General features: G+C 42.8%; 1 long non-coding RNA gene and 1 pseudogene across 4 annotated transcripts; both read right to left on the bottom strand.

Moving 5' to 3' along the window:
- Positions 1 to 13,900: 13,900 nt before the first annotated feature.
- Positions 13,901 to 14,963, bottom strand: LOC144322973 (PRELI domain-containing protein 1, mitochondrial pseudogene; annotated as a pseudogene).
- A 13,293-nt stretch (positions 14,964 to 28,256) lies between these two features.
- On the bottom strand, positions 28,257 to 52,539 carry LOC144323452 (uncharacterized). Of its 4 annotated transcripts, none has more exons than XR_013388879.1 (6): positions 51,704 to 52,539; positions 51,467 to 51,601; positions 34,390 to 34,533; positions 33,461 to 33,545; positions 32,495 to 32,526; positions 28,257 to 30,464 (listed from the first exon to the last, which is right to left on the bottom strand). It is a non-coding gene; the product is annotated as an uncharacterized LOC144323452 (long non-coding RNA). The 4 variants fall into 4 exon arrangements; XR_013388881.1 differs by having other exon boundaries at positions 34,390 to 34,456; XR_013388880.1 differs by lacking the exon at positions 32,495 to 32,526.
- Between the last annotated feature and the right edge of the window lie 19,550 nt (positions 52,540 to 72,089).

Below are 72,089 nucleotides of genomic sequence, written 5' to 3'. Positions count from 1 at the left end.
CGTGTATATTGCCCTGGGTAACATTGGCATTTTCACAATATTAATTCTGCCAATCCATGAGCATGGAATATTTTTCCATCTCTTTGTGTCTTCCTCAATTTCTTTCAGAAGTGTTCTATAGTTTTGAGGGTATAGATCCTTTACATCTTTGGTTAGGTTTATTCCTAGGTATCTTATGCTTTTGGGTTCAATTGTAAATGGGATTGACTCCTTAATTTCTCTTTCTTCAGTCTCATTGTTAGTGTATAGAAATGCCACTGACTTCTGGGCATTGATTTTGTATCCTGCCACGCTACCGAATTGCTGTATGAGTTCTAGCAATCTTGGGGTGGAGACTTTTGGGTTTTCTATGTAGAGTATCATGTCATCGGCGAAGAGGGAGAGTTTGACTTCTTCTTTGCCAATTTGAATGCCTTTAATGTCTTTTTGTTGTCTGATTGCTGAGGCTAGGACTTCCAGTACTATGTTGAACAGCAGTGGTGAGAGTGGACATCCCTGTCTTGTTCCTGATCTTAGGGGAAAGGCTCCCAGTGCTTCCCCATTGAGAATGATATTTGCTGTGGGCTTTTCATAGATGGCTTTTAAGGTGTCGAGGAATGTTCCCTCTATCCCTACACTCTGAAGAGTTTTGATCAGGAATGGATGCTGTATTTTGTCAAATGCTTTCTCTGCATCCAATGAGAGGATCATATGGTTCTTTGTTTTTCTCTTGCTGATATGATGAATCACATTGATTGTTTTACGGGTGTTGAACCAGCCTTGTGTCCCAGGGATAAATCCTACTTGGTCATGGTGAATAATTTTCTTAATGTACTGTTGGATCCTATTGGCCAGTATCTTGTTGAGAATTTTTGCATCCATGTTCATCAGGGATATTGGTCTGTAATTCTCCTTTTTGGTGGGGTCTTTGTCTGGCTTTGGAATTAAGGGGATGCTGGCTTCATAGAACGAATTTGGAAGTACTCCATCTCTTTCTATCTTTCCAAACAGCTTTAGGAGAATAGGTATGGTTTCTTCTTTAAACGTTTGATAAAATTCCCCAGGGAAGCCATCTGGCCCTGGACTCTTGTGTCTTGGGAGGTTTTTGATGACTGCTTCAATTTCCTCCCTGGTTATTGGCCTGTTCAGGTTTTCTATTTCTTCCTGTTCCAGTTTTGGTAGTTTGTGGCTTTCCAGGAATGCGTCCATTTCTTCTAGATTGCCTAATTTATTGGCGTATAGCTGTTCATAATATGTTTTTAAAATCGTTTGTATTTCCTTGGTGTTGGTAGTGATAGGAGAGGGATTTTTGCAAACCTATCAGAAAGGTGTCATTTTCCAATGAGAACAACACAATCACTTATAATTCTGTGAACGTGAACAATTACTTCAACACTTACCAACATTCTTAGGTGCAACTATGCAATGTTTTACAACAAAAGTCACATGTTTTCCGCTGTTGCTTGCTTCACTAGCACATTCATTTTCCCTCTGATTTTCTTCATTATTTGGTATTTCTTCACACTTTTCTGACAGCCAATCAGTTGCTAGGTGGGGATCCTAACTTATCAATCACTATCAGATTTTGGAGTGGATACCAATGGGGCTGTTACATGGTTACCAATATCTGGTAATTTGCTGTCAATAGGATAGGGCTTCATGTCAACTACCATAGGTTCACTCTCTTTTGTATTTGTAAGAACTGAACGTGGAAAGTTTGTTCTAAATGATTCCTGATTCTCACTCTTTCCATTTTCACCATAAAAAGTAAATACTATATTTTTCTTCCGGTTCCCTTAGGAACCGGGTTTTATTAGTAGCACCCAAGTCCGCTGTATGGATGTCTTGTATAGTCTGTTCTTTTGGCAAAGATAAATCCCAAATATCAGATGTACTACTGGCTCTTGAAAAGTTTTCCAGTCCGCATTCATATCTACTAACTTCTGTTCTTGTAAGGTATTTCTCCATATCAAACATGCTGGAGCCACTACTTTTTTCTATATCACTAGGGAAGAAATGAGACTCCGTGGAATAGTCCTTCTGTTCATTATCCTCCTGAAAAGTCTCCCTGGTTTTATTTGAAAGCGCCTTGATCATGGCAGCAAGTTGGGAAGGATCAGTACTCACTGATGTATCTGCAATGGCTGAAGCAATGGTGCTTATCAAATGTACAGAATCAACACCAGTTGGTAGCTTGTGTTTTGTGTCTTTTGGGTTTACTACCCATGAGGAAATTGTCCTAGAAAGAAGAAAATTCACATCAGATAAATATACTCAGTTCCATGGACATGTACATATTAGTGTAATCTTTAGACATTACATAAAATTTCACAGCAGCTAAAAGTTAATGGCATACCGATTAAATACCCTCATTAAAGGACACTTTGTATCAACTTAAACAATAGAGTACTGGGTTATTCAGAATTGGATTATCAAGTAAACAAAAATCTTCAGGAGTTAAAGAGATGATAAAGAGGAGTTAAAACTGAACCAGACAGTAATTGAAAGCAAAAAATTTGGGCACCTAGGTAGCTTGGTTGGTTAAGTGCCCAATGGTGGCTCAGTTCATCGTCCCAGGTTCCTAGGACCTAGCCTTGCATTGAATTCCCTGCTCAGGGAGGAATCTGCTTCTCCCTCTCCCTCTGCCACTCACCTTGGTTGGGACCTTTCTCTTTCTCTCTCTCTCTCTCTCTGACAATAATTAAAAAATGAAACAGAAACTTAAGATACTGAGATTGAGAAGCCATTGAGACATTGTGATTCCAAGTATAATTCTTGGTAATTTCATTCAATTGTTAGAATGATTTATATACCAGACATAAATGGGAAGCATGGGTAAACAACTGAAATGCAACCAAAAGCAAAGAAACATAAACCTATCTAATACTTAAAAATCCAAGGTAAGACTTCTATCTCCAGTACTAGCAGACTAAGCAATGCAAACTAACTCTGGCTGAGAGCAATTAGAGCTGGATAGCATATCCAGAAGCATCTCTTAGAAGGCATTGGAGAGCTAAAAATGAACAAAAAAACCACTGGCTCAAAATCAAAGACAAGAAATGATACCAGTACTGAGGAGGCTCTTACCTGGGTGGGGGGATCTGTTGATTCAAGATGATGCTGTGGATAAGACTTGAAGAAGAAATTCAGCAAAGCTATTCCTATGGGAGTGAGGGTATAGAAACAGAGTTCCATGCCCCAAAATGATTAGCGGTAAGGAATAGCCGGGGCAAACAGCCATGCTTTCGGATGAGACCACAAAGGGCTACATACCCTCAGAGAAAAGGAAAACCAAAACTAGGCTGCCCCTCAGAAGGACAGAGGGCCACTTCCAATCAGCTTCAATCTCAGAACTGGACTGAAGAGATCTGAGACTGCTAGTATTCCTCATTCATGTTAGAAGCAAACAGAAGTCCTGTCTGGAAGATTGTACCTCCCATGCCCTCAAATTATTTCCGTGACTTTTCATGTAAAAGTCCACCCCTCCATTCATGAATGACACATGACGTTCCAAGATAATGTGGCCCAAATTCCAGAGAAACAGACTCATGAGGGATATACAGCAATGAAGTCATCAGAATTCAAAACACATCTAAATCTAAAATAAGTATCAAAAACATAAAATCTAAAACATACTTAAGGAAATAAAAGAAAATAATGAGAATCAGAGGACTAGAAATTATTAAAAAGAATTAAATGTAAGTCGTATAATCCAAACTTACAGTAACAAATTAAGAATCCAGTGGATGGGTTGCATAACAAACTGGATCCAACTGAAAAAAAGAATGAGACTTAGAAGTCTGGAAAAAAATCCAGAATAAACTATGAAAGAGAAAGTAACAGAAAATACACAACAGAACAGAAGAACCAGAAAAAGGACTACTCTGAGAAAACCTAACATACTTCTACATGAACTTTCAAAAGAAAAAGGACAGATAATGGAACAAATGGTTTCTAGGAAGATATACAGGCTAAGAATTTTCTAAAACTTGTGAAAGTCAACAATTCAAGATATTAGGAGGCCTACACACACTAAGCAGGATAAAACAAGAGATATCTAAGCACATCACAGTAAAATAGATAAAAATCCAAGTAAAAATTTTTGAGAGCAGCCGGAGATAGTGAAATACATTATCTTTAGTAAAGTTACCAAGAAGATTGGTAACAGACCTTTAAAATGAAATGTGAAATGGTCTATTCAAATTGCTGAGTTATTTCTAACATGGAAGTCTACACTAAGTAAACACATGCTTCAAAAATAAAGGTGTGAGCAGCCCTGGTGGCTCAGCAGTTTACCGCCGCCTTCAGCCCAGTGTGGGATCTGGGAAACCAGGGATTGAGTCTCACGTCAGGCCCCCTGCATGGAGCCTGCTTCTCCCTCTGCCTCTGAAATCCATCTGGACCAGTGGATCATTTCAAGCTCTTGTCTCTTTGGAGATGTAGTGTTTAGAATATCGTTCATTAGCAGAAATTGCCGTGTGGAATTCTTCAACTATTAGTGTATTATTTTCTAAGTAGGTCTTTACTTTGGTTATGAATTGATTGATATTCTTGGCAGCTCCCACATTTGGGGCATAACTATTCATGATGTTTAGGTCCTCTTGTTGGGTAGACCCGGTAAGTATGATATAGTGTCCCTCTTCATAGAGATAGCATTCTAATTTGTATGTACCTAAAAAGAGAGCTTCAAAATTTTTAAAGTAAACACTATCAGACTCACAGTGAATATCGGACAAATTCATCATCATAGTGTGAGACATTAATATCTAAGTAACCAAAAGGGCAAGTACAATAATTTTAAGCGAAGTTTCCACACTATGATTTAATGTTTTACCTGAATAAAAATATAGAGAAGAGAGGAACCAAGGATCACACCAAGGCATTCCTGTCACATGCATAGAAAATATTTTGAAAAACGGAAAAGGGTATCCCTGTGTGGCTCGGCAGTTTAGTGCCTGCGTTCAGCCCAGGGGATGATCCTGGAGTCCTGGTATCGAGTCCCACATCACCCTCCCTGCATGCAGCCTGCTTCTTCTCTGCCTGTGTCTGTGTGTGTCTCCCATGAATAAATATTAAAACCACTCTGAAAAACTGTTTGGAGGTTCCTCAAAGAATAAAAATAGATGTGCCCTACGACCCAGCAGTTGCACGGCTGGGGGTTTACCCCATAGATAAAGATGCAATGAAATGCCGGGACACCTGCACCCCGATGTTTCTAGCAGCAATGTCCACAATAGCCAAACTATGAAAAGAGCCTCAGTGTCCATTGAACGATGAATGGATAAAGAAGATGTGGTCTATATATACAATGGAATATTACTCAGCCATTAGAAATGACAAGTACCCACCGTTTGCTTTGACGTGGATGGAACTGGAGGGTATTATGCTGAGTGAAATAAGTCAATCGGAGAAGGACAACGATTATATAGCTTGATTCATTTGGGAAGATAAAAATTAGTGAAAGGGAATAAAGGGGAAAGGAGAGAAAAAGAGTGAAAATATCAGTGAGGATGACAGAACTTGAGAGACACCTAACTGTGGGAAATGAACAAGGGGTAGTGGAAGGGGAGGTGGGCAGAGGGTTGGGGTGACTGGATGATGGGCACCGAGGGCAGCACTTGGTGGTCTGAGCACTGGGTGTTATGCTATATGTTGGCAAATTGAACTCCAATAAAAAATATTAAAAAAAAACAATCTTTCTTCTTTTCAAGGACATTACTGTCTGGTAATTCCTGAGACTGTTTGAATAATTCTAGGACTGAAAATGAAGCAAGTTTCTAAAAATGCATAACCCGTGACTTCAGTGCATCCCCGCCCTCCTGCCCTGGCCCTGAGCTTTCCCGTGTCCTCACCAGCCTTAAGCAGATCTCTTTGTAGCTTACCTGCAGGAAGGAAGTGCACACTCAGGGCTTTGTGTTCCCTCACTGGCTGCAAATCCGTAAGCATCCCTAAGGCCTTCCTGCATGTCACATGATCTGGGAAGGTGGGGGAACACCTAGGGATGAGGCTCTGTGCTACCGCCTGTTCCCCAAGGTGGTCTCCTGTCTCCAAGCACAGGGCGGGAGGAGTAAGTGAGTGAGCATTACTCAGGGTGTGAGAGTGTGAATAAACACCCATTGGGGGGGGGGTTAGTGAATGGGCAATGGCATGAGTGGAATATGTTCAGCATGAGACCAGAGTTTCAGTCTTTCCCATTTATACTCATACCCTTGGCATCTGGATTACGGGAGGTGCCAATAAATATGCCGATAGCTGAATGCATGAGTGAGCAGTGCCATAGACATTGTCAGGATGCCCACTTCTCAGATGAGCACACTGAGACCAGAGAGGTTGGTAAGGGGCAGAGATGTCACTCAGACGAGGAATTCCTACTCCCGATCCACTGTGTCTTGTGTCTCCATATTAAAGTGGTCGTGTGTAGGAGGCACCAGACCCCATCTTTTCAGTCCATGTGGCCTGCGGACAGTTGCCCCACACTTTCAGAGGCTGGGCAGGTGCAGGAGGGGAGGGGAGCAGAGGCATCAGGTAGGGACATGACGGGCTCCCAGGGCTTCCCCACCCGCTAGACTCAAGCTGGGCACAGAGCAGGGGGAAGTGCTTGTCCTAGAGGGCAGCAGGCCATGGCACAGGAGCTGCCCTTCCTTTGAGGGACAAAGTTTAGGGGACAATCAGCAGCCTGGGCTCCAGGCTCTGTCTGTGACCAGAGCAAACCCAGCACCTCTGGACGTTCATTTTCCAATCTCTGAAAGGTGGGCCTGCCCCTATTTCCTGCTGTAAGCTCCTGACCTCTCCCTCTGCCTTCTCCCCATCTACTGGCAAGGACAGCCGAAAGGATGCCCTGGGCCAGACAAACCCCCGGGTCAGGACTCCCCCATGCTCTCCTCCCACCGACAGAGGCTCTTCTGGCCACTGACCCAGGTGGGCACCCAAGCCTGCTGGGGAAGAGACATGGCCCATGGCTGCTGCTTTTCTTCTTCTCCGTTGAAACCTGCCCTAGGAGGCTCCACAGCACTTCTGCTGCCTGACACCCATTGCTCTACAGATGCCCTTGGTCCAGGACTGAGTCACCTCATCACTATCCCCTTCTCAAACAACATTCTCCTCCTTGAGGCAGCCTAGGAATCCTCCGTGTCTCAGCCCTTTTACCTGCGAGGGTCACCACTGAGTAAGCCTGTATTTGTGTGTCGTTCAGTGCACAGCCCTAAGGAACGTAATCTCCTCATGGTACAGGGAAGAGCATCCCATGGGCCTGGGGAACAGACACCCAAAAAGCTCTACACAATAACACTGCAGCTCAGAGATCCCCTCAAGGGCTGGGGTTGGCAAAGTGGACCTGGGGCCCTAGATCCCCTCACAGGTGAATAGGGAGCAAATTTCTGGATCTGGTCTCTAATGCCAGCATTCAGGGTGTGAAAAATAGAGCATCACGGTGTGAAGTGGACCCTTTCTACAATGAATATTAATAAAATGGTATAGCATCTTCCCTAGACAAAGCTTTTAAGAAAAATGAGGTATCATAACATGAAAAGAAATGCAAAAATTGTACGTTCTGTAAGATAATTACTCATCTTATGAATTCTTAAAATCAGAATTTAGTTTTTCTTTTAGAGAAAGTTGAAAAATCGCATGCAGAGCCTCCTTGGAGTTAGAAGGCCCTGAGACCATATCTAGAACACGTATTTGAATAATTTGACACCCAGACAATCTTCCCAATGTTTTTCTGTTATCCCAAAGTGGCCTTTAACTACAGGCTACCAACTTGCCAGGATTTATGTGTCAGGCTGTTTTCCTGGCTTTTCCAATTAAGTGTTGCAGTTCTCTCCACTTGTGTACAGCAGCGAAGTCAGATTTCTGCTCCATGGGGTTTTCAGGCCAAAATAAAACATTTGCCTCTGCCCACTCCCCAAACTCCATTTTATATCTGAGCCTTCTCAAAAGAGAGGCCATCCCTTGTCTATTTGTTTAAAACATAACATGGAATCAGGTGAAATTTGCACATTCGAATTCAATTCAAACGTGTTTGAAACGGTATATGCATTATTTTTCAGATTTGAGTTAAATAAAGCAATGAGATCCAAAGCAGTGGTAAAACCCATGGGTTTCCTGTCTGTCATCCACCCTGCTATTGGCCAGGAGCTTTGTCTCTGGCACACAGAGCCACAGTCAGGCTTACTGAGCGCCAATCCTTTGACTAAATCCCTTTGGGGAACAGGACCTGGACAGAGCTTTGTTTCAAGTCATTCACAGCTCTGGGCTGCAGGGAACAGACATGGGACTGTCTGCAGATCTTGTGGCAGGGGCTAGGGAGGGAGCTCTGTGTGGCCTGCAGCAGGAGGGATTTGGGGGACACAGGGGGCCGCCAGTCTTGGTGCTTTAGGGTCTTCTATCGAGATGTATAAACCAGATCCCCGGCCCCCAAATGAGAGATTCTGATTCTTCAGCTTCTGTGCTGAGAAACACATATCTGCAGGGAACAAAACGTTCCCACATGACGTTCCTGCATGGAAGAGAATGAAAACCGCTGAATGAGATCATCGGGACAATGAATGGCCTTGAAAAATGTGAGGTAGTGAGTTGTATTTCTGCCAAAAGAGGGACTGGGTGGCACAGAGGTTATGAGCACAGATTTTTCCTGGTTCACACTCGGTGTTGTTGGGCACAGAGCTGAAGACCCAAAGTGTGAATCACCTACTTTAGCTTATGTCATTTCACATAAATATCACACAGTTATAGAAACCCAGCATTTGGATTTCTTAGAAATCATCTGGGTAACTTCTCTCCATTCAATTCATGAATGTCATCTGTAATATCTCCTTCACTTCATCTTCTACTGTTTACTGGAATTGCTCAAATGAACTATTTGATCATCAGTAAATTGTGCCTCTCTGTGAAAAAAAAAAAATAGGCTCCACAGAATCAATAGCATTTTCCTCACATGTGAACCAGAATCTCTGAGTCTGAAACATTCCACCAGCCTCTGTCCTCAGTATCAGGGCTGACTGCTGTTCCCGTAGACTTCATGTTGACCCCATTTTCCCCTCCATACTGTAAGGGGTGTGACTTGCATCTCCTCTCCAGCATGACGGCTGCAAGATTGATCCCACTTCAATGAGGACATCACCTCAGGAAGTCAGATGTTGGGACCCGCCTGCGTCTTGGGATAGGCTTCCAAAGTACAGAGATGGAGCAGTAAGCAGGGGCTCCCTGGTTTATAGACCCTTAATGAATCTGCCAGACAGCTAATGGTATCCATAACAAAACTTTGGAAAAGTCAGTCACAAACTACCATCCTGAGATTCAGCTTCCAAGAAAGGATTATTCAGTGGGAGGGAGAGGAGTAGCACGGGTGAAGGACTTGCTGCCCATCATCCTGGGACCCATGGGTGATCAGACCTGCTTTCTCCAACCCCCAAAACAACCATAGGTTAGAGGCCTTTTTGTGCAGAATCCAATTGCAACCTGCATTTCTCACGCATTTGAGCCCAAATCCTTTCTCTTTTGAGCAGCCAGTGTGCAAGTCCTTCCTTAGCTAAGGTAAACTGAATTTGTAAGCTGCTGAATCATTCTGTTGTCCTGTTTGCTGGCTTCCATTGCTTCTTGAATTCATGGCCCAGGTGTGGGCAGCTTCCTTCTCTAGAGAAATAACTTTTTATCTCATATGGATCTTCTGCAGTGGACGGAAGTCACAACCTACCTTGATAGTCTCCCCCCAGGGCCTTGGTCACCCTCTTTTGAAGATCCATTTTTTAAAAATTATCTACCTTAAATATATATTGTTAAGATTAAAACTTGTTTTCCCCTCTTATGTTTCATTCTCCACAACATCCAAAAACAGGAACTGAACATCTGCTTCTACACGGGCTCCTTGCAATCGTCTTTGCCATGCTTAACGACATCAGTCACCCTCTATGCCAAACCCACCCTGGCCACCGTCCAAGAACAGGTTCTAAATGCAATATTCTGTCCTGGGTTGTGTCTTGGAACCAGAAAGACACACTAGTGAAGTTATGACTTTGTGAAGTCCAACAAAGTCTAGAGTTTAGTTCATAGTAATGTGCCAGAGATAAACTCTTTGTTTTAACAAATGTACTATAATTATGTAAAATGTTAACATGAGGGGAGATTGGGTAAGGGCAATGTGAAATTCTCTGTATTATCTTTGCAATTTCTTGTGAATCTAAAATGATTCCAAGGAAAATATTTTAATCACACTAAGGGAAAAAAGTTTTCATTTGAAATTTCCCAAGGATAAAGTTTCCAATCATCTAAAATCTGGAAGTTCGAAAGACGAAAATCAAAATGGGAATTTTATTTACTTTTTTAAAAACCTTAAATTCAATGAAGCCACCTATAGTACATCCTCAGTCTCAGGTGTAGTGTTCAGTAATTTTTCGGTTGCCCATCACAGCCAGTGCCCATCACGTGAAGTACCTTCCTTCATGCCCATTACTGTGTTACCCCCTCCCTCCACACCCTCCCCTTTATAAACCCTCAGTGTGTTTCCTATGGTTAAGTGTCTCTCCCTCTGATTTCTTCTCAGTTTTCCCTCCCTTCCCCTACAATCCTCTGTGCTGTTTCCTATATTCCACATATGAGTGTCTAGATTTGTGCTGTTCTTAAAATGTCTGAAGCACTTTCACACTCCTCTCTTGTACCCAACACACCTGTTCGATGAGTCAGGCACTAGATCCACATGGTACCTTGAGAAATCCAGGGCCCAGGGGGACAACAGCCTTTGTGTTCTGGCTCTAAAGTCAGCAGGCTTCCTGCACGCTACCTGGGCCATCGCAGACCACAGATTCACAGCTCTGACCTTCTCACCAACAAGCACAAATTGGGATTCCATGGTCCTTGGCTGTTTATCCACATCATCTAGTCTCACCACGCAAAACACAGAGGAGATTCCAGCCCTCCTCTAGGCTGGAAGCCCAGGACAGGGGGCATGAAGTACCTGGGAGAAGAGAAAGAACACCTTTTGTGTCTTTTCCCTCTAAAATGCCCCTGCCAACCTCTAATAGTCTCAGTCTCAGTGGTTTTGTTGCCTCCCTACACATAGTAGCCAGAGGACCTGTGAAAACACAAATCAGATCATGTCACCATCTAGCTCTGCACCTGCAGGGGCTCCATGTCTCACCCAGGGTAGTAGCCAGCACCTTCACAGTGCACCCCCTGAGCTGGTTCCTCTATCATCCCATCCTTCTCCTCTTCCCTCACTCGGCCCTAGTCCCACTGCCTCAAGGCCTTTGCATTTGCTCTTACTTCAGCCTGGAAGGCTCTTTCCCTGAAGCACCCACACAACTTCCTCCATACTGATTCCAAACTTTCCTCACATGGAATCTTTCCAGTGAAGCCCAACCCAGTGACCCAGCATAAATCTGCCACCCTCACCCACCATTCCCACTCAGTGCCTCTTCCAATTCCTTCCATAGTACTCATCACTACTTGTTCATACACTTTAGCATTTATTATTTCTGTATTTTGGCCCTTGTCTGTCGCTTCTCATGGGAATGTGACCTCATGGAGGACCTGGCGTTCATGGTTTTGCTTTGTTCACAGTGTGTGGCTCAACACCAAGAGTAGTAGTCACTTGGTAGATATATACCAAATGTTGAAATTCTGATTAAATAAATGAGTGAAATGCAAGCTCAGAGAGGCCATTTCACCGTCACCTGCTTGTCACACATAAGTTACATCAGCTCATGATTTTCTCAGGGCAATTTGCTATTTCCTTTGAGGAGGTGCTATGACTTGTAATTAATCATATGATTGTTTTTACCTCTTCCATGTTTTTCTCCCTGACTAGAATCAAATCTCCTCAAGGGTAACTACTGAGTGTCTGTCAGATGTTTGCCCCAAACAACAAGTAGAATTGGTTAGATTAGAGTATTCATGAATTAGTATGCAGCAGACTAGACAGACTTATCATGTTTCAGAGAGTTAAAAATTATATATTTTTTTCTGGAATGTTGGCCATGGATGTGACTGGTGCACACGCACGTCCCCCCCCCCATACACACACGAATGAACTTACATGTACCAGCACTAACTGTCCAAGAGCCTGAGGATGTTCTCAGCTCATAAAGCCAGGTCATGAGATGTGAGTTATTCATGGGAAAGTAAGAGAAAGCATGTTAAAGGTACTGTGTATGTGATTATTTCCTTCACTGAGTTTAACGTGAAAACTTCATTGCCCTCGACTTGTCTAGCCTCTCACACAGACCTCTAGGTGTCTGGGGTTCTATGGCACAGTTTTTCCCAGGAATCTTCAGCTGACTCATTCAGGAAAGAGAGAAATCTAGTTCCTTTACTGAGTCTGACTTTTAAAGATCATATTTTTTTAAAGGCTTATCCCTAAAACAACAGTTTTGAGATCAGAGAGTGGGTGTGAGAAGACTGAGGAGGGGAGAAAGGATCATCTCATACTACATTTTGTGGACTGATTTCCCTGGCGAACAAGCTACCATCTGGGGATGGAATCCTGTGATCACAGTCACACATGCACCCATGCACACATGCACTATGCAAGAGGAAAGGGATGTGACTAGCATAGAGGACTGTGACCACACCTGTCACACCCATGGTGCAGCTTCTGTGGCTCCTCTCTGAGGTGAGCGCCGCCCCGAGGGATCCTGCCACCCTTCACAAAACATCAGTCTTCTCTGTTGGAAGGCTTTTGGTTGGAAGAGTCTTCTTCACTTGGTTTTGGGGTTGTTGCTCTCAGGGACCAAGACAGGAGTAGCTTACTGCCTCCTTACTGGCCACCTGAGAACACCCAGGACTTCTCTTGGCCCAGGTTAACTCAGTCATGAAAAAGAATTCAAGAAAATGGCAATGAAAATGAAGGTAATGTCAGAGTCAGGAGGAAATGTCATTGCCACCGTAGAAGATGCACTGCTCTTGGTTTCTCATTCAACACTCATGACACAGTTGAGTGACCCTTGTTTTAATTCTTTCATTCATGACTTCTCTTTTTCCTTGACCACATTCACCACCATGAGCAAGGATTTTCCCTTAAAACTGGGCTTATTTCAACAAGGATATTGTAACATTACAAACAGAATCCCATCCCCTAAAACAAATCCTACAACTTGCCACTGCTTTAGCATGCCTTCTACTCCCCCAAAAGGCCTCACTCAAACATTCCTTGGCTCCTAAATGTCTCCGCTCACCAACTACCTGTTCCTCTCAAGTCTCACCTCCTCTAAGAGGTGTCTCCAACTCTCCCTCACTCAGATTCAAAAATTTGCCCTCTAGAGAACAAGTTCCTCAACAGTGCCATGACTGTGGGGTATGAGACCCTGAGGGGCTCTGTGGGCCCAGCTTAGAGCCTTCCACATAGTAGAAATTCGGTCAATGTGGACCAACTTTGATGCCAAACCTGATAGGCTGAGGGGCCTGTAAGGCTGCATCTGTCCTCCTCTACAGGATGACACGATGGAGCAGCTGTGCTTACTGCAGGATGCCAGTCCTTCCTGCTAGCCACTGCCTGATTCCCCTACCCCAGCACATAGGAGATTCTTCCAGGCAATCTCCTCTCCCCTAGGGCTGCCCTGCAATGCTCACCCTGCTTCACCTGAAGAGAGGAAGTGCTTCGTGAAAAGTCTCAGCATGCAGTTGGCTTGTCACCAAGTGATCTGGGCTACAACCTGGGCACACAGCATGTGCTTCCTCTCCTCCTAGCCAGGGAAGCATTATTACCTAACAGAAATGCCCAGAAGAGGTTCCTAGGCCCCTGTGAATGAGATTCTTATGGAAGCTGGAGGTCACCTGTATGCCACTGGCTCTCCTTCACTTCTCTTCTTCCTTCCTCCTTCCTCCCCTCCTCTGCTCATTCCTTCCTTTCCCTCTCCCTCACTCTCTCCCTCTTCTTTCCCTCTGCATCTCTTTCCCCCTCCCTCTCCTTCCTTCTCCTACTTTTTCTTTTTTTTTTTTTTGAATCCAAAAAATATTTATTGAGTGCCTGGTATGTGCTAGATAATGTTCCAGGTACTTGGAACACAGCAGAGAACATGACCAAGGGCCCTGCCTTCACGGAGCTTACAGTCTAGCATTTTTCATCCCCACACCTGCATGTAGTCTGTGACCCTGAGCAGGCCACCGCTCTGTGCCTGCTCTTGGCTCCTTGACATGGGAACAGGCAGGCCCGGCTCAGAGGGGGACAATGTGCCTGCTACACCATGAAGGCCAAACAGGACACCCACCCCCAACCCACCACCCAGACAGTAGAAAGGGCTGGAAGTTGACTTTTCATAATAAAGTACAAGGGGGGAAAGGCAGAGAGAATCGAGCCAGGTGGTTGTGTGTCTTACCGCACCAGGGCCTGGGCTAGCTACACAAAGTGCTGCTGCTGCTTCATGGCGGCCTTGCTGGCAAGGTCGTTGGCCTTCTCTGTAGTTGCCAGCGCTGTCGTCTCCTTTGCCTTCTCCTTGGCTTCCTTGGCTGTCTTCACAAGGGTTTTGGAAGGGGCCTCACCTTGCAGCTTGGCCAAGATATATTCGAAGGCCTTCATTGTCTTGGTCACATTTATTTTGAATCAGGCAAGATCAAATTCCTGGACAGCTCTGGAGACACGAAATAAGCTAGAGGAGACCCAGGCTTCCTGGCGGATTTTGGTCCAGCCAGTGTTATCAGAGTTCACACAGTAAACACATCGTTCCTCCACCACCATCGGCTGGGCGTGGTTGATGTTCCAGGTGAAGGTGGTCATGGTCTGGTTCTTTGGGTCCACAATAGAATCCTCCAGGATATACATCGAGTGAGCAACATTGGCAGGAAACAGTCTGTCTCCCCCAGCAGGGCATACTGTTGGTCTTGGTCAGGAGATGCTGGGACAGGAGTTTCTGGTCAGGGGTCACCTCCCAGTGCACTATGTCTTCCATCAAGACATGTTTGCTATAGAGATTCGGGTACTGCTGCCAGAAGGCAGTGAACACTTGGTCCCAGAAACTCCAGAGCACGCACTGGCTCAGGCAACACTTCATCATCGTCCCGGCTGGGGTGGGCTAAGAACCCGCACAGCATCAGGGGTGTGAGGCTGGTGGGGGGTGGGGGGATGCGGAGGCCGGGTCGGGACTCAGCGCACACTCACCAGACTCATAGCTCAATAACCACCACGCCTGCCCAAGGAGCCGCCGCCATGAGGACCTCCTCATCCTTTTTCTTCCTCATTGTCCCCTTTCTCCCTTCTCCTTTCTATCTCCCCTTCCCCTCCTCCCTCATCCTTCCTCTTGCTTCCTCTCTTCCATTCCCCTCCCTCCCTTCTCTCTCTTTCCCTTCTCTCCTTCCCTGCCCTTTCCTTCACTTTTGCCTTCCCTCCTTCTTCCTCCTCCTCTCTCTACCTTCCTCCCCATCTCCCTCTTCTCTCCCTCACTTCCCTCTGTCTTTCCCTCCCCTGTCTACTGTCCCTTCTACTCCATCTCTTTCCTCTCTTTCCCCCTTCCTCTCTCTCTTTCTTCACCCCTTTCCCAACCTACCTCCATATGTCTTAGAGGAAGTTCTTTGTGAAGCTTGAGATGTGTTATTCTCAGTGCTTTCTAGTTCCTGGACAAGAAGATACTGAGGTTGACACTTGGGGTTTGCTCGGAAACCATCTCTCAACCATGACATTTCTTTCATCTCAGAGGAGATGGGACAGTCTCCTCCTCCTCAGCTAGGGACGAGGTACCTGCTGTAAGGGCAATGCCTTCAGCACCCACCTGCCCCTCTGACTTCTAGCCAAGGCAGGGTTTCTGATTGAGAAACACAAAGTTAGGGGAATCCCTGGGTGGCTCAGCGGTTTTGCACCTGCCTTTGGCCCAGGGTGCAATCCTGGAGTCTCGGGATCGAGTCCCACGTCGGGCTCCCAGCGTGGAGCCTGCTTCTCCCTCTGCCTGTGTCTCTGCCTCTCTCTCTCTCTCTGTCTATCATAGATAAATAAGTCTTTTTAAAAAGAGAGAGAAACACAAAGTTAGACTGAAAAGGAAGTTCAGCAGCATCCAAAGTCATGACTGTGAGAATATGTACTTAGATTTTGAGGTCTGACACATCACTCCTTTGGAGAGGACAAGGGGGCAATAAAAGTGATGGGTCATGGATGGGTTAAATGATCAAGGCCTTTTATAACTGCCATGAGACTCAGCACATTTACCAAACTACATGCTCACATAGCTACAAGAATTACAGAAAATCAATTGATCCTTTTATTGTACACTGGGTGAATACAGTGGCCTGAATTTTTTTGAGAAGCATTTATAACAGAAAAGTAGAGATCCCCGAGGCCAGGAAACAGAAGGTTTTGGATTCCCATAAATAGATCCATGGGGTCAAAGGGCTTGAGAATTCTGGGGGCAGCACTGGGGAGAAGTCATACTGGGCTCTTGCTAAATATCAGGGACAGGTGACCAGACACCCTAAAAACTCCAGCTCTGGCTAGAATTCTAATCATGGGTATTTGTTAGCATCCAAAAATAAACCAAATCATTCTGTCAAAATTAAAGTTTATTTGTTTGTCATCAAGGATGGCAAGGTGCAATAAAACATACAGTAACTTTGTAACTTGTAGCAGTAGACTGAGGGAATCAAATTATCCCCAAAGATCAGAGTGAGAAATATGTTCTCCTTGTTAGGTTCTGGAATTTGCCAAGAGACATTTGATTTAAAATGAAGGAAAAGAGGGAGGAATAGGCAAGAAAAAAGAAAAAGAGGAAGGCAGGAAGGAAGGAAGGAGAGGAAGAAAGGAAGGAAAGAAGAGATAGAAGAAGAAAGAAAACCACCACAGCAGTGTCTTCTTTAGAACCTCTAAGACCCTGCTTTTGCAGTGCCAGTAAGTAAGCCCAGAGCCCCAGGCCTGCAGGCCCAACTTGTACGGGGAGCCAAGGAGGAATGCAGCCCATGTCTACCACCTGCAGGAATCCTTATTTTACTGGTGGCATGTGGTTTGTGTAAAACATTCATCAAAGGGAGATCACACTGCAAAGGGCGCCCCATTGTTCACATGTCTCCCCATGTAGGAAGTCCCAGATTGGAATCATCATCATATAAACCAGCCAGTACTCTATGTCCCTATCTCTATATTTTGCCCCTAGATATAGGATAGTCTGTTACTTATTGCCATGAATCCTTATGAGTCAAACATACTGATTAACACTTCACTTTTCTGTGCATCATGGTAATTATAATCACATTTCTTCTAACACTTAAGGCCTGGTTTCTCCTATCCCATTCCAGAAACCAAGAATCTCCATTCTAGAAAACAGTATCGCTGCATAGTTCTTCACCATAAATACTAGTCTTCAGAGGTCCTCCTTCGCTGGACTTGTCAAAATATTCCAATGCTCCTCTAACTACAGAATCCCTTCTTGCTTTAGTAAAGATTTCCTCCTGTCCATTCAAGGAACACAGTCAGAAGATGTATTCCCAGGAGTTACATGGTAGAAGTATTCTAGTTTATTTGAATTCATGAGTCTTCTGAGTCCATCCTCAATGCTATACCAAGGGAGCTCCAATATCTCCACCTCATTGACTATTCTCCATTGAAGTAGATAAGCTTCAGAGAATCTTCTGAAGCACCCTTTCAGAATACTTCCATTATTGTTCTCAACTTCCTACTGGTACATACTAGCCAAATCCTGCAATGTATTCAGCAACTAGGTGATTGCTTCTCATGGAAAGAACTACACCTTTCATTCAGCTTAGAAGATAAATAAATGAGAAGAAATAGTTTCATCTTTACATGCATTTAAAGGCTGCATACCTATTATTTCCTTTTGCAAGGTTTCAAATGCCACAATAAATGTCAACAGATACCACATTTTTATATTTATCCTTGCACACATATAAACCAAGCATCATCATTATTCGTGTCCCAGGCTCTCAATGTATAATTTTACTTCATCCCAGTACAAAAGCCTTCGAATTCTGAGACCAAAGTATAGCAGGGATTATCACTAGTAGCAGTGTGGAACCCTAACACTCATACTGAGGATTTGATTATAAATATTGTCAAATTTGGGCACACTAGAATATGTGGCAACAGATTATGTGGTACTGAGAGCTTTGGCTCCTGGGAAGATGAAGTAGAAGTACTTTTCCTTATTATTCCTGTTAAGTATGAATAAAACTTTTAAAACTTTTAAAAAGTATAATATACTGAACTGTTGAGAGAAAAAACCAGACCAGTAAGATAACTTGAGGAATAACACCAGGTCGAGTTCTCTGAATTTTCTTTCTATCTCATATTCCATATTTGGAGACAAGGACAGCAACTCAGAAACAGCAATGGGAATAAGCAGCAGCAACAACAAAATGGCCCCAACAAAAGTCTATTCTTTCTAGCTAAATGATCAGGGAAGGGATAATGTAGATGACAGAAAATGTAGAAAACAACCACCTTAATCCAGCCAAACATCTAGAAAATACCTGTGGTCCCATGTTACCCAATGTCAGGAAAGGCTGAGTAGGGAGTCTTGATTTCCACCCTTACAATGCTATATTGCGGTACCTCATCCTTCCTACATACCCTTCCAGGGATGTGGTAGAAAAGACTGGGTAGGAGGCAGACATTTTTAACTCTGTTTGGCATCAGCTTCAATGGAGACCATATAGGGGACATGGGCTTTCATTTCTACCTGGCAGTAATGAGGTGCCTTCCTCCTCCCCGTTGAGTGATATTAGGAGAGACCTCATAGAATTCAAGACTGTCACCACTGCCTCTGCTAAAGAAACCCTCCTCCTGCCTCTGGTGTCATTTAAGGACATCTGAGGAGCAGTAATGAGGAGGAGCCTCTCTTAACCAGACTGATATCAGTGGAAGACCATGGGACCCAGAATCCCAATTCTTAGTCACCAGTAACAAGCACACCTCCCTACTTTGTCAGTTGAGATTAAGGGGTAACCTGAATTTCTACCACCACATGGCAGCAATAAGCCAGTAGAAACAGATGGTTTAAATAAGATACAAAGTCTCATTACATAATATTCAAAATCTAGGTTCAATTAAAAATCGCTTGTCATGCCAAGAAACAAACAAAAAAAATGTCCATTTGAATGGAGACATACAGGTGACATAACAACACTGAGATAATAGAGGTGTTAGAATTACCTGAAAAAGATTTGAAAGCAGTCATTGTTAAAATACTTCAATAGGCAATAATGAAAATGCTTGAAACGCATGAAAAATTAGAAAGACTCAGCAAAGAAATAGAAGATAAGAAGAAAAAAATGGAACATTTCAAACTGAAAAACACAATAAAGGACACTCAAAAACTCAATGCATTGGTCAACATCAGAATGATGGAGACAAAGGAAAGAATCAGTTAATTTGACATTTAACAATAGAATTACCCAATTTGACCAATAAGAAAAAAAAAATAGATTGAGGGAGAAAAACTGAACAGAGATTCAGGGAATAGTGGGACTATATAAAATATCTAACACTTGTGTCATCAGAGTCCTGGATTAAGATGAGAAAATTGTTGGAACTGAAAAAAATATATACAAAAAAATAGTGGTTGAAATTTTCTCAAATTTATCAAAAAACACAAGCTAATAGTTTTAAGAAGCCAAACTAATCCCAATGACATCCAGGCAAACCATAGTCAAATTTATGAAAACTAAAGTCTTTTTACTTATAGGAGGGTGAAAATATTGAATGGCAATACATTTCTCAACAGAAACCATGAAGATAATAACGTATTGACACAATTCTTTCAAGCACTGAAGAACAGACTATCAATCCAGAGACATATCCAGGAGAAATACCCTGTAGGAATGAAACAGATATCATGTCAGTGTCAAAAGAGGAAAAGTTAATACAATTTGTTGCCAGAAGACATACTTTAAAAGCATAAACAAGAAATGTCTCTAAACAGAAAATAATAAAAGAAGAAGTCTTGGAGCATATGGAAAGGATAAAGCTATGGTAACAGCAGAAATATCGATCAAAGGTAGCCTTTAGAACTCTTAATGATTTTTCAAATTGTCCTTGGACCTTTAAGCAAGAATTATAACAGAATATAGGAAATGCCTAAGACAATTACACTACAAATGGGAAGGATAAAGGGCTATGAACTGTGGTAGGGATTTTACACTTCACTCAAACTCTAGCAAAGTTCTTATGTACTAAATTATGTTAACGTTCATTCAAATTTCATGGATATAAGTTAAAATGTTAATTTTAGTCTCCAGGGCAAGCACTAAGAAATTAACTCCAAAGAAAAATTAATGAAAAGAGAAACAAAGTGTTACACTAGAAGGTATTTTTTTAATAATTTTATTTCTTCCCGAGGACACACACACAGTGAGAGAGAGGAGAGAGAGAGAGAGAGAGAGGCAGGCAGAGACAGAGGCAGAGGCAGAGGGAGAAGCAGGCTCCAAGCAGGAAGCCCAATGTGGGACCTGATCCCGGGTCTCCAGGATCAGGCCCTGTGCTAACCGCTGAGCCACCCGGCTGCCTTAGAAGGTATTTTTTAAAAACAGACTAATGAAGCAAATGGAGGAAAAGAGAAGCCATTACTACCAAATTTACAGAAATAAAAAACGTAATAGATTATGAATAACTGTATGCTGCCATATTAGATAACCGTAGAGGACATAAACAAATTCCTAGGAAGACACAAACTGCAAAGCTGGACTCAATAAAAAACAGAAAGTGTGAATAGGCCTGTAATAAGTAGATAGAGTCAGTAATTTTTTTTAAAGATTTTATTTATTTATTCATGATAGTCACAGAGAGAGAGAGAGAGAGAGGCAGAGACACAGGCAGAGGGAGAAGCAGGCTCCATGCACCGGGAGCCCGACGTGGGATTCGATCCCGGGTCTCCAGGATCACGCCCTGGGCCAAAGGCAGGCGCCAAACCACTGCGCCACCCAGGGATCCCTGAGTCAGTAATTTTAAAAAATGTTTAAAGAACTTTTAACAAAGAAAATTCAAGGTGAGATGACCTCACTGGTGAGTTTTACCAAACACTTAAGGAATACCACCATCCTTCAAAAACTCTTCCAAAATGTAGAAGAGGAGAGAACACAATTCAGCTAATTAGACAAAGAAACCAGAAGAATTGAGAAGAAAAGAGATACATATCAATAACTTTTATGAACACAGATGCAAAAAATTCTCAATAAAATACTGGCAGACAGAATCCAGGAGCATAGATTCCAACAACATGATCTAGTATTATTAATGTCATGAATAAATCTTAGCTTAAGATATAAACATCAATAAAAATAAAACAACATATCATAGGGTAAAGAAAGAAAACATAAATATCTTAAAAGACAAAGAAACATCTTTTGAGAAATACCAACATTTTAATGGTAAAAACACTAGGTGAATTAGATATAGAAGAGAACTTCCCCGATCTAATAAAGGACATCTTTGGGGGGAAAAAAAGGTCTTGAAATGTCTAACAGTGAAAGAAAAATCTTTCTACCATTAGGAATAGGACAAGAATATATGCTTTCCATATGGGGTTTAGGATTAGCTTTTCTATTTCTGCAAAATAAACAGCTGGGATTTTGATAGCAATGGTATTAAATCTGTAGATTACTTTAGGGAGTATTGCCATTTTGACAGTATTGCATGGCAATGAACAATCTGAAAACGAAATTAAGAAAACAATTCAATGCATAAAGCATTAGAAAGAGTAAAACACTTAGGAATAATTCTAAGAAATACATTTTCGAATAAAAAGTACAAGACTTGTATCCTGAAAACTAAACAATCATTGAAAGAAATTATAGAATACCTAAATAAATTGGAAGATATCCGGTGGTCAGGGATTGGAAAATGTGTGATGTTGGTGTTAAGATAGACAGATAAATCAATGGGATAGAATTGAAAGTCTTTTTTAAATTTAATTGAAATTTTAATTTAATTGAAACTCTAAAAATAAATTTATACATTTATGTAATGAATGTAATAAATGCATACATTTATGGATAATTGATTTTCAGCAAGAATTCAAAGACAATTTGATGGAGAAAGAAGAGTTTTTTCAGCAAATGATGCTGATACAACTAGATATCCACATATAAAAGAAGGATATTCAGCTCTTAACCTTGCATCATGTGCAAACGTTAACTCAAAATAGAAGATAAAACCAACTAAATATGAAATTAAGGCTAAAATAATCTCCTAGAGGAAAACACAGAGTAAATCTTTGGGAAGTTAGGGTAAATAATAATTGGACAAAAACACTATCCAGAAAGTGACTTCTTTACAATTCTCAGAAAATTAAGTACAACTGACAAATTATTGGACACTGCACCTGAAACTAATGATGTACTACTATATGTTGGCAAATTGAATTTGAATTTAAAAAAGAAAAAGAAAACTAAGGCTGGAAGTAACTTCTTCACCTTGATCAAAAATACCTGAGAAAGCTCCACTTAACATTATATTCAATGATGAAAGATTAAATACTTTCTGTTATGTGGTACAAGACAAGAATGTCCATTCCACAACTTTTATTCAACATATACTTGAAGTTGTAGCCTAAACAATAAGGCAACAAAAGGAAATTAAAGGAATACAGATTAGGAAAGAATAAATACCGGTACCTGGATGGCCCAGTTGTTTAAGCGTCTGATCCTTAGGCTCAGCTCATGATCCTTGGGTACTGGGATAGAGCCTCATGTCAGGCTCTCTGCTCAGTGGGGAACCTGCTTCTCCCTTTCTCTGCCTTCCCCCACCACCACATTCAGGGGCTCTCTCTCACTCTTTCTTTCTCTCTCTCTCAAATAAATTAGCAAATAATCTTTTTTTTTTTTAAAGAAAAGCAAAGAATAAAGTGTTGTTATTTGCAGATATGATTGTCTAAGGAGAAAACCACCAAGAATTCACAAAACAAGAATAGAAGTAATTAGTAAATTCGTGAGGTCACAGCATATAAGATTTATCTACAAAAACCAATTATGGTTCTAAATACCAGCAGTCAACACATGGATACCAAATTAAAATTACAATTATAAATATTGAAAGTACTGTGAAATTCTTAGGAGTAAATATAACAAAACATAAAGGACATGCATGCTGAAACTATCAAATACAATTGGAAGAAATAGGACAAGATCTAAATAAAAGAAGACACATCATGTTCATGAGTTAGAAGGATTAGAAGACGACATAGTAAAGGTGTCAATCCTCCCCTAATTTGGTATCTAGTTTTAAAGCAATTATTATCAAAATTCTAGCACATTTTCTTTCTATAAACACAAATAGAATTATTCTGAAATTTACATGGAAGGAAAAAGAATGAGAAAAGCTAAAACAACTTTGAAAAAGAAGAAAGCAGGAGAAATCAGTCTCGTATATTCCAAGACATATTATACAACTCTAGTGATCAAGATTGCATGGTATTGGTGGAGGGATTGACATAGAGGGTAATGAAATAGAAAGGGGAGCCCCAAAACAGACTCATAAATTTGTCCACTTTATCCTTACCAAGGTGCAAAAGAATTCAATGAAAGAAGGGTAGCCTTTTTAACAAATGGTTTGAGAGCAGTTGAACATCTATCTATGGGCAAAATATTTAAAAATTAAAAAAAAAATGTCATAGACCTAACCCTTACACTTTGTACAAAAATCAACTCTAAATGGGTCACTGACTTACATATAAAATATAAAGCTATGAATATTTTTAAAAATAGGAAATAATTTGGGAGTTTGGGCCAGAATTGATATCAGAAGCATGATCCATAGAAGAAAAAAATTGACAAAATGGACTTCATCAGAATTACATAAAAACTTTTGCTCTGCAAAAAGGCTCTCTGGGGGACAAAAAGCCTCATAAGTGGAAGAAAATATTTGCAAACCACATAAGCAATAAAGGGCTAATATCTAGAATATGTAAAGAACTCTCAAAATGAAAAATAACAACAAAACAACTGGAAAATGGGCAGATATAAATAGAGACTTCACTGAGAAAAATACACAGATAGTAACTAAGCACATGAAAAGATATCCAACATCTCTTGCCAATTCGTCATTAGGGACATACAAAGTAAAACCACAATAATATATCACAAACTAATATATACCTATTAGATTGTCTGAAATTAAAAAAAAAAACCTGTGATGATAGCAAGTGCTGGTGAGATTTCAGAGAAACAGGATCCCTCTGGTCATGAGAGCATAAGATGGTGGGAAAGTAAGCTGGTATGGCCATACCATCCTGTACTCCATTATACAAACCAGGAATCACATCTCTGGGCATTTATTCCAGAGAAATGAAAATTTTTGTTCGCATAAAACTTTCACACAAGTGACCATACTACTTGATTCATAATATTGCAGGGTGGAAACAATGTGGATGTCCTTTGGTAGGTTACGGGTTAAGTGCACAGTGGTGGCACTAATGGTACCATGGGGAGGCGCTGAGCAAGCTATCCATGTGAGTGAACCTCCGAGGAATGATGACAAGTAAAAAACACCAACCCCAATAGGTTGCATACAGTTTAATCTCATTTCTATCACATTCTTAAAATGATAAAATTACAGAAATGGAGAGCAGATTAGTAGTCGCCAATGGAAGACGAAGAAGGACGGGAATGGAGTGTCCCTCCATGAGGGCACCATGAAGTATTTTGGGCTGTGTCTTGGCTGTATCAAAGTCAATATCATGGTTGTGATCTTGCACTATAGATACTGCATGAGGTCATCACCGGGGGAAGCAGAGTGAAGGGTAAAGGATCTCTCTGCATGATTTCTGTCAATTACTTATGAATCTATAATTATCTCAAAACGAAAAGTCAAATTAAAAATTAAAAATAATTATGTGGTACCATTTCATTGGGGCAGGCACTCCGGAGAGGCAGGATAGAATGAGGGAAGGAGGGGCAACAAATATGAGGCCTGTCACGGAGCCAGAGGTCCTATGAACCACTGCTCCTCAGGACTGCTGTACCCCAGGACCAGGAGCCAATGTGCCCACTGCACCTTCCCTTTCTCCTGCTGCTCCTCAACCCCAAGAGGTCCTAACTTCTCAGCACTTCCGGATTATGTCACGTCTAAACCAAAGTTCTGTGTGTGTTTGAGTATGCCCCCACGTCAGCTAGAACATAAACACCTTGAACTGTACCTGTTCTTGGTTAGGCTAGAAGACAAACACTGAGAAGGTGAGGAGCCCTACATGTATCCTTGTTTCCCCAGAATAATAGCACCAAACACAAAAGAGGAGTGGCGATTACATGCCAGGGGCCTAGGAGCCATCACCACATATGTCAGTCCATTTCAAGATCAGAGCAACCTGTTGTGTTTCCCTCTAAGTCTGTAGAAGAACAACTATGGCCAGGATTGTAACCCAGGAACATCACATCACTAGGAGGGGAGGTCCTGCAGCTTATGGTAAGTAGTCGTCCCCCCCTTCCTTTCTCGATAACACATACACACACACACACACACACACACACACACAAAACTGCTCAACAGCATTATGAGTTTCGAGTGCTAACACTTTTGCCAAATTATATAAGCTTTTTATGACTGGAGTATGGTCTAACAGATTGTTTGGGTTTCTGAGGCTTTTATCCAAAGAATACCCTGGATCACCTTCAACAAATGAAAGATCCCTAGGGAAAGGCTAGGCTGCGAGAGTGGGGCTGTAACATAGGGTCTCAGGAAGAATCTGGAAGGTAGGACAGAAATGGCCTCTGGATGGTGGAATAAAGTGGGGATGAGATGTCTCGCCGAAGGACCTGTGCGGGGTGGGGGGCATGGGGGTCGCTTATGGAAAGGAGTAGGAAGGAGTTTGCAGCATGACGCCTACCCCACACAGGACCAAACCCATCTATGTGCGGTGCTGATTTCACAACAGTCCTTTGCAAGGGACAACTCCCTTTCTGTTTTTATTTCCCATTTTTTTATGCTTGGTAAATTTCATGTGGCCCGAGGGAGAACATAAAACCCCCTACATCAGCTCATTATCCTTATCACTCTGTAGTTTTGCCTTGTTCTCTATAAATAACCCACATTATGTAGAGCCCTCTTAGCAAACCTACGTTCTCTGTCCCTGCCCCCTCAAGACCACCCCTCACCGCACCCCACTGTCCCCTCGCAGCACCTCCGCTCCCCACTGTCTGTGCCTGGAACCTTGTAGATGGGCCCAAAGGTTGAGGATGAGGCTCTCAGGGACACAGCTTGAGAGGGGATCCCAGTTTCAGGCTTCCCAGCTTTTGCTTCCTACAGTACCGGTTCCCACTGGTCGCAGTGCAGCAGCCTGAGCCAACAGCAGTGGGACAGTGAGCTACAGCCTCTCTGGGTGACAAAGAGCAGAGGGGGAAGATGTGGGCGGGACCCAATGCTTGTGATGCCACAGGGGTCCCGGTGGGCCACCTGCATGCCTGGGGTTGCCACCACGTGATCCCCATGTCCCTGTTCACACTCTTGGGGTGGGTCGTCCAGCATACCTAGGATTGTTAGAGAAGGACTGAAAGCTCCATTCCTACAGGATGCGGTAACTTTGCTTGGCTCCATGCGTGTCCTCAATGAGGAGAAAGAGCCTTAGACACACAATAAACTAGAGAATTGATGACTCTGACAGCTAATCATTTGAAGAAACAGCAGATGCACTTGCAATGAAGACAGGTTTTGTGATATTTTTTGAAGTATGTTTAACTAACTGAATAATGTGTTATAATGATCACACTGGTATTTCTTTTTTTTTTTTTTTTTTAATTTTTTTTTTAAATTTATTTGTGATAGTCACAGAGAGAGAGAGAGAGAGAGAGAGGCAGAGACATAGGCAGAGGGAGAAGCAGGCTCCATGCACCGGGAGCCCGACGTGGGATTCGATCCCGGGTCTCCAGGATCGCGCCCTGGGCCAAAGGCAGGCGCCAAACCGCTGCGCCACCCAGGGATCCCTCACACTGGTATTTCTAAAGGTTTTAAGGATGATATTAAAATTTTTCTTCTGAGGACGCCAGGGAGATTTACCTAATTGGTGATGAAGTTAAAATAGGGGTAGGTGCAGACTTTTTACAAACCCCCCACCCGAAGCTGCAGACAGTTTTGACAGAGGAAAATGCCTCTGGGTTTTGAAGACGGAGATAAGGGCCCTCAGTGAGAGGGACACAGGCCACGGAAACACACCCTGGGCCACAGCACCTACAAATGAGATGTTCAACGGGTGACATGCAGGTGGGGACCCAGCGGTTGCCGAGCCCCTAGAGGTCAGCACAAGAGGTTCTCAGCATAGCAGGAGGCTTGCCTGAGACCCCATGAGTGTTTCCTGAAGCCAGGAGCTGGGGGAAAGCCTCCTGGGAGGTGAGGCCTAGCTGGCCAGGGAAGTAGGGCCTGGTGGTGGGAGGAGCCAGGTCGGGAAAGGCTCTGGCCCAGGTCAGCTCGGTTGCTGACACAGCAGCTGGACCTGCCTGCGTGTCACAAACACCTGGACAGCGGGCAACGTCTGCTAAACGACCCTTTGCAGAAACTGGAAAAAGGATAAGGTTACTGAGCAGCATCCACATTCATGAAGCCTTCACCATCCTGGGGTCCAGGAGGCCTGCATCTTCCGTCAGGGCCTCTGATGGGGATGCCCCGTCAAGAGGTGGCCAGGTCATGAGTGTGACTTGTTGTATTACTCTGCTGGCCCTTGAGGCTAAGCAAATATCCCTCATACAGGCTCATTACAGAAGCCACCTCATCTAAGAGCTTCGTTGATTTTATTAATTTTATAATGACCTAATTATAGCTAATTAAAGATACGAGTTCTGTTCTTTTTTATTGTTATTTTTTAAAAGATTCTGTTTAAAAAAAAAAAGATTCTGTTTATTTATTCATGACAGAAAGAGAGAGAGAGAGAGGCAGAGACACGGGCAGAGGGAGAAGAAGGCTCCATGCAGGGAGCCCGACATGGGACTCAATCCCGGGTCTCCAGGATCACACCCCAAGCCCAAGGTGGCGCTAAACCACTGAGCCACTGGGGCTGCCCAATTCTGGTCTTTTTATAGTTGAAAATCAGATTGTGTCACTTTCTAAAGTCTCCCCATCACTTTAAATACAAATCAAAATTATTACCATGACCTACAAGGCTTGACACTGCCAGACCTACAGTCCTCCATGTGCAGCCTCTTCTTCTGAGACAGTGGCCAACAACAGGCTTCAGCCTCTGCTCATGCTGCATCTCCATCCCTAGCCCCTGTGGCGGCATCTGAACCCACAGAGGTCAAATGCAGCTCCTTTTGGCTCCTTGGGTTCATTCCTTATCAGAACTGTAGGAAGCTGATAAAATACACTTGGCATCAAAATCTACAAATTATTTTTTATAAAGGTTTTATTTATTTATTCATGAGAGACCCAGAGAGAGAGAGAGAGAGAGAGAGGCAGAGACACAGGCAGAGGGAGAAGCAGGATCCATGCAGGGAGCCCGATGCGGGACTTGATCCTGGGTCTCCAGGATCATGCCCTGAGCCAAAGGCAGACGCTCAACCACTGAGCCACCCAGGCATCCCAAAATCTACAAATTCTTGAACAAAGATTTTCAGTTGGCTCAGATTTCCCATTTCAAGGCCCATTGTCAAACTTGCAGAGCTGAGAACTCTCAATTTCGTGTTCACTTCAATGAATGATGCATTTTTTATCTGAGAATCTTGAAGCCAGGATTCCCAGAGACTCACGGGAAGGAGGAGGTATCTTGGCCCGAGCTATATTCCATACACCAAACACGACCAGGCCCGCCTTCTTCATGCCATCAGTGCTCTGCACATGGGCCTGTGAGTGCTTGGCTCCCTGAGCCCTCAGAGGTTCGTGTTTCTGTTCTTTTTTTCAATTCAACTAGTGAACATATAGCACACCCTTAGTTTCAGGTGTAGTGTTCAATAATTCATCAGTGGTGTAAGACACCCAATGCTCTTCACCCATGCCCTCTAAAGAGCTAAACCGCTGAGCCACTCAGGCTGCCCCACCATTTCCATTTTTGAGAAGAGACACTGAGGCTCACAAGGGTTAAGTCACTGGCCAGAGATTATGTTTGTCTAGTATGTGGTTGAATGGGTCAGGGGCTGGTGTAGAGGCCTGAATGGCAGGCTGCAGATATGGTGGCACTGGTGGATTGAGAGCTTGTGGGAGCCAATGCCCTCTGATTCCTGCATCTGGAAAAGCTTCCCCAGAGTGTATGCTGTTGTGTCATAAATGGAGGACTTTGGAGAGTCACGTCAGGGAGAGCTTTGTTTACTTTTATCTCTATTTCATTACAGAAACTTTCAATAATACACAAAAGTAGGAAGAATACTAAGGGAGCACCTGGGTGGCTTGGTGGTTGAGCGTCTGCCCTCAGCTCAGGGTACGACCCTGTGGTCCTGAGATCGAGTCCTGCATCAGGCTCTCTGCATGGAGCCTGCTACCCTCCCTGCCTGTGTCTCTGCCTCTCTGTGTGTGTCTCTCATAAATAAATAAATAAATAAAATTTAAAAAGAATATTAAATAACATTCCATTTAACCTTATGCACTCATCTGCCAGCTTCAAAGTATATACGTGCATCCATCTTATTTAACCTGCTCACTCTCCTTTCCTCCTGCAGATTTTAAAGCAAATCCCAGGCATTATATTAATTTTATCTGAGGAAAACTTCAATATGTATTTATGATAATACATATTTTTTAAGATTTTACTTATATATTTGAGAGAGAGAGAAAGAGAGAGAATGAGAAAGAAAGACACAGATGGAGAAGGGGAGGCAGATTCTCTGCTGTGCAAGGAGCCTAATGTGAGGCTTGATCTCAGGACCCTGAGATCATGACCTGAGCCAAGGCAGATGCTTCACAGAGTGAGCCATCTGGGAGACCCTATGATAATAAGTATTTTAATCATGACCACAATTCTACAATCACATCTAATAAGATTTCTAACAATGCTTTAACATCAATACTTGGCTTATGTTCAAATTTCTTGATTTTATTTTTTTTAAAAAAAGAATCCTTCCTACAGTCGGTGTATTTAATCAGGATCCATAGAAGATGGACACATTGCACTTCTGGGCTGTAACCCTCTCACACTTCCCCTTTTCCCATGCCTTTTATTGTGTTGACAGGGGGTTATTTGCGCCTATAGAATTTCCCACATTCTGTGTTTACCTAAGTGGTATATTTGACTGAAGTGTAACCTGGATGCTTAAATATAGAGGCTTGGTTAGCTTCTTGCTTGTTGTTGTCCAGGGATCTTTCATCATGGTCTTGCATTCTTATCTCATGGTATCTGATTTTGTCAAACTGATGAATCTGGATGGAGGTTTTCAGATGATAGCGATATCCTGGTCATCACAATCATGGTGACAAGGAAACAACACCTGCCTGACACTTTGCTAAATGCTGCATGTATGTGTTTTCATTCCAATCTGTCTTCATTTTACAGAGGAAGTGGATGGACAGAAGGACTAAATATGAGATTACCTAGGCTACGCCGCTGGTATCTGATGAAGCTGAAATTAAGCCCAGATCGGTCTCACTGTGTTGTCTAAGTGTCTGCAGGGTTGGATAACTTGGGTGCGAGGAGGCATCCCACATGGGATGTTGTCTGGGGAACGGAAAGAGGGAGATTTAAGTGAGATTTAGTTTAAATGAGTCAAAGAGGGTGCCCCACAGCCCGGGCTCCTGAAGGAGACAACCAGGAAAGCTGTCTCTGACCTGTCTAGAGAAGGGATTCTGTGAACAAGGGCTATTTAGGGGTGTGTGTTAGGTATGGGTGATGCTTGCTTCATCCCTGTTCTATTTGATGGCAGGTATATGTGGAGTAGGGTAGAATTGTGAAGCCAAGCCAGGATCAATTGGGGAGGCTGCACTTGGCTGCCGAGAGGTGACCATGTGGGGGTCCCTGAGGGGTGAGGAATTCAGACCTCAGCCTATGTGTGAACCTGTCCTCAGAACAAGACACCATGGCCCACTTGTCAGGAAGTTCTGGTTGGCCTTGGGATTAGTATCCAAGAACGAGCGATGTTTGCGCTGGGATGGAAAGACAGGCCAGGAGGCCCAGTGGGAAAGGTCATGCTTTCTCATCATCAAGGAGGCTAAGACACGTAATCATAGCCTTAGAATAATTGTAGCTCTTACTGGATTCTCTTCTACTAGAAAAAAGTGTTGCCATTAGAATCAGAAGACCTGAATTTGTGTCCAGCCTTTAACACACTTAACCCTAAGTGTTCGTTGAAACTCAGTAGGCCTCTGTTTTCTCTCCTCCTTACTGGGGACAACCCCTTCAGAATCCACTCACTAACCAGTTGTGGTATGTTCCTTATGTGCCAGAAATTATGTCCTGAGAACTGGAAATAAAAAGTCATGATGGTGAGTCATGGCCCCTGTGCTCAAGAGCTATGGGTGAGGGGATTTCGAAGGAGCTTAAATGAGACAAACCACTGAGATTTGTTTATAAACTACTGCTGGATACCAAATGGGGTAAGGCCTCTTACTGGTGGTTTGGATCTACTGTGCTTTTCATTGGATGCAGGGCAGAGTTTACCACAGAAGGTATGAAGAAGATGAAGAGGATCCCTGTCCTCAGAGCACTAGAATATTGGGGAGGAGGTAAATCACATACAAAAATGGCAACAGGACATGGCCAGAAAGTAAAAGTGTCACGATCAACTTATAAACAAAACATCATGGTTTCGGGACAGGAGAATATGGTGTTCAAAATGGAAGAGGTCATGTATCCGAAAGACTTCACTTTTTTTTATTTGTTTGTGTATTTTTTAGGATTTTACTTATTTATTCATGAGATGCAGAGAGAGGCAGAGACACAGGCAGAGGGAGAAGGAGGCTCCCTTCAGGGAGCCCATTGTGGGACCCTATCCCAGGATCCCAGGGTTGCACCCAGAGCTGAGGGCAGACACTGAAACCCTGTGCCAACCGCGCATCCCAAGGCTTCACCTTTGAATTGCATCTGGGAGACTGAGGCACCTGGAAAGATGGATTCTTAGACAAAACAACCTTCTGTCATTCAAAGATGAGCCAAAGAAATGGTCCAGCTTCCTGGCAAAAACACTGGGGAAATCATCCTCGAGGAGCCCATCAGCTGGGGAATCAGCTCCAAGCCATAAGTTCTTCTCTAGGCTAAAATTTCATGTGTGTCTCCAGATGTAAAGTGTTCTCTGAAACCACAAATCCTACCTTCAAATTGACAATGCAAAAAGGAGACCAAAGGGGACTCTAGGTGATAGGGGTTCCCTGGCAAACTGAGCCTACATACCAAAGAAGCCTTTTGTAGAGGAGAGCCCCCGGTGCCTTAGAGGTCGTGTTTCCAGAAAGCAGCCTAGTCATGGCAATGCCTGGAGAGCATCCTTTTAGGGACCAGTGTGGGAGCAGTTTCCACTTTCCTGCCCAAGCTCCTGGATCCAACCTATGCCCTAAGATGTACTTGAGCAGCCTCAGGCAAACACCTTATGGTGGTGATGCCCAGAGAAGAATTGACAGGTCTTTAGGGGCTATCATAATGAAGCTGCACTATGACTATAGGCCTTTCAAAGTTAGAGAGAGCTCTAACCCTGCCACCTCATCAGATCATCATCATGGGGTTTGTTCAAGGTCACAGTATGGGGAGAATCAACGTACCTCTGATATGAGTCCTGTTTGTACTATGGTTCCTGGGGAAAGATAGAGGACTAGAGATGAGGCAAGTTTCCAAACCTGACTTCATTGCCCTTCCCCACATCTAACCCACATGCAAACAAGAGAGCTTAGTCCCTCTCTGTGAGGTTGTAAACTACTGTCATGTGCGAGTGACGTCAGAGAGCTGAGAGGTTTGCACCATGGCCAAGCAATGCTTGGGGTCCTGCCCAGGACCACTCCACAGAACCCAGGGGGTCAAGGACCAAGTCTCAGAGGTTATGAGACTGACTCAGGACATAGGCTGGTAAGCGGTGGGCACAGGCTCATCAGCGTTTGGTGCTTTCTTTTGATGACTTCCTCGAGGTATCCTCAGTGACCACGGTTCGTTCTCAGTGTCTATGTAGTATTTGCAGTGTAAATAACACACCTCCTTCCTCCTTAGTCTGGAGCTTTTCTGGGACAAGACCAAGGTCTCCTCCCTGGTGCATTTCTTCACAGCTGCCCTAGGTCTCCTCGCCTACATAAAGACAACCTTTCTTTATTGTGTCCCAATTGAAATATAGAAGAATTGCATGTGCCTACGTCCAAAGCACAACTCATCGCCATTGGTGAAGTATCTCCTGTGGGGCCGCCCACCGAGGGGTTCTCGCTGGGTTGCCTCAGAGCACGGAGAGCTGGGTTCCAGTGTGGCACTTTCCCTGGCAACCTGACCTATCAGAGTACCCTTTCTTCTCCTGCTCCCCTTGTAGACACAGGTGTCGTGCTACCTGCAGCATCACCTCTGAGGTTTGCCCAGAATGTGCCTCCCTTCTGTCTGCACCACCTGTGACCTCTCCAACTTGTGAACTGCCTCTGTTCTTGTGGTCTAAAGCCCCAGATATTCACATGATGTCAGAGACCAATGATCCATTCTGTAAATGAGGAAACTGAGATCCAGAGAGAATAAAATAAGAGGCAAGAATAAAGTACCTGGTAAGTTGGCTGCACAACAGGGTGGAGCCCTGGGCTGCTGGTCCTTGTTCTGATGCTGCTCTCATTTCCACACCCTGGCCCCCTAGGAAGAATAAGGAGGGAACAAGCTCTGAGACCTGGGTCCCGTGGCATTTCCCTTGCAGGATCTCTGGACCCACTTCTCCCTTGACGCATAGTAATGATGGTTCACATTTCCTGAGCACTTGCTGTGTACCAGGCGCTTGGCTCAATCCTTACTATGCTTTATATCATGTTATCCCTTACCACCAGTCCTAGAAAGTAAGTGTAATCATTACCCCCATTGTACAGAATAGGGAGCTGAGGCTTACAGAGTTTAGGTCATTTAAGGAATCAGCACATTTGTAGGGAGGAGTCTCAAATCAATTACATTCGATGGAGCTGTGAATAGGGACTGAGCCTGGCCACACAGCTTAATCAGAGCGATCTGTTCTGGGTGATGCAGAAAAAGAAGGGAAATGATTCTTCTGGATTTCCAGGGGTAGGTTCACTGAGTCCAGGTTGCTATCACTTCTGATCAGCAGGATAAGTTGGCAGGGGCTGCTCAGAGAAGCCAAAGTAAAGGACTGGTCATGTTAAATAAATGTATCACAAGCTACTCATCTTATCCCCAGTAGAATAAGTAAAACAAAACAAAACAAAAAAACAAACATACAAAAAAATCTTTCCTGACTAATGAGCAGAGAAGCATCATGTCATTATGTCAACCTCTAGGACATGATCTTCACATCACCTGATTAAAAATCATGGCCACAGTCACATCCAATTGTCCTCAAGAAGTTACATGCCCATGTATGTCTTTATATATCCACCTATAGATACACATACATACCCCAGGCTTATGCTAAGAGTTCATCTTTCCTCTCAATTTTGCCACTATATCAGTCACTAATGCCTATTGATCTTACATGCAAAATGGTTGTTGCTGCTCCATTTATTTCCCTTCAGTCTCCTCTTGTGTGAATTCAGTCTCCACTGTTGGAAGACAGAGATGGTTTATCATGCAAGTCCGTCAAGGTGCAGTGCTTCAGGAGAGTGGAGCACAGCCATAACTGTAGGGGGTAAGGGGTGATGTCAAGGGAGGCTCAGAGGCTGACCTGCCATCTTGCCTCCTCTCGCATCCTTTCCTAAGGCAGCCTCACCATGGAGAACCTGCCTTTGTATTCTATTCACATCTGTTCACTCTTGTTCATTCCTTTGTACTGTACTCCTTTACTCCCTTGTCTGTGTTTCTGGAATAGTCTTAAAGGTGACAGCTGATTTCTCCCTCTATCTCTGGTTCTATGTTCAGAATCTTGTGAGAAACTTTGTAAATATTGGCTTAGTTAATGAGAAAATGGGGTTCTGGTTCAATCTGGATCAATAACTCTGATTGAAGCAGCAATGAAGAGTTATGAATTAATGGGTCAGTTGTATTTGTAAAATAAGCCAGTAAATGATTTTTTTCTGTTGATATGTCAATAAGGGAATATCAGGTTATCGATATTTACACAAAGAAGTTGAAAATTAGCGCCCATGCAAGCTTACACAGAGATGCTTTTAGCAGCTTTATTCATAACCGCCAAAGGTCGAAAGAAACTGACATGTCCTTCAGTAGGTGGATGGAGAAACAAACTGTGGCACATCCAGATAATAGAATATTATTCAGTACTAAAAAGATATGGATTATCAAGCCATAAAGAAGACCTGGAATAAATTTTAATATATACTACTAACTGAAAGAAACTCCATTCTTAAGGGGAAGAATTTACAAACGGTACAATTCCAATTACATGGCATTCTGGAAAAGGCATTTCAAATCAATATGTATTGAGTTTTGACTACATTCAAAGGCTTTGTGAAGTTAGGCATCGTTGCTCCTGCTCTGCATATAAGAAAACTGAGGCTAAAAATTAGTGAAAGGGAATAAAGGGAAAGGAAAGAAAATGAGTGAAAATATCAGTGAGGGTGGCAAAACATGAGAGACACCTAACTCTGGGAAATGAACAAGGGGTAGTGGATGGGGAGGTGGGCTGGGGGTTGGGGTAACTGGGTGATGGGCACTGAGGGGGGCACTTGGCGGGTTGAGCACTGGGTGTCATGCTATATGTTGGTAAATTGAACTCCAATTTTTTTTAAAGAAAGCCAGTTCAGAAGCACAATTAAAAAGTTATTGGTAGCTCTGGAAAAAAAGGACAAAGGATTCAAAAGACTTCATGACTGCATAATTCAGATCTAATCAGGCAGAAATTAAAAATCAATTAAATGAAATGCAATCCAAACCAGAGGTCCTAAGGATGAGGTTTTATGAAGTAGAAGAACGAGTGAGTGACATAGAAGACAAGTGATGGCAAGGAAGGAAGCTGAGGAAAAAGAGAAAAACAATTAAAAGATCATGAGGAAACATAAGGGAATTAAATGACAGCCTCAGAAGGAAAAAGCTACGATTAATTGTGGTTCCAGAGGGTGCCAAAAGGGACAGAGAATCAGAAAGTGCATTTGAACAAGTCATAGCTGAGAACTTCCCTATCTTGGGGAGGGAAACAGGCATGAGTTCCAAGATATAGAGAGATTACCCCCTAAAATCAATCAAAACTGTTCAACACCTCGACATTTAATAGTGAAACTTGCAAATTCCAAAGCTAAAGAGAAAATACTTAAGGCAGCAAGAGACAAGAGATCCCTAACTTATATGGGGAGAAATATTAGATTAACAGCAGACCTCTTCACAGAGATCAGGCAGGCTAGAAACAGTTCTAAGTAGAAACCATATCATAGAGGTATCAAATCAGAGGGAAAAAGATTTCCACTGTGATGGTCCATCATACGAAGACTGGGTTAGCAATAGAAGAGGGACTTACTTCTGTAGTTTAACATGCCAGTCATATAAACTGTCATTTATGGGTCTCACTGAATAAATCCCTGTAAAGATACAGAACATGTAGGATTCTCTTTTTTTAAGGGAGATAGGTGTGGGAAGGGACAGATGGAGAGAGAGAATCCCAAAATGGCCCGGAGCCTGATGTGGGGATCAATCCTGTGACCTTGAGATCATGACCTAAGCAGAAAAAAGATATCAAATGTTTAACCAACTGAACTACCCAGGTGCCCCTAGGTTACTCTTTATTTGCTCTTTTTAATTATTACTTCAGTGTAAATGAACACGTTAGACAATCATGAAATCTACATATTTTGAGTTAAAACACAAAACAAAAAATAAATAAAAACACAAAACAATTAAGCTATATTGTAAATACTTTGCCATTGGACCTGAATAGCTTAGGCTCTTAACAGATAATTAAAGCCATCAACGAAAAGGCTTCTTTAAGGAGTTGAGAAAGTGTTACCATTAATTGTGAGTGGGAGGAAAAAATTATGCGAAATCATATGTCCTTAAATATTCTTCTAAACACATGCAAGTATTTTTATAAAAATGGAATCCCAGGCAGTCCTGGTGGCTCAGCAGTTTGGCGCCATCTTCATCCCAGGGCATGATCCTGGAGACCCGGGATCGAGTTCTGCGTCAGGATCCCTGCATGGAGCATGCTTCTCTCTCTGCCTGTGTCTCTCAAAAATGAATAAATCTTTAATGATTGAAATTACCAGATAGGGTGACAGAACATGAGAGACTCCTAACTCTGGGAAATGAACAAGGGGTAGTGGAAAGGGAGGTGGGGCGGTTAGGGTGACTGGGTGACGGGCACTGAGGGGGGCACTTGACAGGATGTGCACTGGGTGTTATGCTATCTGTTGGTAAATTGAACTCCAGGGAAAAGAAAATTATAAAAAGAAAAAAATGGAATCCCTCTACATGGTTTATAATCTTTCTTCGACTTCCCAGGGCATCTTTTCAACTTAGTATATAAGGAGTCTATCTTAAATTTTTAAATAACTCAATGGAAAATTATTTTATTCATATACCATAATTTAACCAATTCCATGTAATATCTGATTATTAATTTTAATGTACTACAATGCTATAAAAACAGGAATTTTTAACATTTAAAAGTAAACCCATAGGTAAGTACTTAACTGTACTTTATTGGTTTTCTACAGATAAACTTTTAGATTTCTTTTAAAAAACAGGATCACAAAACATCTAATAACTCAGACACAAGGATGGTTTACCTTAAAACCCTAAAGCAAAAATTTTTTTTCTTGTTTTAATTTAAGTGAGCTCTAATGATTTATATTTGGTCACTCTGATAATTACTGAATGGATCACAAAGCTACCTTCAAACATATTAAAGTTCAACTGTTTCCCTTATTCAATACAGTTAGAATCTCTGTGACAATAAAAAGGAACTTTACTTCAAGTATTGAGATTCCACAATATTTAAGTCACAATGGGTAAGAAAGAATAAATGATGAAATGAACTAAAAATCCCACATATTTTTTAAACCCACCTATTTTTAAAGTTAGACCATAAATACACAATAAAAGTTGATTCTGTTGTTTAAAGAAAAGGAAAAAATCAACTCAGCAACAGTTCTTTGTTCATATAATCATATATATATACATATATATACATAATTATATACATCATAATATATATGTATCTATGTATCTTATTTCCTTTCTAAAGCAGATATTACTAATAGTTTTCCCAGAAGATAAAAATCATGAGTTAATCCCCATCAGCAAGAAGACAAATACTTTTTAAGATAACAATTTTCAAAAATCAAAAGAACAAATAAACAAGTAAACTCATCCTACTTTACCTTCCACATCTTTGACTTACTTGAGTAAATCTACATTTTACATTCCTAAAATCAAGTTGATAAGCCTTTCTGCTTCTATCTAGTTATAAGAACTGAAGTTTTCCTCTCTGAAAATTAAAAACAGCATTAAGGAGAGCAGAGATCCAGAGGTCCTTACCTGCTTTATACCTATGTGATTGTATATGTCCCTGAGCTCTGTCATAAGTCTATCTGAAGCCTGCATAGACCTAGACACTGCACCCTGCAACATAAAAACTGCTGTTGACCAGGATCTATGGAGTCAAATAACTGAAAATTTCAGTAGAGAAACCTGAAATGAAAATATCCAAAGACATTATAAAAACAGATCATAATTAGACAATAAAAAATCAAAGAAGTTTAATTAATTGATGATTATGAAGTTTCAACAGGAATATAAAATGGGGAATAAGTCTGGCCTATTTCCTGTTTGTTAACATCTGAATAAAAAATGTCTAACCAGCACATCTATTTTACCACCGCTCCTGCAATAACCTATAACTTAGAATTAACCTATTTCAAACTCCACTTATTTTTTGAAATATTACTTTTTTTTTAGGATTTTATTTTTTAGAGCACTTTTAGGTTCACAGAAAAATTGAGACAAAGTACAGGGAATTCCCATATAAGAGCTCCCACCACACACGGTCCCCCTCATGATCAATATCCCTCACCAGAAGGCACATTGCTTAAACTGAAGAGTCTACACTGACACATCATTCCTAGTGAAATCCATTATTATCTTAAGGCTCACCTTTGGTGCTGTACACTATATGGGTTTGGAAAATGCAAGGACACATATGCATCATTATATTAGCATACAGAATATTTTCATTGCCCTAAACATCTTCTGTGCTCTGTTTATCCCTCAACCTCAGATTAAATGAATACAATAAGACGGAAGAAGAGAGACTAATCTATCTCCATACAACATCTGGTATCTCCCTACATAGCAATTCAATCCTGGTTTCTGAACCTGTGTCTAAAGCAAAGGTCCTCCGATGTCATGGGTTGGGAGGAGTGGCAAGATGGTGGAAGAGTAGGGTCCCCAAGTCACCTGCCCCACCAAATTACCAAGATAACCTTCAAATCATTCTGAAAATCTATGAATTCGGCCTGAGATTTAAAGAGGGAACAGCTGGAATGTTACAGTGAGAAGAGTTCATGCTCCATCAAGGTAGGAAGACTGGAAAAAAAGAAAGAAACAAAAGACATCCAAGGGGGAGGGACCCGCCAGGAGCCGGGCTAAGGCCAGGCGAGTGCCCCCTGGACAGGAAAGCACCATCCTGGAGAAGCAGGAGCTGCACCAATCTTCTCGGGAGGAAAGGCACTCGCAGGGAGTTAGAGCGGGACCCCAGGAGGGGTGGGGATGCCCTCAGACTCCCTGGGACACTTATAGATACCTGTGCCCCAGGGAGAGTGAGCCGAGCTCCATAAAGGGCTGCATTGCGTACACGGCTTGACCTGGGAGCAGCTCGGATGGGATCGGGTGGCGGCTCGAGGAGAGGGGGATGCGAAGCCCCTGCAGCAGCTCCAAGGAGTTCAGGCGGAGGCTCCGCGGAGAGGGGGCTGCCCGGCTGGCTGGGAGAGCCAATCCAACAGCACAGACCCGGGAGCACAGGGCACCAGGGACACAGCCCAAGATCCGACCTCTCTCTGGGACAGGCAGAGGCCAGGAGAGCCCAGGACAGCAAGGACACTCCTGCTCCAAGCTGAGCAGATCAGCAGGCCCGTCCGCGGAGCATCCAGGCCTCTGCAGGCTGAGAGCTCCATAGTTACTGCGGGAGCTGAATCCAGGGCTCCAGAGCTGGCCGCCGCCACTGTGGTAGTTCCTCCTGGGGCCTCACAGAGTAAAGAACACCCACTGAGCCCTGCACCAGGCAGGGGGCAGAACAGCTCCCCCAAGAGGTAACACCTGAAAACCAGCACAACAGGCACCTCCCCAGAAGACCGGCTAGACGGACAAGATCCAGGGGAAGTCAAGGGAATTAAAGAATACAGAATCAAAAAAATAAAAAAAAAAAAAAAAAAGAATACAGAATCAGAAGATACTCCCCCGTGTTTTTTTCTTTTTGATTTCTGTTTCCTTCACCCACCCTTTTCTTTCTTCTTTCTTTCTTTCTTTCTTTCTTTCTTTCTTTCTTTCTTTCTTTCTTTCTTCTTTCTTTCTTTCTTTCTTTCTTCTCTTTTTTCTCTTTTTCTTCCATTATTCTTTTTGCTTTTTCTCTTTTCTTTCCATCTTTCTCTCCTCTCTTTTTCGCCTTTTCCCAATACAACTTGTTTTTGGCCACTCTGCACTGAGGCAAATGACTAGAAGGAAAACCTCCCCTCAAAAGAAAGAATCAGAAACAGTCCTCACTCCCACAGAGTTACAAAATTTGGATTACAATTCAATGTCAGAAAGCCAATTCAGAAGCACTATTATAAAGCTACTGGTCGCTCTAGAAAAAAGCATAAAGGACTCAAGAGACTTCATGACTGCAGAAATTAGATCTAATCAAGCAGAAATTAAAAATCAATTGAATGAGATGCGACCCAAACTAGAAGTCCTAAGGACGAGGGTTAACTAGGTGGAAGAACGAGTGAGTGACATAGAAGACAAGTTGACGGCAAAGAGGAAAACTGAGGAAAAAAGAGACAATTAAAAGACCATGAGGATAGATTAAGGGAAATAAATGACAGCCCAAGGAAGAAAAACCTACTTTTAATTGGGGTTCCCGAGGGCGCTGAAAGGGACAGAGGTCAAGAATATGGATTTGAACAAATCATAGCTGAAAACTTTCCTAATCTGGGAAGTGAAACAGGCATCCAGATCCAGGAAATAGAGAGATCCCCCCCTTAAATCAATAAAAACCTGTCAACACCTCATCATTTAATAGTGAAGCTTAAAAATTCCAAAGATAAAGAGAAGATCCTTAAAGCAGCAAGAACAAGAAATCCCTGACTTTTATGGGGAGAAGTATTAGGGTAACAGCAGACCTCAAACAGAGACCTGGCAGGCCAGAAAGGGCTGGCAGGATATATTCAGGGTCCTAAGTGAGAAAAACATGCAACCAAGAATACTTTATCCAGCAAGGCTCTCGTGAGAATGGACAGAGAGATAAAGAGCTTCCAAGACAGACAGGAACAGAAAGAATATGTGACCTCAAAACCAGCTCTGCAAGAAATTTTAAGGGGGACTCTTCAAATTTCCCTTTAAGAAGAAGTCCAGTGGAACAATCCACAAAAACAAGGACTGAATAGATATCATGATGACACTAAACTCATATCTTTCAATAATAACTCTGAACGTGAACGGCCTTAATGACACCATCAAAAGGCGCAGGGTTTCAGACTGGATAAAAAAGCAGGACTCATCTATTTGCTGTCTACAAGAGACTCATTTTAGACAGAAGGACACCTACAGCCTGAAAATAAAAGTTTGGAGAACCATTTACCATTCAAACGGTCCTCAAAAGAAAGCAGGGGGAAGCCATCCTTATATCAGAAAAACTAATATTTACCCCGAAGACTGTAGTGAGAGATAAAGAGGGATACTATATCATACTTAAAGGGTCTAACCAACAAGAGGACTTAACAATCCTCAAAATATATGCCCCGAATGTGGGAGCTGCCAAATATATCAATCAATTAATAACCAAAGTTAAGAAATACTTAGATAAGAATACACTTATACTTGATGACTTCAATCTAGCGCTTTCTATACTCGAAGGTCTTCTAAACACAACACCTCCAAAGAAACGAGAGCTTTAAATGATACACTGGACCAGACGGATTTCACAGATATCTACAGAACTGTACATCCAAATTCAACTGAATACACATTCTTCTCAAGTGCACATGGAACTTTCTCCAGAATAGACCACATACTGGGTCACAAATCGGGTCTGAACCGATACCAAAAGACTGAGATCATCCCCTGTGTATTCTCATACCTTAATACCTTGAAATTGGATCTAAATAACAACAAGAAGTTTGGAAGAACTTCAAACACGTGGATGGTAAAGACCGTCCTGCTAAAGGAGGAAAGAGTCAACCAGGAAGTTAAGGAAGCATTAAAAAGATTCATGGAAACTAATGAAAATGAAGATACAACCGTTCAAAATCTTTGGGATGCAGCAAAAGCAGTCCTGAGGGGGACATACATCGCAATAGAAGCATCCGTCCAATAACTGGAAAGAACTCAAATACAAAAGCTAACCTTATACATAAAGGAGCTAGAGAAAAAACAGCAGATAGATCCTACACCCAGCAGAAGAAGAGAGTTAATTAAAATTCGAGCAGAACTCAATGAAATCGAGATCAGAAGAACTGTGGAACAGATCAACAGAACCAGGAGTTGGTTCTTTGAAAGAATTAATAAGATAGATAAAGCATTAGCCAACCTTATTAAAAAGAAGAGAGAGAAGACTCAAATTAATAAAATCATGAATGAGAAAGCAGAGATCACTACCAACACCAAGGAAATACAAACAATTTTAAAAACATATTATGAACAGCTATACGCCAATAAATTAGGCAATCTAGAAGGAATGGATGCATTTCTGGAAAGCCACAAACTAACAAAACTGGAACAGGAAGAAATAGAAAACCTGAACAGGCCAATAACCAGGGAGGAAATTGAAGCAGTCATCAAAAACCTCCCAAGACACGAGTCCAGGGCCAGATGGCTTCCCAGGGGAATTCTATCAAACGTTTAAAGAAGAAATCATACCTGTTCTACTAAAGCTGTTTGGAAAGATAGAAAGAGATGGAGTACTTCCAAATTTGTTCTATGAGGCCAGCATCACCTTAATTCCAAAACCAAAGACCCCACCAAAAAGGAGAATTACAGACCAATATCCCTGATGAACATGGATGCAAAAATTCTCAACAAGATACTAGCCAATAGGATCCAACAGTACATTAAAAAAACTATTCAACATGACCAAGTAGGATTTATCCCCGGGACACAAGGCTGGTTCAACACTTGTAAAACAATCAATGTGATTCATCATATCAGCAAGAGAAAAACCAAGAACCATATGATCTTCTCATTAGATGCAGAGAAAGCATTTGACAAAATACAGCATCCATTCCTGATCAAAACTCTTCAGAGTGTAGGGATAGAGGGAAAATTCCTCAACATTTTAAAAGCCATTTACGAAAAGCCCACAGCAAATATCACTCTCAATGGGGAAGCACTGGGAGCCTTACCCCTAAGATCAGGAACAAGACAGGGATGTCCACTCTCACCACTGCTATTCAACATAGTACTTGAAGTCCTAGCCTCAGCAATCAGACAACAAAAAGACATTAAAGGCATTCAAATTGGCAAAGAAGTAGCCAAATTCTCCCTCTTCGCCGATGACATGATACTCTACATAGAAAACCCAAAAGACTCCACCCCAAGATTGTTAAAATTCATACAGCAATTTGGTAGCATGGCAGGATACAAAATCAATACCCAGAAATCAGTGGCATTTCTAAACACTAACAATGAGACTGAAGAAAGACAAATTAAGGAGTCAATCCCATTTACAATTGCACCCAAAAGCATAAGATTCCTCAGAATAAACCTACCCAAAGATTCCTCGGAATAAACCTACCCAAAGAAAGAAATTGAGGAAGACACAAAGAGATGGGAAAATATTCCATGCTCATGGATTAGCAGAATTAATATTGTGAAAATGTCAATGTTACCCAGGGCAATATACACGTTTAATGCAATCCCTATCAAAATACCATGGACTTTCTTCAGAGAGTTAGATCAAATTATTTTAAGATTTGTGTGGAATCATAAAAGACCCCAAATAGCCAGAGGAATTTTACAAAAGAAAACCATAACTGGGGGCATCACAATTCCAGATTTCAGGTTGTACTACAAAGCTGTGGTCATCAAGACACTGTGGTGCTGGCACAAAAACAGACACATAGATTAATGGAACAGAATAGAGAACCCAGAAGTGGACCTTGAACTTTATGGTCAACTAGTATTCAATAAAGGAGGAAAGACTATCTATTGGAAGAAAGACAGTCTCTTCAATAAATGCTGTTGGGAAAATTGGACCTCCACATGCAGAAGAATGAAACTAGACCACTCTCTTTCACCCTATACAAGGATAAACTCAAAATGGATGAAAGATCTAAATGTGAGACAAGATTCCATCAAAATCCTAGAGGAGAACACAGACAACACCCTTTTAGAACTCAGCCACAGTAACTTCTTGGAAGATACATCCGCGAAGGCAAAAAAACAAAAGCAAAAATGAACTATTGGGACTTTATCAAGATAAGAAGCTTTTGCACAGCAAAGGATACAGTCAACAAAGACAACCTACAGAATGGGAGAAGATATTTGCAAATGATGTATCAGATAAAGGGCTAGTTTCCAAAATCTATAAAGAACTTATTAATCTCAACACCAAAGAAACAAACAATCCAATCATGAAATGGCAAAAGACATGAACAGAAATCTCACAGAGGAAGACATAGACATGGCCAACATGCACATGAGTAAATGCTCTGCATCACTTGCCATCAGGGAAATACAAATCAAAACCACAATGAGATGCCACCTCACACCAGGTAGAATGGGGAAAATTAACAAGGCAGGAAACCACAAATGTTGTAGTGGATGCAAAGAAAAGGGAACCCTCTTACACTGTTGGTGGGAATGTGACCTGGTGCAGCCACTCTGGAAAACTGTGTGCAGGTTCCTCAAAGAGTTGAAAATAGACCTGCTCTATGACCCAGTAATTGCACTGTTATGGATTTACCCCCAAGATACGGATGCAATGAAACGCTGGGACACCTGCACCCTGATGTTTATAGCAGCAATGTCCACAATATCCAAACTGTGGAAGGAGCTTCGGCGTCCATCGAAAGATGAATGGATAAAGAAGATGTTGTTTACGTATACAATGGAATATTACTCAGCCATTGGAAATGAGAAATACTCACAATTTGCTTCAACGTGGATTGAACTGGAGGGTATTATGCTGAGTGAAGTAAGTCAATCGGAGAAGGACAAACATTATATGTTCTCATTCATTTGGGCAATATAAGTACTAGTAAATGGATTATTGGGGGGAGGAGGGCAATGAATGGGAAAAATAGAGAGGGAGACAAACCATGAGAATCCTAACTCTGTAAAATGAACAAAGGGTTGGGGAAAGGTAGGTGGGCGGGGGGCATGTGGTGACTGGGTGATGGGAACTGAGAGGTCACCTGTTGGGATAAGTACTGGCTGTTATACTGTGGGTTGTAAATCGAATTTCAATATACATGAAACGTCAAAGATTCAGGTTACCAAAATTTTGGAAGGTATTTTAAAGGTTTACCCATAAAACTTTTTAAAAAATTTTATATATATGCCCTTAACAATGAAACGGAAGGTATAGAAGACAGACAAAATCGACCATTTTAAGTAGTTTTTGTGCACAAACCGCAACAGGTACAATTTGCCTAATCAATTGAGGTAACAGCAAAACTGAATAGGCCCCTCCCTCGGGCCTGATTTTTTTTTTTTTTTTGAAGAATTTCAGAAGAGCAGGTGTTACCACTCCTTCAGTGTTTGGTCGAAATTCCTGTGAGGCCATCTGGTCCTGGACGTTTGTTTGTTGGCTATTTTTATTACTGACTCAATTTCCTTGCTGGTATTCTGTCCATTGAACTTTTCACCTACTTCCTCCTTCAGTTTTTGTAGCTTCTAGACTTCTAGGAATTTATCCACTGCATGTAGGTTGTCCAATATGCTGGCCAATAGTTTTTCATGATATTCTGTTTCAATCATTTAATGAATGTATGGAATTGGCTGTAATTTCTCCTTTATCCTTTTTGATTCTGTTTGAGTGCTTCTCCCTTCTTCTTTCATGAGTCTAGCTACAAGATTATCATTGTGTTGAGCTTCAAGGAACTAGATAGTGGTTTCGTTAATCTGTTCTACTGGTTTTTACTTTTGTTTCTGTAACATATATTTCAGCTCTAATTTTTAGTACTTGTGGCCTTCTGCTGTTTTTTGGTTTTATTTACTGTTCTTTTAAGAGTCCTTTAGTGTAGGTATATGTGGTTTGAGATTTTTGTTTGAGGTAGGTCTGTATTGCAGTAACCTTCCTTCTTTAGGATCCATTTTGCTGTCTCTCAAAGATGCTGGACAATGGTCTTGCCATTTTTATTTGTTTCCATGTAATTTTTTCAGTCTTCTTGGAGTTTTCCTTTGATGCATTCATTGTTTACTAGCATGGTGTAAACCACGTGTATGTGTTTTTTTACATTTTTTTTCTCTTGGGATTGATTTCTGGTTCCACAGCATTGTGCTCAGAAAAGATGCTTGGTATGATTTCAATGTTTTTTAATTTCTCAGACTTGTTTTGTGGCCTGATCTGTGACCTATGCTGAAGAAGGTACCACGTGCACTTGAAAGGAATGAGTATTCTGCTGTTTGAACAAGTTTGAACCAGTGCATTAGTCCAAGTAATTGTTTCCTTTTTGATTTTCAGTTTGGGTCATCACTCTATTAATGTAAGAGAGGTGTTAAAGTCTCCTACTATTGTTGTATTACTGTCAATTAGTTCCTTAAAGCCTAATTGCTTTATGTATTCAAGTGTTCCCTATGTTGTGTGTACATATATTTAAAACTGTTAAATCTTCTTGCTGTGAGGTCTCCACTTTATTACATAATGTCTTTCTTTGTCTCTTACTACACGCTCCATTTTAAAGTGTGTTTTGTCTGGAAGAAGTGTTCCTACTCCTGCCTTCTTCAGACAACCTCTTGAGTGATAAATATTTTTCTCCATCTGCTCACTATCATTCAGCAGGTGTCTGTAGATCTGAAGTGAATCTCTAATAGTCAGCATATAAGTGAAACTTGTTTCCTTTTGTTGGTGCTGTTGCTGTTGTTGATTGAAAGAGTTTAGTTTGTTTTGTTTTATTTTTTAGAGTTTTGTTTGTGAATCCACCCTGTCACCCTATGTCTTTTCATCAGAGTGTTTTGTCAATTTACATTCATAGTAATTATTTTTTTATTGGAGCTCAATTTGCCAACATATAACATAACACCCAGTGCTCATCCCATCAAGTGCCCCACCCCAGTGCCCATCACCCATTCACCCCCACACCGTGCCCACTTCCCTTTACACCAGCCTTTGTTAATTTCCCAGACTTAGGGGTCCCTCATGTTCTGTCTCCCGTTCTGATATTTCTCACTCATTTCTTCTCTTTTCCCCTTATTCCATTTCACTATTTTTTATATTCCCCAAATGAATGAGACGATATAATGTTTGTCCTTCTCCAATCGACTTATTTCACTCAGCATAATACCCTCCAGGTACATCCATCTCAAAGCAAATGGTAGGTGTTTGTCGTGTCTAATGGCTGAGTAATAGTTCATTTCCCAGAGTAAGAAGTCTTTCATGTTCTGTCTCCCTTTCTGATATTTCCCACTCATTTTTTCTTCTTTCCCCTTTATTCCTTTTCACTATTTTTATATTCCCCAAATGAATGAGACCATATAATGTATGTCTTTCTCCGATTGACTTATTTCCCTCAGCATGATAGCCTCCAGTTCCATCCACGTCGAAGCAAATGGTGGGTATTTGTCGTTTCCAATGGCTGAGTAATATTCATTGTATACATATACCACATCTTCTTTATCCATTCATCTTTTGATGGACTCCAAGGCTCTTTCCACAGTTGGCTATTGTGGACATAGCGCTATAAATATCAGGGTGGAGGTGTCCCAGCATTTCATTGCATATGTAACTTTGGGGTAAATCCCCAGCAGTGCAATTGCTGGATTGTAGGGCAGATCTATTTTTACCTCTATGAGGAACCTCCACACAGTTTTCCAGAGTGACTGCACCAGTTCACATACCCACCAAAAGTGCAGGAGGGTTCCCCTTTCTCCACATCCTCTCCAACATTTGTGATTTCCTGCTTTGTTAATTTTCACCATTCTTACTGGTGTGAGGTGATATCTCATTGTAGTTTTGATTTGTATTTCCCAAATGGCAAGTGATGCAGAGCATTTCCTCATGTGCTTGTTGGCCATGTCTATGTCTTCCTCTGAGATTTCTGTTCATGTCTTTTGCCCATTTCATGATTGAATTGTTTGTTTCTTCGGTGTTGAGCTGAATAATTTCTTTATGGATCTTGGATACTAGCCCTTTATCTCATACGACATTTGGAAATATTTTCTCCCATTCTTCCTCTGAGATTTCTGTTCATGTCTTTTGCCCATTTCATGATTGAATTGTTTGTTTCTTCGGTGTTGAGCTGAATAATTTCTTTATGGATCTTGGATACTAGCCCTTTATCTCATACGACATTTGGAAATATTTTCTCCCATTCTGTAAGTTGTCTTTGAGTTTTGCTGACGGTATGTTTGCTTTGCAAAATCTTCTTATCTTGATGAAGTCCCAATAGTTCATTTTTACTTTTGTTTCTCTTGCCTTCATGGAAGAATCTTGGAAGAAGTTACTGTGGCCGAGTTCAAAAAGGGTGTTGCCTGTGTTCTCCTCTAGGATTTTGATGGAATCTTGTCTCACATTTAGATCTTTCATCCATTTTGAGTTTATCTTTGTGTATGGGGAAAGAGAGTGGTCTAGTTTCATTCTTCTACAAGTGGATGTCCAATTTTCCCAGCACAATTTACTGAAGAGACTGTCTTTTTTCCAGTGGACAATCTTTCCTCCTTTGTCGAATATTAGTTGACCATAAAGTTGAGAATCTACTCCTGGTTTCTCTGTACTGTTCCATTGATCTATGTGTCTGTTTTTGTGCCAGTAGCACACTGTCTTGATGACCACAGCTTTGTAGTACAACCTGAAATCTGGCATTATGATGCCCCCAGGTCTGGTTTTCTTTTTGAATATTCCCCTGGCAATCCAGGGTCTTTTCGGATTCCACACAAATCTTAAATAAAATGTTCCAACTCTCTGAAGAAAGTCCATGGTATTTTGATAGGGATTGTATTAAAATACAAAATCTATCACGCTGTAGGAGCACCACCATGGTTCAGGTCACAACGAAAGCCCCGCTGAAGGTGAGCTCACATTCCAGAATAAGGGAACAGACGAGCAAACAATCCATGTGAGGGATGGTCAACAGGTATAAAAAAGGGCTTATTTACACAAACACTTCACCAATAATTTCATGTCATGAAAGGCGTAGAACAAAAACGTGAAATTCTATTAAAAGGTACAAGACACTGAAGAACAGATGCCAAAAGAAACAAACAACGAAACCAACCCCAGAAAGAAAAATGGAGTCATTGAGATAAAGAAATCAGTGGATAGTATACACTTCAGATGGACACTACGTACTTTTTAAACATTGTATATATTTAATCACGAGAGACACAGAGAGAGACAGGTAGAGACACAGGCAGGGGGAAGGCAGGCTCCAGGCAGGGAGCCGGATAAGGGGCTCCTTCCCAAGACTCCAGGAACACGCTCTGGGCCGAAGGCAGGTGCTAAACCGCTGGGCCACGCAGGCATGCCCAAGATGAAGGATTTGAACCAGTGCATGAGGGCAGAAAAATGTGAGGCTCCACAAAGGAAAGGTCCGACTGACGCTTGAAAGTCATCTTTATTTATCCACGCAGCACACAGGCTGGGTTTCAGGAATGAGGCTGAGATGGGCGTTGAACACTCCGCGTGGGGATCATCTTCTCCCAAGCTCCACACTTTAGCGTTGTGGATCGCGATATCGCTATGCACCCTGACATGGTACAGCCTGTGGTCATCACGTTCCGGGCTGACCCAGAGAGGAGATCGTGGGCATCAGAAGGACGCCCCAGGGGAGGGAGGGCGACTTGGGCTCCAAGTCCGTGGGGCCTGAGCCAGCACACCCCAGGGGCTCAGCACACCATCATAGGATGAAAGAATGGATGTCATTGACGTGGTTACACGGAGAAGCAACAGCAAGCAATCTGACACGTCCATCTTAGAGAAGCTGTAAGATTAACTTACACAATTAACTGAATGGATCCATTTTCCTCAAATTTACCAGGAGGGCAGAAGTTGGGGGTGTTTGAGTGTGGCTTCCCCAGTGTCCCCACAGTGTGAGTGGTGTGGTCTCATGTCCGGGAGGGGTGCCAGAAGATTTGCTATTGGAGTGGGGTAGAGGGGGCCCTAAGTTACATTGGGGCTGATGGAGCTCTCTCAGGCTCAGCTCCCCTTGTGGAGGTTGGGCTTCCCCGCTGGACCCTTTGGTCTCCCAGTCTGCTCTCCACGGAGTGATGCCCCACAGGCGAAGAGAAGCTCCAGTAAATGAGGAGCTTTTTACTAAGGCCTTCCTTCCTTCCGTCTCTCCCTCCTTCCTTCCCTGCCTATTCCTTCCTTCCTTCCTTCCTTCCTTCCTTCCTTCCTTCCTTCCTTCCTTCCTTCCTTCCCTCCTTCCTTCCTTCCTTCCTTCCTATCTTTCCTTCCTTCCTTCCTTCCTTCCTTCCTTCCTTCCTTCCTTCCATCACTTCCTGCATTCCTCCCTTCCTCTCTCGCCTTCGGTCCACACCTCCCTCCTTCCCTTGATTTCTGAGAACTGAGCTCTTTGCCCCAATTCCCCTGAGGCAGGCCTGTGGCAGAGACACCCGCCCGGACTAGAGTTAGAATGGGGTGAGAGGACCACGCCCCACAATAGAAAGGTAGAAAGGCAAGAGCTAAGGATTTTTGGCTCCTGTGGTAAGTCTGGTATCGGTAGTAGCAAAATTATTCTTACGAGTTCTTAAAGGAGTCATGGGTATTCTTGGCTCTTTGGCCTGTCGTTGTAAAGTACAATCAACTCCTCACGTTTCCTGAAGATATGTGTTAGAATTTTGAGTGATCTTCCACTGAATCTATATATTGCTTTATGTTGCCGATTTTAAGATATATATATATATATAAATATACATATATATAGTAAATATATATATCTATAGATATAGATATATATATATAATCTGTTTATTTGATGCTATCATCTGGAAAGGATAGGCATGTATACTTTCCTTCTAGGCTTTGGTGCCTGCCATTTTCTGGAATTCAGGGGTTCAATGGTCAGAGCTTCAATGAGATCATAATGGAGGGCCCCCTTCCTTTTTGCAGGAGGAATTTCTCAAAGGCAAAAAAGTCCCTAGTCCATTTCCACAAATCCTAAGGTGCAGAACAATAGAGACTTGTAGGAACCGGACCAAGGAATCTTGTATCCTTCTATGTCTATAATAGGGGTTTTGTGCTTGTGTGGGAGTTCTTAGAGGTCACCCATTCCGGCATTCACTTTCATCAAGGGCAGATCAATAGGACTCACCCGTGTAGATTTCAGATGACATGATTTCCACTCACTCTTCTCTACCTTGTGTCCCTGGTCTTGCTGTTTGCTCGGTGGTCACAGTCCAAATTCCATGGAGAAACCAGTTATAAATGTAGAATTCATTCAGGCCGTCTAAGTAGGAAAGAGAGGAAAGAAACTGGTTTTTGGCAGAGACGATCTTGTAAAGGTATCTCTGGCATCTGAAGGCGATTTACAAGGATGAAGATAACATACACAGAATAATACGATAACCATGTTGTGGGTGAAAACACCAACTGGACAAGGGTTACCCTCCGAGCTAAATGTTGATTGGCTTTGTCTTGAGTTCCCAACATTCACCAAGTGAAGCTCCTGCGGATCGATTGTTCTGGCAATTCTGGATGATATCAGAACCGTCCCACTCACAGGGAAATCATCTCTCCAGGATAGGATTTGTGTATCACGGAGGTCTGGATGGAGTTGGCTGGAATGTTGGGGAGGATAAGACTTTAACGTCTACTTAGGGCTGGGAGGGGGAGTAGGAGCAAAGAACAAACTGGAGTAACGGAGAACAGTAGCGGGAGAAAAGGAGCGGGGGCTGGAGGTTTTGGAAGGAATAGAGCAATATTTGGGTGGGGAAACCTGTACGTTAGGGCGGCAAGGAGGGACAGCACTATGAACAGGAGGGAAAGAGATAGGCTTATGAGTTGAGAGAGGTGGCCGACGCTGGAGAGTATTCTGTGGATGAAAAGAGTTACACACAAGAGGAAACTTCCTCGGACAATGAGAGGAGGAAGGAATAGAGTAGATAGGAGGACACCGGGGTTGAGGGGAGGAAGGAATAGAGTGGGTAAGTGGAGCCCGGTGTCGTGAGGAGGAAGGAAATGAGTGGGGAGTTGGAGCTCGGGGTGGAGAGGAGGAAGGAATAGAGTGGATAGGTGGAGCCTGGGGTGGAGAGGAGGACGGAATAGAGTGCGTAGGTGGAGCCTGGGGTCGAGAAGAAGAAACCCGAGGCAGCTTTTTTGTCATGTCTCCAACGGCCTTTGGCTAGTTACTCATCTTGACCAAATGAGTAACTGGACATAAGCTCAGACTTACCCCATTATTTATGTCCCAAGCTAGGCCGTGCATCATCCCCTGGCTCAAAGCCCATTATGATATGTTTGTGCCCCTCCCTCTGGGCACGTACGCAGGCTCACCAGCCATGGGCATGGCCCCGGGTGCGAGGTTGGAGAGTGATCCCAGGAAATAGCAGACAGAAGAAATGTGATAGGGGTCCAATGCATCAGAAGCAGGTGTGGGTAATGTGGGAAGTACATGCCACCAGATACTTAACTTATTCCCTTCTCCAAAGCCCTCCTACATCACTTAGAACACTCCATGAATATCAGTGATATTATTATTTTTTTTTAAATTTTTAAAATTTATTTATGATAGTCACACACAGAGAGAGAGAGAGAGAGGCAGAGACACAGGCAGAGGGAGAAGCAGGCTCCATGCACCGGGAGCCTGACGTGGGATTAGATCCTGGGTATCCAGGATCGCGCCCTGGGCCAAAGGCAGGCGCCAAACCACTTCACCACCCAGGGATCCCTATCAGTGATATTATTAAGAAGTCTAGATGAATAGCTGGAAAACTCCCTGTTTCCTTAGACGGTTTCAGGACTTTCTGTTTCTTGAATCTCCTGGCTTTAACTGTAACCTGCATTTTCCATGAAAATACTGCTTCCTTTGCATATGTCTTTTTAGGGACCCTTCCTCCCAAACTCTACAGTACTTCGAGTTGCAGATGTAGAGTGTTTTCCTTGTCTCTTCTGACACCTTCAAGCTATTATTCCCCTTCCTCCTTAGGAAATCTCTTGTTCCATAGAAACTTTGCTACTCACCATTTCCCTGGCACTCCAGATCTAGATACCCGTTTTCTCTATGAAAACCTTGCGCTTATCTCAAAGTCTTAGTCTTGAGTCCATTATCTTCTTCTTCAAAAAAAATATTGATTTATTAGAGAGAGTTAGCTAGAGAGAGAGAGAGAGAGACAGAGACAGAGAATGACAGCGAGAGCAGGAGGGAGGGAGAGAGAGAGAGAGAGAGGGAGAGTAGAGGCAGTGTGTGAGAGAGTGAACAAGCTGAGGAGGGGCAGAGGGAGAAGTAGAAGGAGATGTTCCACTCAGTGTGGAGTCTGACATGTGTCTTGCTCCCAGGAACCCAGGATCATGATCTGGAGCAGAGGCAGATGCTCAACGCACTGAGCAACCCTGGCACCCCTTGAGTCCATCATCTTGAGTGACGTCAGCGTATACGTAGATGATCCCGTTGAATCGACAGTGTCCATGTAGATTCAATTCTTTGGCCTCTCCTTTGATTTCTTTATCAATAATATCCACCCATCCATTCTACCTCAGCTGCTTATGGCCATACCTGGTGTTTTCCAGTACCCAAGAATGATCCCACTTCTGAAATCATGTACTCATACATTGCATTTTCTGACTACTACTTCCTGAGCTTACAATGTAATCACTGAATTGTTCCTACTTCATGGAGACTACAACCACTGACCCTTCCTTTCTTCTTATTGATTCTGATTCCTTTCATCTTGATTTCTCTCCTCACCCACTTCAGAGTCTATCATTCCTAATTTCAATGATTTTCTTCCCAAAGTCTATGCTCTCATGCCAGATCTCTTTATTCTGCTTTCTTGGGCAGAAAATCCCCAGTATGACAGATCCCAGCAATTTGATATTCTGATGTTGATGAATGCTGCTGGAAAAAAAATGTCATACAACGAGGAAGATACAAAATAATACCCATAATTCTCAATACCTGTAAGACTGTTCATGGTGAGATTTTTTATCAGAGTTAGAGAAATATGCCAGACAACCTTAATGCAAGTCAATAAGGACTTAGGCACACTGTAGTGCAGCCATGAGAAACTGCTCTGCATCACTTGTCATCAGGGAACTACGAATGGATCCCACAATGAGATACCACCTCACACCAGTGAGAATGGGGAAAATTAACAAGGCAGGAAACCACAAATGTTGGAGAGGATGTGGAGAAAGGGAACCCTCCTGCACTGTTGGTGGGAATGTAAACTCGTGCAAGCCCTCCAGAAAAGTTTGCGGAGGTTCCTCAAAGAGTTAAAACTAGATCTGCCCTACGACCCAGCAATTGCACTGTTGGGATTTACCCCAAAGATTCAGATGCAATGAAAAGCCGGGACACCTGCACCCCTATGTTTCTAGCAGCAATGTCCACAAGAGCCAAACTGTGGAAGGAGCCTCGGTGTCCATCGCAAGATGAATGGATAAAGAAGATGTTGTTTATGTATATAATGGAATATTACTCAGCCATTAGAAACAACAAATACGGGATCCCTGGGTGGCGCAGCGGTTTGGCGTCTGCCTTTGGCCGAGGGCGCAATCCTGGAGACCCGGGATCGAATCCCACGTCAGGCTCCCGGTGCATGGAGCCTGCTTCTCCCTCTGCCTGTGTCTCTGCCTCTCTCTCTCTCTCTCTCTCTCTCTCTGTGACTATCATAAATAAATAAAAATTAAAAAAAAAAACAAATACCCACCATTTTCTTCAAAGTGGATGGAACTGGAGGGTATTATGCTGAGTGAAGTAAGTCGATTGGAGAAGGACAAACATTATTTGTTCTCATTCATTTGGGGAATATAAATAATAATGAAAGGGAAAAAATAATAATGAAAGGGAATATAGGGGAAGGAAGAAAAATGTGTGGGAAATATCAGAAAGGGAGACAGAACATAAAGACTCCTAACTCTGGGAAATGAACTGGGGGTGGTGGAAGGGGAGGAGGGCAGGGGGTGGGGGTGAGTGTTTTACGGGCACTGAGGGGGACACTTGACGCGATGAGCACTGCGTGTTATTCTGTATGTTGGTAAATTGAACACAAATAAAAATTATTTTATTAAAAAAAATAATAAACCTAACCCTCACCATAAAGCTGTGGCCTAAGCCTGAGGCCTAACCCTAACCGCTAACCCTGAGGTCTAACTCTAACCCTCACCCAACCCCCTAACACTGAGTCCTAACCCCTAGGCCTAACCCTGAGGGTTAAACCTAAATCCTAACCCTGAAGCCTAACCCTAACCCTAAACCTGAGGCCTAAACCTAACCCTTAGGCACAACCCTGAGGCCTAACCACTAACCATGAGGCCAAACTTGAGGCCTAACCCTAACTCTAACACTGAGGTCTAACCCCTAACACTGAGGCCTAACCCTAACCCAAATCCAAACCCTTAACCCTGAGGCCTGACATCAACCCTTACCCTGAGGCCTAATACGAACAATAACCCTAACCCCTTACCTTACCCTAACCTTGACCCCAAGGCCTAACCCCTAACACTAACCCCTAACCCTAACCCCTAACCATGAGGCCTAAAGCCTAGTCCTAACCCTGATGCCTAAACATAAACCCTAACCCTAAGGCCTAACCCTAACCCCTAACCATGAGGCCGAACCCTAACCCTAACTCTAACCCCTTACCCTAACACTAAACCTGAAGCCTAACTCTAACCCTAACACTAACCCTGACCCAGACCCTAACCCTGACCCTGAAGCTAACCCTGACCCTGACACTAAACCTAACCATGACCCTAACCCTGACACTGACCCTAACCCTGACACTGACCCTAAACCTGAGCCTGAGCATAACCCTAACCCTGACCCTAACCCTAACCCTGACCTTAACACTAACCGTGACCCTGACCCTAAAACTACCCTAACCCTAACCCTAACCCTACGCTGAGGCCTAACACTGAGGCCTAACCCTAACCCCTAACACTGAGGCCTAACCACTAGGACTAACTCTGAGGCCTAAACCTAACCCCTAACCCTGAGGCCTAACCTTAAACCTCACTGTGAGGCCTAACCCTAACACTAACCCTAACCCCTTACCTTAACCCTAACTCTGACCCCAAGGCTTAACCCCTAACCCTAACCCCTTGGCCTAACCCCTAACCCTAAATCCTCGGCCTAACCCTAACCCCTAACCTTGAGGCCTAACACTGAGGCCTAACCCTAACCCCTAACACTGAGGCCTAACCACTAGGACTAACTCTGAGGCCTAAACCTAACCCCTAACCCTGAGGCCTAACCTTAAACCTCACTGTGAGGCCTAACCCTAACACTAACCCTAACCCCTAACCTTAACCCTAACTCTGACCCCAAGGCTTAACCCCTAACCCTAACCCCTTGGCCTAACCCCTAACCCTAAATCCTCAGCCTAACCCTAACCCCTAACCTTGAGGCCTAACCCTAACCCATATCCTAACCACTAACCCTGAGGCCTAACCCCTAGTCCTAACCCTGAGGCCTAAACTTAAACCCTAACCCTGAGGCCTAACCTTAACCCCTAACCAGAGGCCTAACCATGACCCTAACACTGAGGCCTAACCTTTACTCTAACCCTAACCCCTTAACCTAACCCTAACTCTCACCCTGATCCTAACCCTGACCCTGACCCTAACCCTAAACCTGTCCCTAACCCTAACCCTGACCCTAACTATGACCCTACCCTAAACCTGACCCTGACCCTAACCCTGACCCTAACCTTAACCCTACCCTGACCCTGACCCTAACCCTAACCCTGAAGTCTATCCCTAAGGCCTAACCCTCAACCCTAAACCTGAGGCCTAACCCTAACACTAACCCTAACCCCTAACCCTGAGGCCTAACCCCTAGGCCTAAACTTGAGGCCTAAACCTAAACCCTAACACTGAAGCCTAAACCTAACACTAACCCAGAGGCCTAAAACTAACCCTAAGACCTAACCCTGAGGCCTAACCCTGAGGCCTAACCCCGAGGCCTAACCCTAACCCTAACCCTGAGGCCTAAACCCTAGTCCTAACCATGACTCCTAAACATAAACCCTAACCCTGAGGACTAACCCTAACCCCTAACCGTGAGGCCGAACCCTAACCTTAACCCTGAGGCTGACCCTAACCCTAACTCTAACCCCTTACCCTAACACTAACCCTGAAGCCTAACTCTAACCCTAACCCTAACCCTGACCCTAACCCTGACCCGGAAGCTAACCCTGACCCTGACCCTAAACCTAACCATGACCCTAACCCTGACACTGACCCTAACCCTGACACTGATCCTAAACCTGAGCCTAGCGTAACCCTAACCCTGACACTAACCCTAACCCTAACCCTGACCCTAACACTAACTGTGACCCTGACCCTAAAAGTCACCCTAACCCTAACCATAACCCTACGCTGAGGCCTAACACTGAGGCCTAACCCTAACCCCTAACACTGAGGCCTAACCACTAACACTAACTCTGAGGCCTAAACCTAACTGAACTCTGAGGCCTAACCCTAACCCTAACCCTAACCCTAACGCTAACCCTAACCCTAACCCTAACCCTGAGGCCTAAGCCTAACCCTAACCCTGATCCTAACCCTGAGGCTTAACCCTGAACCTGACCATAAACCTAAACCCTAACCCTGAAGCCTAACCCTAACCCTAAGCCTAACCCTAACCCTAACCCTAACCTGGAGGCCTAACCCTGAGGCCTAACCCTAACCCCTAACCCTGAGGCCTAACACTAACCCTAACCCGAAACCCTAACCCTGAGGCCTAACTCCTAATCCTAACCCTGAGGCCTAAATGAAAGCCCTAAACCTACCCTAACCCTGAGTCCTAAGCCTGAGGCTTAACCCTAACCCTAACTGAGGCCTAACCCTGAGGTTTAACCCTGAGGCCTAAACCTAAACCCTAACCCTTAGCCCGAATCCTAACACTGACCCCAGGCCTAAACCTAACCCTACCCCAAAACCCTAATCCTTACTCTAACCCCTAGGCCTAACCCCTAACCTTAACCCCTCAGGCTAAGCCCTAACCCTATCCATGAGGCCTAACATTAACCCCTAACCCTGAGGCCTAACCCTAACCCCTAACCCTGAGGCCTAATCCTAAACCTAACCCTGAGTCCTAACCCTAACCCTAACACTGACCCTAACCTTAGCACAGACCCTGACCCTAAACCTAACCATAACCCTAACCCTAACCTGAACCCTAACCTTGAGGCCTAACCCTGAGGCCTAACCCTAACCCTAAGCCTAACCCCTTACCCTAACCCTAACCCTGAAGCCTAACTCTAAAACTCACCCTAACCCCTAACCCTAACCCTAACCCTAACCCTAACACTGAAGCCTAACCCTGACCCTAATCCTGAAGGCTAACCCTCACCCTAACCCTGAAGCCTTACCCTAAACTTAAACACAGATCAATTTGGAAATTAGATGTGACATGCCATTGAGTTGGATGTATTGTGTTAGTCAGGAACCAGTCACGAAGGACCTCGGGGGGACACAGGGATATTTATGCCACAGGTCATTATCGCTGGGAGCCATGATGAAGGCTACGACCCCCAGAGCCCAGAAGGAGGCACCTCTGTCTCATTCAAAAGAGAACAGGAAAAATTGGACCGTTTGACTACAGAAGATCACCATGTCTGCATCTTAGAGCATTCCCACCCCATCATGGTGCCCCCATTGAAATGAGGCCAGAGGTAAAGTGAAAACGGTGGAACCCAGGCCACTTTCAACTGGTCCTCCATGCCACATCTCACCTCTTCATGTCAATCCACCATCCTGAAAATTGCGCCTCAGATACACAGGGCACCAGCTCACGTGCGTTGCAGATATCATTCATAGACCCCTGATGATGTCCCTAGGAAGGAGATTCTGACTCTTCTATCTCTGTGCAAGTTGGGAACCTGTGGACTATATGAGAAACATGGTGGGTTAGATAGGTCACAGATCTTGGAAGGCAAGCACAGAAAGTAAGGTCTGAATTCAGCTATTCGTGTGTGCTGAAGTTTCCAATACTCTGCCCTGCCTCTGAACCAAACAATGGTACTTCGAAGCCTAAAACCTTTTTCTGTGTGGGCCCTGAACTCCTTTTTCCAGTACTACTTCCTGAGGGGATGGGTGTCTCTGGGCTGAGCACCAGACCCTGATCTTCCCAGTGGCTTGTGGTTTGGAAGCTCACTACAGTGCCCCTCCTTGTGTCTCTGGTGTGGAAAGGAATCATCCACCCTGACCCCGGGTGAGTCCTGGACCATGCGGACGCTCCGGGAAGGCAGAATGGATACTTTTGTACAGTCCCTGCTGCGATCCTTCCAGGAGAGGATCCTCTCAGAAAATGCAGTCGTTTCCCATCTCTACCAGGTGTTCAGCACAGCCCAAATGGTCCTGGGCCAGCAGTTCCACAGGTGAGTGACCACCCCATACACAGCACAGGGCCTGAGGCTCGCCTCTACTACCGGCATGTTTTGGGAATGTCACTGCCCCTCTCTGAGCTTCCTTTTCCTCCTCTGAGAAGGGCTGTGGAAGAGGATGAACCTCATGGAGCTACTGTGGGCAATCCTGGCAGAAAACATGGCCTAGACTTCTCTGCTGCCTGGCCCTGTCGAAAGGGCTGCTGGGCATCTTCCTGTGGAGCAGCTGTCTCTCTCCAGCCAAGAAGCTCTCCACATCAAGCCTCATGGGCCTGTGGCACCCTGGGTGTACAGAAGCACATGGAAAGCAGGCCGTTTCCCTGTTTGCAAAAGATTTCTGGGATTCCATCTAACTGGCCCTGATCCTTGTCCTTCATGTGCCCAGAGCAGAGGTCACTGGGGGAAGGCAGAACAGCTCAAGGTCCACTCACTAGATGGAAAGTGCTGGTTGGGATTCCTTTCTCCAAGAATAGAGATAAAGCCCCTAGGATTGCAGACATATTTCTAAGCACTAAGATCATTGAAAGAATACAGTAGATACACTGTCTCGGTCTCAAGTCTAATCAGAGTGTCAGACAGTCAATCTATCTGTCATAGGCACGCATGTCCACAGTTGGTTAGATGTGACATGTTCATGGCCGCCGCATGGGATGAATGGATCCACCCACATTTCGACCACTCGGATGGACGATTAGATCAAGTAAGGGCGCTGAGTGGCTCAGTCAGTGAGGCCCCTGCTTTCAGGTCAGGCCATGATCCCAGGGGCCTGGCTTTGAGACCTCCATTGGGCTCCCTGCTCAGTGGGGAGCCTGCTTTGCCCTCTCCCTCTACAGCTCACCCTGCTTATTCTCTCTTTTTTTCTAATATTAATTTTAATTTTTTTTCACATTACACATACATAATTTATTTATTTGTTTTATTTTATTATTATTTTTTTTAATAATAAATTTATTTTTTATTTGCCAACATACAGAATAACACCGAGTCCTCATCCCTTCAAGTGCCCCCTCAGTGCCCCTCACTCATTCACCCCCACCAACCCTCTTGCCCTTCCACCACCCCTAGTTCATTTCCAGAGTTAGTAATCTCTCATGTTCTGTCTCCCTTTCTGATATTTCCTTCCCATTTCTTCTCCCTTCCCTTCTATTTCCTTTCACTATTATTTATATTCCCCAAATGAATTGGAACATATAATGTTTGTCCTTCTCCAATTGACTCATTTCACTCAGCATAATACCCTCCGGTTCCATCCATATTGAAGCAAATCGCAGGTATTTGTCATTTCTAATGGCTGAGTAATATTCCGTTGTATACATAAACCACATCTTTTTTAACATAATAAATTTATTTTTTTATTTTATTTATTTTTTAATAAACTAATTTTTATTGGTGTTCAATTTACCAACATACAGAATAACACCCAGTGCTCATCCCATCAAGTATCCCCCTCAGTGCCTGTCACCCACTCACCCCTACCCCCGCCCTCTTCCCCACTATCACCCCTAGTTCATTTCCCAGAGTCAGGAGTCTTTATGTTCTGTCTCCCTTTCTGATATTTCCCACACATTTCTTCTCCCTTCCCTTATATTCCCTTTCACTATTATTTATATTCCCCAGATGAATGAGAACATATACTGTTTGTCCTTCTCTGATTGACTTACTTCACTCAGCATAATACCCTCCAGTTGCATCCACTTTGAAGCAAATGGTGGGTATTTGTTGTTTCTAATGGCTGAGTAATATTCCATTGTATACATAAACCACATCTTCTTTATCCATTTATTTTCTGATGGACACTGAGGCTCCTTCCACAGTTTAGCTATTGTGAACATCGCTGCTATAAACATTGGGATGCAGGTGTTCCAGCATTTCATTGCATCTGCATCTTTGGGGTAAATCCCCAGCAGTGCAATTGCTGGGTCATAGGGCAGGTCTATTTTTAACTCTTTGAGTAACCTCCACACAGTTTTCCAGAGCGGCTGCACCAGTTCACATTCCCACCAACAGTGTAAGAGGGTTCCCTTTTCTCCGCATACTCCAACATTTGTGGTTTCCTGCCTTGTTAATTCTCCCCATTCTCACAGGTATGAGGTGGTATCTCATTGTGGTTTTGATTTGTATTTCCCTGATGGCAAGTGATGCAGAGCATTTTCTCATGTGCATGTTGGCACACACTCTTACATACACAAATGGACACACACACAATGAGCGTGAAAGAGTTTCAAGCCCCCTCAGCTGAGATTACAGTGTGGCGTGCTCTCCAGTGGCTTCCCCCAGGTGCCTTGTGGTACCTGTTGAGGTCTCCCGCACATACCCAGAAGCTTCGGCCAAGAGGGCCGAGCTGACATCCATAGCGACATGAACATCTCTGTCTGGACTCTCTTATGCCCAGAGACACTGAAAGTAGGCAACAGCAACAGAACATCTTGTTCTCTAGTTAAATGAGCTGGAAAACGGGAAATTGCTCAATGCAGCTTCCTGGTTACCAGAGTTCTAAATACCTTACACGCTTGTCCCCAAGGAAGTGATGTCACTTTTTCAAGATTCCAGCCCTTGGGCCCCTTCCTTCAGTCAGACCTATCCAAAGTCCCTTCTTGGCAGATGACTGCTTACCCCATGCCATCTCCTTAACTGCACATCAGGAGCCAAAAATGCCACAGCCACAACTCTCTGAAAATGCAAGGAAAGTCTTACTTTTCTGGAGACGGACCTGAATTCAGACCTTTCTTTCTGTGCTTGCTGTCCCAGATCTGTGACCTATCTAACCCACCGTGTCTTTCACATAGTCCCCAGGTTCCCACCCTGCATGGTGATAGAAGAGACAGAATCTCCTTCCTAGGGACATAATCAGGGGTCTATGGATGATATTTGTAATGCATGTGAGCTGGTGCCCTGTGTATCTGAGACGCAATTTTAAGGATGGTGCATTGATATGTAGAGGTGAGATTTGGCATGGAGTACAACTTGAAAGTGGCCTCGGTTCCAACAACAGTTCTGGGTTCAGGTTCAGATTCAGGTTCGGGAAAGTTAGGGTCAGGTGAGGGTTCGTGTTCCTTTTGGGTTTAGGATTTGGGTTAGGATTCGGGTTAGAGTTAAGGTTAGGTTTAGGGTTAGAGTTCGGTTTCGGGTTAGGGTTAGCGTTAGGTTTAGGGTTTGGGATAAGCTTTATTTAGGGTCAGGGATCGCGTCCAGGTTAAGGACCACACATGCCGCTCTCTTTGACTCATTTGACTCTTCCAAAAAACACTCCAACATGAAGCCCTCCCATTGAAAATCAAGAGATCTATGTGATCCTGGGCTGACAGTAGCTCCCCAGCGACACTGTAGTCTCCCAACCTGCTCTTTGGAGGCATCAAGGTTCTCCCTCTGGATCCAAAGACCAATCCGAGGTTTACTTGATATTTTACAAACACTTTTAATGAAGTTTTTAAATTCTTGGAGAGAGGGAAAGAGAATAAGCAGGGTGAGCTGCAGGTGGAGAGGGAGAAGCAGGTTCCCCAGTGTGCGGGGAGTCCAATGGAGGTCTCAAAGCCAGGTCACTGGGATCATGGCCTGACATGAAACAGGGGCTTCACTGACTGAGCCACCCAGTGCCCTTCCTTGATCTTATCGTCCATCGAAGTGGTTGAAATGTGGGTGGATCCATTCATCCCATGTGGCGGCCATGAGTTCCTTCAATAATTTGGCTTTTGTGGACATTGCTGCTGTAAACATCAGATTGCATGTGCCCCGGATTTTCCCTGCATCTGTATCTTTGGGGAAATCCCCAGCAGTGCAATTGCTGGGTCGTAGGGCAGATCTATTTTTAAGTCTTCGTGGAACCTTCATACTGTTTTCCAGAATGGCTACACCATTTCACATTCCCACCAACAGTGCAGGAGGGTTTCCCTTTCTCCACATCCTCTCCAAAATTTGTGTTTTCCTTCTTTGTTAATTTTCCAAATTCTCACTGGTGTGAGGTGGGATCTCATTGTGGTTTTGATTTGTATTTCCCTGATGACAAGTGATCTGGAGCATTTCCTCATGTGCTTGTTGGCTATGTCTATGTCTCCTTCTGTGAGACTTCTGTTCATGTCTTTGGCCCGTTTCATTATTGGATTGTTTGTTTATTTGCTGCTAAGTTTAATAAGTTCTTTGTAGATCTTGGAAACTAGCCCTTTATCTGATACATCATCTGCAAATATCTTCTCCCATTCTGTCCATTGTCTTTTAGTTTTGTTAACTCTTTCTTTTGCTGTGCAAGACCTTCATATTTTGATGAAGTCCCAATAGTTCTTTTTTGCTTTTGTTTCTCTTGCCTCCATGGATGAATCTTGCAAGAAATTACTTGGGCCAAGTACAAAAAGGGTATTGCCTGTGTTCTCCTCTAGGATTTTGATGGAATCTTGTCCCACATTAAGGCCTTTCATCCATTTTGAGTTTATCTTTTTTATGGTACAAGTGAGTTGTTTAGTTTCATTCTTCTGCATGTGGAAGTCCAATTTTCCCAGCAACATTTATTAAATAGACTGTCTTTTCATTCCACTGGATAGTCTTTCCTCCTTTGTCGAATATTAGCTGACCATAAAGTTGAGGGCCCACTTCTGGATTCTCTCTTCTGTTACATTCATCTATGTGTCAGTTTTTGTGCCAGTACCACAGTCTTGATCACGATAGCTTTGTAGCACAACTTGAAATCTGGCATTGTGATGCCTCCAGCTATGGTTTTGTTTTTTAAAGTTCCCCTGGCTATTTGGGTTATTTTCTGATGCCACACAAATTTTAAGATGATTTGTTCCAACTCTCTGAAGAAAGTCCATGGTATTTTGATAGGGATTGCATTAAACGTGTAAATTGCTCTGGGTTACATTGACGTTTTCACAATATTATTTCTTCTAATCCATGAGCCTGGAATATTTTTCCACCTCTTTGTGTCTTTTTCAATATCGTTCAGTAGTGTTCTGTAGTTTTTAGGGTATAGATCCTTTACCTCTTTGGTTAGGTTTATTCCGAGGTATGTTATGCTTTTGGGTGCAATTGTAAATGGGATTGACTCCTTAATTTCTCTTTATTCGGTCTCATTTTTAGTGTATAGAATGCCACTGACTTCTCGGCATTGATTTTGTATCCTGCCACACTACCAAATTGCTGTATGAGTTCTAGCAAACTTGGGGTGGAGTCCTTTGGGTTTTCTATGTAGAGTATCATGTCACCAGTGAAGAGGGAGAGTTTGACTTTTTGCCAATTTGAATGCCTTTTATATCTTTTTGTTGTCTGATTGCTGAGGCTAGGACTTCCAGTAATATATTGAATATCAGTGGTGAGAGTGGACATCCCTGTTTTGTTCTTGATGTTAAAGGAAAGGCTCCCAGTGCTTCCCCATTGAGAATATTGGCTGTGGACTTTCATAGATGGGTTTTAAGATGTTGAGGAATGTTCCATCTATCCTTACACTCTACAGAGTTTTGATCAGAAATGGATGCTGTATTTTGTCAAATGCTTTCACTGCATTGATTGAGAGTATCACATTTTCTTGTTTTTTTCTCTTCTTGATATGATCAATCACATTGATTGCTTTATGAGTGTTGAACCATCCTTGCATCCTGGGGATAAAACCTTCTTAGTCATGGTGAATAATCTTCTTCGGGTATTGTTGGATCCTATTGGCTAGTATCTGGTTGAGAATTTTTGCATCCATGTTCATCAGGGATATTGGTCTATATTCTCCTTTTTGGTGGGGTCTTTGGTTTGGGAATGAAGGTGATACTGGCCTCATAGAACGAATTTGAAAGTACTCCATCTCTATCTATCTTTCCAAACAGCTTTAGTAGAATAGGTATGGTTTCTTCTTTAAACGTTTGATAGAATTCCCCAGGGAAGCGATCTGACCCTGGACTTTTGTGTCCTGGGAGGTTTTTGATGACTGCCTCAATTTCCTCCCTGGTTATTGTCCTGTTCAGGTTTTGTATTTCTTCCTGTTCCAATTTTGGAAATTTGTGGCTTTCCAGGAATGCATCCAGTCTTCTAGATTGCCTAATTTATTGGCGTATAGCTGTTCATAATATGTTTTTAAAATTGTTTGTATTTCCTTGGTGTTGGTTGTGATCTCTCCTTTCTCATTCATGATTTTATTAATTTGAGTCTCCTCTCTCTTCTTTTTAATAAAGCTGCCTAATGGTTTACCTATCTTATTTTTTTAAATCTTATTAATTCTATCAAAGAACCAACTCCTGGTTTTGTTGAACTGTTCCACATATTTTTTGGTCTCGATTTCATTGAGTTCTGCTCGAATCTTAATTAACTCTCTTCTTCTGCTGTGTGTAGGATCTATTTGCTGTTTTTTCTCTAGCTCCTTTATGTGTAAGGTTAGCTTCTGTATTTGAGTTATTTCCAGTTTTTAAATGGATGCTTGTATTGCGATGTATTTCCCCCTTAGGACTGCTTTTGCTGCATCTCAAAGATTTTGAACAGTTGTATCTTCATTCTCATTAGTTTCCATGAATCTTTTTAATTCTTCCTTAATTTTTTGGTTGACCCTTGCGTCTTTTAGCAGGATGGTCCTTAACCTCCACGTGTTTGAGGTCCTTCCAAACTTCTTGTTGTGATTTAGTTCCAATTTCAAGGCATTATGGTCTGAGAATATGCAGGGGACGATCCCAATCTTTTGGTATCAATTCAGACCCAATTTGTGACCCAGTATGTGGTCTAATCTGGATAAAGTTCCAAGTGCACTTGAGAAGAATGTGTATTCCGTTGAGTTTGGATGTAAAGTTCTGTAGATATCTGTGAAATCCATCTGGTCCAGTGTATCATTTAAAGCTCACGTTTCTTTAGAGATGTTGTGCTTAGAAGACCTATCGAGTATAGAAAGAGCTAGATTGAAGTCACCAAGTATAAGTGTATTATTATCTAAGTATTTCTTCACTTTGGTTATTAATTGGTTTAAATATTTGGCAGCTCCCACATTCGGGGCATATATACTGAGGATTGTTAAGTCCTCTTGTTGGATAGATCCTTTATGTATGAGATAGTGTCTCTCTTCATCTCTCACTACAGTCTTCGGGGTAAATTTTAGTTATCTGATATAAGGATGGCTACCCTCTTTCTTTTGAGGACCATTTGAATGGTAAATGGTTCTCCAACCTTTTATTTTCAGGTTGTAGGTGACCTTCTGTCTAAAATGTGTCTCTTGTAGACAGCAAATAGATGGGTCCTGCTTTTTTATCCAGTCTAAAACCCTGCGCCTTTTGATGGTGTCATTAAGCCTGTTCACGTTCAGAGTGACTATTGCAAGATATGAGTTTAGTGTCATCATGATATCTATTCAGTCCTTGTTTCTGTGGATTGTTCCACTGAACTTCTTCTTAAAGGGTAATTTTAAGAGTCCCCTTTAAAATTTCTTGCAGAGCTGGTTTGGAAGTCACATATTCTTTCAGTTCCTGCCTGTCTTGGAAGCTCTTTATCTCTCCTTCGATTTTGAATGAGAGCCTTGCTGGATAAAGTATTCTTGGTTGCATATTCTTATCATTTAGGACCCTGAATATATCCTGCCAGCACTTTCTGGCCTGCCCGATCTCTGGGAAGAGGTCTGCTGTTACCCTAATACTCCTCCCCATAAAAGTCAGGGATTTCTTGTCTCTTGCTGCTTTAGGATCTTCTCTTTATCTTTGGAATTTGCAACCTTAACTATTAGATGTTGAGGTGTTGAATGGTTTTTATTGATTTTAGAGGGGATCTCTCTATTTCCTGTATCTGAATGCCTGTTTCCCTTCCCAGATTAGGAAAGTTTTGATTGATTTTGTATCCTGCCACGCTACCAAATTGCTGTATGAGTTCTAGCTATGATTTGTTCAAATACATATTCTGGCCCTCTGGCCCTTTTGGTGCTCTCAGGAACCCCAATTAAACGTAGGTTTTTCTTCCTCAGGCTGTCGTTTATTTCCCTTAATCTATCCTCATGTTATTTTAATTGTTTGTCTCTTTTTTTCCTCAGTTTCCCTCTTTGCCATCAACTTGTCTTCTATGTCACTCACTCGTTCTTCCACCTCATTAACCCTTGTCGTTCAGACTTCTAGTTTGGATTGCATCTCATTCAATTGATTTTTAATCTCTGCCTGATTGGATCTAAATTCTGCAGTCATGAAGTCTCTTGAGTCCTTTATGCTTTTTTCTAGAGCCACCGGTAGCTGTATAATAGTGCTTCTGAATTGGATTTTTGACACTGAATTGAAATCCAGATTTTGTAACTCTGTGGGAGAGAGGAATGTTTCTGATTATTTCTTTTGAGGTGAGGTTTTCCTTCTAGTCATTTTGCGCAGTGCAGAGTGGCCAAAAACATGTTGTATTGGGAAAAGGAGAAAAAGAGAGGAGAGAAACAAGGCAAAAAAAGAGAAATAGAAAAAATAAAAAAGGAAGAAAAAAAGACAAAAAAGAGAAGAAAGGGAGAAAGAAAAAGAAAGAAAGGAAAAAAGGGTGGGGGAAGCAAACTGAAATCAAAAAGCAAAACAAACAAACAAACAAACAAAACACGGGGGAGTATCTTCTGATTCTGTATATTTTATGTCCCTTGTCTTCCCCTAGAAGTTGTCCATCTAGCTGGTCTTCTGGGGGAGGGGCCTGTTGTGCTGATTTTGAGGTGTTAGCACTTGGGGGAGCTGCTCTGCCCCCTGCCTGGTGCAGGGCTCAGTGGGGGTTGTTTACCCCGTGAGGCCTCAGGAGGAACAACCACCGTGGCGGTGGCCAGCTCTGGAGCCCTGGAGTCAGCTCCTGCAGTAACTACAGAGCTCTCAGTGGCTCCGGGGCGAGGCCGCTGATCTGCTCAGCTCAGGGCAGGAGCGTCCTTGCTGTCCTGGGCCCTCCCGGCCTCTGCCTTTCCCGGGGGAAGGCCAGATCCTTGGCTGTGTCCCAGTCGCCCTGTGCTCCGGATCCTGCGCTGTTGGATTCCTGCTCCCAGACGAGCAGCCCCCTCCCCGGAGCCACCGCCCGAGCCCTTCCGAGCTGCTCCTGGATTCGCGCAGCCCTCTCCGCTCGGAGCCTCTTCCTCTGCTGGAGCCACCTCCAAGCTGCTCCTGGGCCACACAGCCCCCTCTCTGCGCAGCCGCTGCCGGAGCCTCTCCGAGCTGCTCCGGGCCCCGCCGTGCACGCTGCAGCCCTTTAGGGAGCTCGGCTCACTCTCCCCGGGAGAGTTAGTGTCCCAGGGAGCCTGAGGGCATCCCCGCCCTCCTGGGGTCCTGCTCCAACTCCCTGGGAGGCCTTTCCACCTGGGAAGTTTGGTGAAGCTCCTGCTTCTCCGGGACGGAGCTTTCCTGTCCTGGGGACACTAGTCCGGCCTTAGCCGGCTCCTCGCGGGGCTCCTTAACCTTGGATGTCTTTTGTTTATTTATTTCTTTTTTCCCCCTCTTCCTACCTTGATAGAAGCATGAACTCTTCTCACTGTAGCATTCCAGCTGTTCTCTCTTTAAATCTCAGGCCAAATTCGTAGATTTTCAGGATGATTTGAAGGTTATCTAGGTAATTTGGTGGGGACAGGTGATTTGCGGACCCTACTCTTCTGCCATCTTGCCCCTCCTCCCTGTATCCCAAAGATATTAAATGGTTGTATCTTCATTCTCATTAGTTTCCATTAATCTTTTTAGTTCTTCTCTAATTTCCTGGTTGACCCTTTCATCTTTTAGCAGGATGGTCTTTAACCTCCACCTGTTTGAAATCCTTCCAAACTTCTTGTTATGATTTAGTTCTAATTGCAATGCATTATGGTCTGAGAATATTCACCAATCTTTTGGTATCGGTTCAGACCTGATTTGTGACCCAGTATGTGGTCTATTCTGGAGAAAGTTTCATGTGCACTTGAGAAGAATGTATAATCCGTTGTGTTTGGATGTAAATTTCTGTAAATATCTGTGAAATCCATCTGGTCCAGTGAATCATTTAAAGCTCTTGTTTCTTTCGAGATGTTGTGCTTAGAATACCCGTCGATTGTTGAAAGTGCTACATTGAAGTCACCAAGTATAAGTGTATTATTATCTAAGTATGTCTTAACTTTGGTTATTAATTGATTGATATACTTGGCAGCTCCCACATTCAGGGCACATATATTGATGATTGTTAAGTCCTCTTCTTGGATAGATCCTTCCCTCTTCATCTCTCATCACTACAGTCTTCGGGATGAACTTTAGTTTATCTGATATAAGCATGGCAACCCCTGCTTTTTTGAGGATCATTTGAATGGTAAATGATTCTCCAACCTTTTATTTTCAGGCTGGAGGTGTCCTTATGTTTAAAATGAGTCTCTTGTAGACAACAAATAGACGGGTCTTGCTTTTTATCCGGTCTGAAACCCTGCACCTTTTGATGGGGTCATTAAGCCCATTCATGTTCAGAGTTACTATTGAAAGATATGAATTTAGTATTATCATGAGACCTATTCAGTTCCTGTTTTTGTGGATTGTTCCCTTGGATTTCCTCTTTCTTTTACAGTCTCCCCCTTAATATTTCTTGGAGAACTGGTTTGGTCTTCACATATTCTTTTTGTATCTGCTATCTTGGAATCTCTTTATCTCTCCTTCTATTTTGAATGAGAGCCTTGCTGGATAAAGTATTCTTGGCTGCATGTTCTTCTCATTTAGGATGCTGAATATATCTTGCCAGTCTTTCTGGCCTGCCAGGTCTCTGTGGATAGGTCTTCTATTAATCTAATATTTCTCCCCATAAATTTAGAGATTTCTTGTTTCTTGCTGCTTTAAGGATCTTCTCTTTATCTTTGGAATTTGCAAATTTTGCTCACTGCAGAGTGGCTAAAAACAAGTTTTACTAGAAAAAGCAGAAAAAGAACAAAAAAAGAAAAAAGGGGGGGAACAAGCAGAAAACAAAAAGGGGGGGGAGTATCTTCTGATTCTATATACTGTAAACCCCTCGACTTCCCCTGGAACTTTCCAGTGCTGCTAGGTCAATAACTTGCTTTTCCACTTTCCTTCCAGCTGGTCTTCTGTGGGAGGGGCCTGCTGTGCTGATTCTCAGGTGTGTGCACCCGTGGAACTGCCCAGCCCCCTTCTAGCTTTCCACTAATTGGATAAGGCTCACCCACTTCTTGGAGGGGAATCTGCTTCACTCAGAGTTTACCAATTTCAATGGTAATCTCATCCAAAAATATTCCAGCCAATTGTCACATTATGTTAATAATTATGTTTAGGAAATCTTTCCCTACCTCCAAATCAAACATTGACTCTGTTGGTTGTCAGGAGTTTCTCCATAATTCTTGTATTTACATAGTATAGTTGTACCCACATGATGACTGTATATGAAAAGACGAGATCGGGCGCGTTCAGGGTGGTATGGCCGTAGACGAAAATGACATTGAAGCCTATAAGTTACTTCTACAATTTTTCTTCAGCACTTATTATTTGTGTGTTTTCAACAGAGAAACAGAAAAGTTTTCATTTCCTTACTGAAATGAAACAGAATTATCTAAAGCCTATATAGAAAAGAGGCTTTTTACTATACTTTGATGCGGTCTTGGCAGTGAAATCCCATATAAATTGGGTTGTGCTTATATAACTGATATGGAATTGAACATCACGTGAATTGTGAATGTGATTATCATTCATCAGGAAATTCTAGGATATTATAACGAAACAATTATAAGAAATCTGCAAAATAACTCAGACACCAGGAGATTTCTTTATTCATGATCGTTGAATCTGGAGAAAGCAAATATTTTGACACATACAAATCTGATGCTCCAAAGTATTGTGCTTGATTAAAGTTACATAAAATAATGTGCAAGGTCGGCAGATTTTCAGTACGTTTTTAAAATGCACTTTGTTAATTTTAAGTTTTTTAAAATTTTATTTATTTATTCATGAGAGAGAAAAGGTAGGGACACAGACAGAGACAATTTTAATTTTTAATTTTTTAAAAAGATTTTATTTATTTTTTAGTGTTAATTTCTTTATTTAAAGGAAAAGCACATTTTACAGTCTATTAACTGGATAGTGGTACACATTATTTTGCTTAAACTATTGAAATAAACTGTGTTCATAGATTCTGACATCTTTAAAATCACATATATATATATGTATATACATATATATAAACTTATGTCTCTATATCTATATAACTTATATATCTTTTTCCATTCATCCATTAGAAAGGACGAATATCCACCATTTGCTTCAAGGTGGATGGCACTGGAGGGTATTATGCTGAGCGAAATATGTCAGTCAGAGAAGGACAATCATCATACGGTTTCACTCATATGAGGAATATAAAAAAATAGAGAAAGGGATTATAGTGGAAAGGAGAGAAAGTGAGTGGGTAAAATTAGACAGGGAGACAAACCATGAGAGACTCCTAACTCTGGGAAACAAAGGGTTGGGGAAGATGAGGTCAGAGGGATGGGGTGACTGGGTG

Source organism: Canis aureus, chromosome 11 (genome assembly GCF_053574225.1).
Source record: "Canis aureus isolate CA01 chromosome 11, VMU_Caureus_v.1.0, whole genome shotgun sequence".
NCBI classification, from domain to species: Eukaryota; Metazoa; Chordata; class Mammalia; order Carnivora; family Canidae; genus Canis; species Canis aureus.
The sequence above is the reverse complement of the archived record's forward strand: the minus strand, read 5'-3'. Positions and strand labels throughout refer to the sequence as shown.